We start from the raw sequence: 60,948 nt of genomic DNA on the forward strand, positions 1-60,948 counted from the left end.
CATGTCCGGGAGCCCCCGAACAATACTCACAGCTTACCGAGTGGTCCATATTTTGGGGAAGGGGATTCGGCAATCTGGGCTCAACAGGACTCAACAAACCTAACGGCCTTAATTTGTGGAACAAAGCAGTATAGGTTTATCCCAACTCAGTGAATGTTCTTTGTCTCTGCACCCTTTCATTTCTGAAAGCTTGATTCCCCCGGAAACCTGGCCCTGCAGGATTCTTGTAGGCCCTTGGTGGTGGATATATGTTTTGTGGAGGTGGATATGTATTCTGTGGAGGTGGATAGATATTTTGGGGAGCCGGCGCGCACCACTGTGGGCGAGCCGGAGGCTGTGTATATGTCTGGGCTTGATGGATGGAGAAATGTGGTTCTTGTGGTGGGTAGTAGGGTTGTGGGAGGTAATTTGGAGTGTGTGGGTAATTTGGGTGATGGGGTCTGGCTTGGTAGCGGGGAAAAGGACCTCTCGATCTGGACCAATTACCTGCCTCTATTGTTGCGACCTCTTCTCTTTTCTTCTTCCTGAGCGCACCTCCCGTACCGCTCTGAATGGCCTGAGTTGTTGCTTTGATTGCCGAATAGCTCAGGATTTTGTTGGACTTAAGTCCCTCTTCAATCATACCACCCATTTTCACCACCTCGTTGAAAGATTTGCCAACTGACGTCACCAAGTCTAGAGTCTGCAGAAAGTAGTCCACCATTTCCCCCTCTCTCATCGGAGGATCAACTCTTGTTGCCTGTTCTCTCCACCGGAACCCAAATTCTCTAAAGCTCTCTCCCGGCTTCTTCTCAAGTTTCAGCAATGTGAGACGGTCAGGGACGATCTCAAGGTTGTACTGGAAGTGACCTGCGAATGCTTGTGCTAGATCGTCCCAGGTGTACCACCTGCTCGGATCCTGTCTTGTGTACCATTCCAGTGCAGACCCACTTAGACTTTGACCAAAGTAAGCTATTCGGGCAAAGAGGGGCAGCTGTAAGCACGTGATTTTTGCCCAATATGAGAATTACTCCCCAAAAATTCAAAAATAAAATAATTTTCCTTGGTGTGCAATTTTGTGATATTTTGTGATATTTTGAATAATTATTTGTATTTGTCTGTGCATGTTTATTTGCTAAATTAATAAAAAATACAAAAATATATCGCATTTTGTATGTAGGATTTAATTCTATAATTTGTTAGTAATTAAGTTTGTTTACAAAAAAATAAAAATTTACAAAAATAGGCATCGTTTGCATTTTTAGCATTTAATGTCCAAATATACAATTTTATGCTTAATTATTACTTAATTGTGCGTTAATTGTTATTGGAAGTTAATTTGCACTTTTATAACTTAATTTAGTTCTTAATAATAATTTAAGTATTTTTATAATTTAGTTTTAGAGAAATAAAAAGAAGAAAAGAGAGCGAAAATATAAAGAAAGTCGGAATTGGGCCTCTTCTTCGATTTCAAGCCACAGGCCCAAAAAATGGCCCAATCTTCCCAAACGACCCAGTCCATTTCAAACCGGGTCAACCCGGTCCATAACCCAACACCCCCTATCTTGCATTTCAAAAAAAAAACAAAGCAAAACAAAACAAAACAAAAAAAAGAAAAGGAAGAAAACCCTAAAAAATCCCTCTCTCTCATCCGCCCCCCCCCCCCCTTCTCTTTCTCTCTTTTCTTCTTCTTCTTCAAGCATCCAAACACCCCATCCATGGCTGCCCTTCCCCCACCTCTTCTCCTTCACATACACACACACAACCACGGCAACACAACACACACACACCCGCCGCCCGTGTTTCTTCTTCTTCTTCAAGATCGCGAGTGTTTCTTCTTCTTCAAGTTCACGTTGATCGTTGCTTCTTCTTCTTCCTCACTTCATGATGCTGCGTGACTGCTTCGTCCAGCATCTACTGCTGCTCACGTTTTGCATTGCTGCTGCCCCGTCCGGCATCGCTTTCACGGTTGTCTGCTACCTCTCCTTCAAGCTCTTCGTTTGTCCGTTCGTGATCGTCTTCGGCGTCAAATGATTTTGGTGCGATATTTGTTTCCGGGCAGATTTGTTTCCGTTCAAGTTCGTCATTGTTTCGATCCGGTTAGTGGGTTTTTGAGTTTCATTTTTTGCCCGTAATTTGTTTGATATTTTTCGGATCCAAAATCGATAAATGATTCAATTCTTGTTTTGTTTGTTCATCATTGAAATAATTTTTTTTTAGTTTGTTTATATGTTTGGTTGGTTTAATTTTCAGATTCAAATGAAAATTTAATTAATTGATTTTCAGTTTATTTCATGTTAATTTAATTTTTGCAAAAAAAAGGAATTGTTAGTTTAGGTTTAATATTGTTAGATTTAGTTTAAATCGCTTGAATCCGTTGTTTGTTTAATATAGATTTCATTCATGATCATGTATCTTTGTTATATTTTTTTGTTGGATTTAATTAAGAAAGATTAATTGATTATTTGAAGATTAGTGATTTGAATATGTTTATTTGTTTTGTTTAAGTTCAATTCGAAATTTGAATAAAGTTTGTTATTGTGGTTGAATCTTTTCATTCATGTTCATACTTTATTTGATTGATCTTGAATCCGAAATTTGTATAGTTTGATTTTCTTATTTCTTGTTTATCATTTGTGATTATTTCTTGAATTGGTCTCATAATCTTGTTTAAAGTTTAATATAAGAATTGTTTGTTGTAATGTTGTTAGAGTTGATTTTAAGTTCAATATTATTGAATTTAAGAATCTAAATATACTTGTTTGATTGTTGTTGTTTAAATCCGAAAAATAGGTTTGTTGTTGCTAAAAATATTGTTCAATCAAATTTTAGTTGTTCTTGGTTGTTCAATTTGTGTTCATGTGATTTGTTGTTGAAATGTTGTTAAAATCATGTTCATGTGATATTGTTGTTATGATGTTCATCCGTGTTCATATTGTTGTTTGAACATTGTTAGAAATTGATCATATTGTCTATATTTTGGTTAAGTTTGATTAATTGATGTGTTATAGCTGATGGGTAGTTTGGTAAATTTGTAATACGTTCAGGGGTAGTTTGGTAATTTCAGTAAGGTCGGAAGGGGTAGTTTAGGAATTGTACATTTTGTAATTGTTTATTTGAAGCATGGGGGACAAAATGAAATGGGGTGGGTTGTGATATGATTATTTAATATAAAGGGGGGACAAGATTTAATTTAAAGGGGAATCTTGCATTATTTTAAATGAAGCATGGGGGACAAAATGAAATGGGGTGGTGTGATATGTTTATTTAATGTAATGGGGATGAGTGGAAAGATAATGGGTTGGGTAGAGAAAAGTATGGATTTTAATTAATTGAAAGGTTTATGGGATGGGTTATATATGTGAGGTCTTGAAATCAAAAAATATAGACAGAGAGATAGAGAAAAAATACACAGATACGAGAGAGAGAAACAAATCTGAAAATAAGAGAGAGAAAAGGGCTGAACATTTAAGAGATAGAAAATTCCGAAAAATATTTAAGCTTTCAAAAAATAAAAACTAAAAAAAATATTCTGCTTTCTTTTGTTGTTTGAAATCAGAATTAATTGTTGTTTCATCAAAGCTGGAAGATTTTGTTTTTTTTTTGGATTACTACTCCACTGGTTTGTTACTGTTGCTGGGCTATTGTTGCTGTGTTGTACTGATTTTACTGCTGCTGCTGATACTCATATTCATTTTCTTTTGCTTCCAATATCAGGTACACAACTGAAAAGCTGGTTATTGTAATCCGAAATATGAAGCATGAATACATATGAAGAATGAAAATTTGAAGTTTTAATTTCGTTTTTTTTCTTTGTTTCTTTTGTTGATTGTATTTAAGCTATTTCATGAATTACTAAATAATAGCTGGAATAAGAAAATAATATCATAAGTTAGTCTGTAATAAATCAGTTCGGCAAAACAGGTTAATTCACTAGCTATGAAGGCTTCAAGATTGTAGGTTGATCATGAACAAGTAGCTAAATTTAGTTAAAACATGAATTTAAATTAAACATCGTAAATTAGGCATTAAGGCATGACTTGAGCTTAAGCAAGATTAGAAGAACGTTTAAGTCTAATAAACTTTCTAATAAGCTTTAGTAATTATGGTTAAATCTAGTTTCAAATGATTGTGAATAATTAATCTCAATAATATTTTTTTTTTTAAAAATAATAATAACAATGCTGAGTTTTAATCTAGCTATATTTGTTTATTTTGAATATTAGTTGTTGAATTTTTATTTTATTTTAAATTTCGAAATTAAGAGTAATTTTTTTTTTCATCAATATTTGTATTAACCAAGCAATTAGCATGTCATGTTTTCTTAAAATTATAAAAGCTAGTAATTAATTAGGATTTTTCTTTCTTTATTTTAGAGACTAATTTTTATAGAAAAAATGTAGTCGCTTTAAGATTTGTCCATTTAAAATAAATGAGATGAGCCTCGCTTAATGAAATGTATAGATTTCGGGGCCCTCAATAAATGTACAGTTAATTGCTTAGAATTAGGGAGGAGCCGTTTTAGCAAATTTCACGGCCCTACCCAAAATAATGACACGCTAGTCGCTCTAGACGCGTATTTAATAATGTTATTTCCTTAAATACGGGTGTGCATTTATGTAACCCAAATCTAAATCTCAACGGAGTCGAAATGTGTCGATAACCACGGGTGCAATTGATTGCGACGTGATTTGAAATACGTTTTCACAATGTTGCAATTTTTCGTAAAATACTAACAATAAATAAAAAGAATAATAAAAGCGGCTAAGGGATAAAATTTGCACATAAGTTTATAATACGTATTATATTAGATAATCAAGCCGAATATAACAGTTAAGCGACCGTGCTAGAACCACGGAACTCGGGAATGCCTAACACCTTCTCCCGGGTTAACAGAATTCCTTATCCGGATTTCTGGTGCGCAGACTGTAATACAAAGTCATTCTTTTCCTCGATTCGGGATTAAAATAGGTGACTTGGGACACCCTAAATCTCCCAAGTGGCGACTCTGAAATAAAGAAATAAATCCCGTTTCGACTGTCCTTTAATTGGAAAAAACTCCTGTACCCTCGCGAGGGCGGAAAAAGGAGGTGTGACAGCTCTGGCGACTCTGCTGGGGACAACGACCCAGAACCACTAGTTCAGGGTTCAAGAATTCGAGCTTAGAATAATTGTTATATTTGGCTTTATTATCTGATATATATTGCATGTTCTGACATAACATACTAAATGTTGTCTTTTACCGCTTTGATATTATCTGAACTGTATATAAACTGTGCCGAAACCCTTCTCTTCTTACCTCCGGGGAGAAGCTCGCTGGTCGAGGCTCCCTATTCTGTTAGTGTCAATACCTGAAATAAGAAAGAGGACGGATAAGTTACGAAGCCGGATGGCCTTTTGGTTCCCGGTAAGTTGCCCCCTCCTCGACTCGAGTTGTCCGCTCGGGTACACAGTCTAGAACATATACCCAGGTTATAAACCTAGTATAACGAAACCTCATGCCGGATCCCTAATAGGAACGATTATTTGCATCACGTTACATATGACTTAGGGGACTCAACACAGGGGTTGGGTCCGTCTAGGACTAGCAACCTGAAATGAAAAGACCATTCTGATGCATTCTACTTGCTCTGTACATATATTTGTTCCGAACTTGCATGTTGACCGGTTTCTGAATCTCGGGAATGTTGGAAAATTGAAAAAAAAAGAAAAAAAAGGGAAAAGAATATATCAGTTAGGGAGTTAATTGATTATTTTAGAAAAAATCAATGACCAATTACTGGCGAAACTCTGCCGAAATTTTGAAAAAAAAGGGAAAATATTTTATTTTGTTTTACTAAAAAATATATTAAAAAAAAGTCTTTTATTATTTTTTTTCCGGAAAAATAGATTGTTTTATTGTTTGTTGAAAATGAAAAAAAAATCTTTATTTTGTCTTTTTCAAAAATAGAAAAGGAAAATAGATTGTCTTGCCAGGAAAAAAATAAAAATGAAAAAGAGTCATGTTTTAAAATAGTTCGGTTAATTTGACCGAACTACGCGGGTTTGATTCTCACCGGATGTGAGATACGTAGGCAACCCTCATCGGGTCCAACCCCCTTTTTGCTAAAAAAAAGCCAAAAAACAAATAAATAAATAAATTAAAAAAAAAAACATGTCAAGAATTTTAATTTTGCCATAAATAAGTCGGGTGGTGTCCAACCTCCCCTTTTGCTAATAATAGCAAAATATATATGTCAAATTTCTAAGAAGTCGGGTGACGCTGTTTTATGAAGACATAGCTGAATGTTCCCGAAGGGGACGCCGGAAGGCTGACTTTGCATAAACAGCCACATTTGGGTCATATTTAAGATTTGGTCCAGTTGACCCACACAGCCTTAAAAATCTTCGTCCCCGAGACGTTGAAAGGCTGTGTTTGCAATAGTGAGTTTCCTAATTTGAAAAACGATAAAAAAAAGAGTCATAAATAAGTCAGGTGATGTTGTTATGTCATAAATAGCCAAATATTCCCAAACGGGGCACCGAAGGGCTGACTTTGCATAAACAACCACCTTTGGTCGTATTTTGATTTTTGACCTTCACAGCCTTAAAATTTTTGCCCCTGAGGCGCAGGAAGGCCGTGTCGCAATATCGGGTCTTTTATCTAAAAATATTAGAATTAAGAATTGAGTTCTTCATTTAAAATATAGGGTTAATTTTGAGTCGATAATATAGATAGTAGTTTTTGGAGTTAAATAAAAGTTTTCTTTTGCTTAAACGCTTTAATAAATGTGCAGGATGAGCACAACAATAAATGAGCCTTTTTCAATAATGACCAAAATCCCTTTTGAGCTGCAATTGTGGTGGAATGATTTGGGCAAAGAAGGGCAAGACGAAGTGAGAAAATATTTGAAAGACCTTCCGGATTTATTAGACATTCAGCCTCGGGGGGATATCATCAGGGCATTGGTCGCCCATTGGGATTCGGCACATAATGTGTTTCATTTTTCAGACTTTGAACTCACCCCAACAATAGAAGAAATAGCGGGGTACATTGGAAGTGACCAAGCTCCATTGAGATTCAAATACTTGATTGCTCCTAGAGCCATTACCATACATCGATTCCTGGATTCCTTGAAAGTACCCCGGACAGTTCATCACCCAGATTTTGCAAAGGGTTTCTGCAGTTTCCGCTTCGTGTATGATAGATATGGACATGTGGGCGGGTTCAATAATCCAGACTTTAAGCTTTGCAGCAGAAATAGCCGACAAAAATGGGAGAAACACAGGCGAGTGGCATTTATGGTAGCTTTTTTGGGTCTCGTAATATTCCCAAGGAAAGATGGTAATATTGATTTGAAAATAGCAGGCGTCGTCAGTACTTTGCAAACCATGGGGAAAAGCACTTTAGCACCTATGATTGTGGCTGATATCTTCAGAGCTCTCACTGCGTGCAAAGCTGGGGGCAAATTTTTTGAGGGATGTAACTTATTGTTGCAAATATGGATGATTGAGCATTTGTGCCCGCGCTCTCAGTTATTGAGTTATGGCTCGGCTGAGAAAACTTGTATAGGGGAATTTTGTACGAGAATCAAAGGGGTTGGTCTACCTGAAGGAGTCACAGCTTGGGCATTATTATTTCGGAACCTCGAGGCTAGCCAGATACAGTGGGTGCTTGGATGGTTGTCTGTCGAGGAAGTCATATATATGCCAGCAGCCCGACCGCATTTTTTGTTAATGGGACTCAAAAGCATACAACCTTATGCACCATATCGGGTTCTGAGGCAACTCGGTAGATATCAAGTAATACCGAGAGATGAAGATTTAAGTACCCAAGTGATCGAAATTAGTCCTGACGGTCGATTCCCCGAGGAAGAGGTTCGTCAAATTTGGAGTGAGTGTCAATATCTGATGGCAAACACTTGTGTGTCTGATAGGGTCAGAGGGGAAATTGCTCCAGGGTATCACGAATGGTTCAGAGGTGACGTGGCATATGGAAGACCGGCTAAAAGACCTCATCTCGAAGATTTCGCCAAGTCGTCCCAAGAGCAGTGGGATTGGTTAGCAAAGGAAGAAAGCTATCGGGTTGAGATTGGTAAATTAAAGCAACAAGTCGAGAGTCTGAAATTCGAGAGCAGTGTACAGGTTGCCGAGGATCAAGGTGAAATGAATAGACTAGCCAGAGAAAATGACGCTCTTAAAGCCCAAGTCCGACAGTTGAAGATAACCATCGATAAGCAACCGAGGAGCCGATCCGATGAACAATTGGTAAAAAGATTGGAAAGCGAAGTCAGAGAATGGCGGGATGAGCTAGGAAAAGCTGAAAATGTCATGGCAGAACTCAAAGCACAATGGGCGACAAGAACCGAAGAGCGTCGCCAATACTTGAATCAGTTGAAGAGGGACCATGAGAAAATTGTTGCCAATTTAAAGAGAAAAGTAGTTGCCCTTGAAGGTAGAGCGGTTAGGCAGGCTAGAGACTTCGAAACTGAGAGCGGACATTGTTACAACTTGTTAGCCCAAATGGAGGCAGAAGTGCAACAGCTGCAAGACCAGCACTTGCAAGACTCCCGAGCTTTAAAGACGTGCAGCGATCAGATAAGACGCTTGCTCATAGAAAAGAAGCAAACAAAAGACAGGATTAGAGCCATTGCTCATGCTATTGTCAGGAGATGTCGGGTTTGTGAAGACATGACCCGTACTACTTTTATCTCAGCAGTGATGATCTATGTGAAGCGAACCATGAATGAGTTAGAGCAGCTTGAAAGGGATTTGGATCCTAGACCCGCGGCGAGGCCGAACGACGCCCCGCGGATACCTAAGTTTGAAGCACTAGAATATGCATAGTCCGTGTCTTTGAGTGTCTACCATGTCGAGTCAGTCTTTTGTACGTCCGGATTGAGTATGTTTGCAGCTTAGAGTTTTTGTTTGCTTTCAGATTACGTTTGTTAGTTTCTTTCCAAAACAAAAGATGTCGAGTTTGTAAGAGTCTGTTTATTAATGAAAGTTGAGCATTTTATTTCCACCCATATTTTTACATTTATCTGCACGAACTACGCTTGGTCTGATTCGTGCGGGGTCACGATACGTAGGCAATCTCTATAAGATTCGACCGTAATTTAAAAAAAAAAAAAGAATATATGTTTGTCAGAGCAAAAATAAGCTGGGATGATGCATGAGGTCAGAGCAAAAGCATGTTAGAAATGATTAACGTGCAATTACAATATCTGTTAAGACTCTAACACTGACAAGTTTGTTGTTTTTCCAATATCAGTTAGTTGTTAGAGCGTACTGGCACCGTACCATTATCAAACAAGATCAAAAGGTCCTATACCAGAAAGCATGACTGGGTCAGACAACAGCGTTGAGTCAGAAAAAACGGCCAATCAGATGCTGAAGGAAGCCCTGGAGAAAATGGAAAAAATGAGGCTAGAAATGAATGAAATGCAGATAGCCTTAGCTAGAGCCCAGAAGGGGCAAGAACTACCCGTTACTCCTACCCTCCAACCAGTACACACGCCGGAATACCCCTCTCCCGGTCCTTCAACAAGTTTCCCAAGCCATCACTATTATCAGGGAAGAGAGGCTTATGATTCCCAAGCTCCACCTCCCACTCAAAACCCTCCTCCACCAAATGTTCCCGTCTTTGTGGCACCTCCCCCAGCTCCACTACATAGATCATCCAGTGAGCCGCTATTCCAAGCTCACGACACCCAATATTACCCTCCCGAACCCACTTTCAAAGCGCCTGAGCCATATACCTCCTCTCCCCATTTTGAAATCCCGGGAGAAGTTGAGAAACCGGTTAAGAATGCAGAACAAGAGGAGGTGATTCGTAAAGTCAAAAGCCTGGAGCAATCCTTCAGGAACATGCATGGTTTAGGAAACCAAGTTAGTGTCGCATACAAAGATTTGTGCCCTTTTCCTGATGTACAGTTGCCTGCGGGGTTTAAAATGCCAAAGTTTGACTTATATGAGGGGCACGGTGACCCAGTAGCCCATCTGCGTGGTTTTTGTAGCAAAATGAGAGGGGCTGGGGGAAAAGATGAGTTGTTGATAGCATATTTCGGGCAAAGCCTGAGCGGGTCAGCGCTAGAATGGTACACGAGGCAAGACCCCGGCCGATGGTATACATGGGATGATTTGGCCCAGGCATTCATCGGCCATTTTCAATATAACCTCGAAATAGTCCCTGATCGTCTGTCATTGTTGAAACTAGAAAAGAAGCCTGGGGAAAGTTTTAGAGAGTTTGGTTTCCGCTGGAGGGAACAAGCTGCAAGGGTTGATCCTCCCATGCGGGAAAGTGAGATGGTAGATTACTTCTTGCAAACATTGGAACCTACCTATTTTGGTCATCTAGTGACATCTGTCGGGAAGTCGTTTAATGAAGTGGTAAAGATGGGAGCCATGATTGAAGAAGGATTGAAATCTAACAAGATCTTGAGCTACTCGGCTTTGAAAGCAACCACCCAGGCCATCCAAAGCGGTACTGGTGGTGTGCTGGGAAAGAAGAAGAAAGAAGAAGTTGCTGCAGTTGAAGCTAATGTTTGGTCCAGGCACAATAACCGTCCACTCTACTACAACCAACCCAGACCCCATCACCCAAACTATCAATATACCTCATATGGTCCACCGCAACACTATTATCCACCACCAGAACCACAATTTTCTATTCACCATGCCCAGACCTACACTCAACCCCCAGTGCACTCGCAATGGCGTACACCAAGTCCCCAAAATACACAGCCACACCCACAAAACACCTATCCACCTCCCAGGGCTAACAGACCAGGAACCAGCTTCCGCCCAAACCAAGCTTTTAGAAATGAGAAGGCCCCAAACAAAAAAACATTTACCCCGCTGGGAGAATCTTACACTTCTCTTTTCCACAGATTGAAACAGTTGGGGATGTTGACCCCAGTTGAATCCAAAGCACCAAATCCTCTTCCCAGAAACCTGGACCACTCTGTTAGCTGCGAGTATTGCTCAGGGATGCCGGGGCACGATACTGAAAAATGTTGGAAGTTGAAAAACGCAATCCAAGAGCTCATTGATAATCGTCGTATTGAGGTACAGGCTCCAGAGGCCCCAAACATCAATCAAAATCCGTTACCAGCGCATTATGAGGCCAACATGATCGAACTGATACATAAGGGGGAAGAGCCTAAGAAACCTTCGCAGGTGGTTATGGTGATTCGTTCTACGGAAACCAAAGAAAAGACAGTGAGTGCAAGGCCAGTGGTTCAGTTAAAAGCAGTAGAAGACAAGCCAGTGCTAGTAATGGGAAAGGGATCGTTTGTGGCCGAGAAAAAGCAGGAGCCAGTCAAGATAGTGGTACCAAGGTCAGTATCCATGCCCGTGGTGGTCGTGAAGGGAGTCTATATAGAGCCGGTTGTCATAAAACCGGTAGTCCAGTTACCCATGGTTGATAGCAAAGCCGTACCCTGGAAATATGACAAAGTAGTGGTGACATACAAAGGAAAGGAAATTGAGGAAGAAAGTTGTGAAGCACAGGGACTGACCCGGTCAGGACGTTGTTTCGCCCCTGAAGAGTTGAGAAAAGCTAAGGGCGCAAAAGACAATCCAGTGCCAGTTAAAAAAGCTGTAACGGAAGAGGAAGCAGAAGAGTTTCTGAAAAAGATGAAAGGACAAGATTATTCCATTGTTGATCAACTGAGAAAAACACCGGCCCAAATCTCGTTGTTGTCATTATTAATTCACTCTGATGAGCATTGCCGAGCTTTAATGAAGATATTGAATGAGGCTCATGTGCCTGACAAAATCTCAGTAAACCATTTAGAGACAATTGCCAACAAGATCTTTGAAGTGAACAGGATAGCATTTTCTGATGATGAATTGCCTATGGAAGGCACAGAACACAACAAGGCTCTCTATTTGACGGTCAAATGTGAAGGTTCAATGGTTACTCGGGCACTAATCGATAACGGGTCGAGCGCTAATATTTGCACGTTATCCACATTGAACAAGTTAAAGATTGATGAGGATAGAATCCGCAAAAATAGCATTTGTGTTCGAGGGTTCGATGGAGGGGGAACAAACACAGTAGGGGATATTGTACTCGAATTGACTATTGGCCCAGTCGAGTTCACGATGGAATTTCAGGTGTTGGATGCTGCAGTATCCTATAATCTTTTGTTGGGTCGACCGTGGATTCATGCGGCAAAAGCCGTGCCCTCCACACTGCACCAAATGATCAAATTCGAGTGGGACAGACAAGAAATTGTGTTACATGGGGAAGATCCCACATGCGCCGTGAATGATGCCATTGTACCCTTTATAGAGACCGAAGATGATAAGGGGCCATGGGTGTATCAGATCCTCGACACGGTTCCGGTGAGCAGGTTGCTTGAGGGTAAAAGCATGCCATGTCCTAGGGTGTCAGCTACGACCGTCATGGTAGTGTCAGAAATGTTGAATAACGGGTTCGTGCCCGGGAAGGGTTTGGGGGTTGAACTGCAGGGCATTACTCAACCTGTGTCTTTGCCCAAAAATTTGGACACCTTCGGGTTAGGGTTCAAACCAACAGCGGCAGATATCAGAAAGGCCCGTAAATTGAAGAAGAAAGCTTGGGTGCTCCCTAAACCAATTCCTCGATTGTCCAGGTCCTTCGTCAGGCCGAATATCAAGAAACAGTCATTGGCAAAGATATCGGGTTCGTTAGTTGAGGCGGATGGGAATTTGGATAAGGTGTTTGAGAAAGTATTTGTTGAAGTAAACATGGTTGAGGCCGGGGAAGGGTCAAGCAGAGCAGACATACAGTACATCGGACCACGTGCTAACATCAGCAATTGGGAAGCTACTCCTCTTCCAGTTCGGAGGGAGTCGTGGTAGTGGGTTTTGTTTTCCTTTTTGTCACCTGGATTATTCCAGGGTTTGTAATCCAGTTGTTATGTTCCGTCCGTTTGGATGAGTTAAAACCTTGTTGTCTTTACGTTTAATGAAATGCAATTTTCTTCGTCCCTAATTCTCTTTCCATTTTCGTTTCTTTTCTTTGTACAGTTCTCTTTATGCTGATATCAATGACATGACATGCATGAGGAATCTTCGGCCCAGCTTTAAAAGCCAATCTAATTCAGAAGTAATAATACAAGAGGTCGAGTGTGATGATGGGATGGATTGTAATAATGATGAAGCTTATGAGGAAATTAGTAAAGAATTAAGCCACTTTGAAGAAAAACCCAAACCTAACCTAAATGACACAGAAGCAGTTAATCTAGGGGACCAAGATAACGTACGGGAAACTAAAATAAGTGTTCATTTGGATCCACAACTCAAGGAGGAGATAATTAAAGTATTGCATGAGTACAAAGACGTTTTTGCATGGTCATATGATGATATGCCGGGTCTAAGCACCGATTTGGTGGTTCATAAATTGCCCACTGATCCAGCACTCCTCCCTGTCAAGCAGAAGTTGAGAAAGTTCAAAACAGACATAAGTGTGAAGATCAAAGAAGAGATCTCCAAGCAGTTTGAGGCAAGGGTCATTCAGGTTACACGGTACCCCACTTGGTTAGCCAATGTCGTGCCTGTGCCAAAGAAAGATGGCAAGACCAGGGTGTGCGTCGATTATCGAGACCTTAACAAAGCAAGCCCAAAAGATAATTTCCCACTGCCCAACATCCATATACTGATCGACAATTGTGCCAAACATGATATTGGCTCTTTTGTGGATTGTTATGCGGGTTATCATCAGATTCTAATGGATAAGGAAGATGCAGAAAAGACGGCATTCATCACGCCGTGGGGAACGTATTGTTATCGGGTCATGCCGTTTGGTTTGAAAAATGCTGGGGCAACTTATATGAGGGCCATGACAACTATCTTCCATGATATGATACATAAAGAAATTGAGGTATACGTGGATGATGTGATCGTTAAGTCTAGACAGCAATCTGACCATGCCAGAGATTTGAGAAAATTCTTTCAAAGGCTTCGCAGATACAATCTTAAGCTCAATCCTGCGAAATGTGCTTTCGGGGTGCCATCTGGGAAGTTGTTGGGATTTATAGTTAGCCGGAGGGGTATTGAATTAGACCCGTCAAAGATCAAAGCTATTCAGGAGTTGACACCTCCAAGAAACAAAACCGAGGTGATGAGTTTGTTGGGAAGACTGAACTATATCAGCAGGTTCATTGCTCAGCTCACGGCAACGTGTGAACCAATTTTCAAATTGTTAAAGAAAGATGCCGCGGTCAAATGGACTGATGAATGCCAGGAGGCTTTTGATAAGATAAAGAGGTATTTGTCAAACCCACCCGTGCTGGTCCCACCAGAACCAGGGAGACCTTTGATTCTATATCTGACAGTTGTGGACAGTTCATTCGGCTGTGTACTGGGGCAGCATGATGTTACGGGCAGAAAGGAGCAGGCTATCTACTATCTCAGTAAGAAGTTCACATCTTACGAGGTCAAGTATACTCATCTGGAAAGGACATGTTGTGCCCTAACTTGGGTGGCACAGAAATTGAAACATTACTTGTCATCTTACACCACTTACCTTATATCTCGCTTGGACCCGTTGAAGTATATTTTTCAGAAACCCATGCCCACAGGAAGGCTTGCAAAGTGGCAGATCTTACTTACAGAGTTCGACATTGTCTATGTGACACGGACTGCCATGAAAGCACAGGCATTAGCCGATCACTTGGCTGAGAACCCCGTTGATGAAGATTATGAGCCTTTGAAAACTTATTTCCCTGATGAAGAGATAATGCACATTGAAGAATTAGAACAAGCTGAGAAGTCGGGATGGAAACTTTTCTTTGATGGGGCTGCAAATATGAAGGGTGTGGGAATAGGAGCAGTACTTATTTCGGAAACAGGTCAGCATTACCCTGTTACAGCTCGGCTTCGTTTCTACTGTACAAACAACATGGCAGAATATGAGGCGTGTATATTGGGATTGAGATTAGCTGTGGATATGGGTGTACAGGAAGTCTTGGTCATGGGTGACTCGGACTTACTGGTACACCAGATTCAAGGGGAATGGGAAACACGGGACTTGAAGCTTATACCGTATCGACAATGTCTGCATGAGCTTTGCCAGCGTTTTCAGGCCATAGAATTCAGACACATTCCAAGGATTCATAATGAGGTTGCTGACGCTTTGGCTACTTTGGCATCAATGTTGCACCATCCAGATAAGGCCTATGTTGATCCATTGCAGATTCAAGTCCGTGATCAACATGCTTACTGCAATATGATAGAAGAGGAAATCGATGGAGAGCCATGGTTCCATGATATCAAAGAGTACATCAAAGCGGGAGTGTATCCAACGCAGGCCACCGGTGATCAGAAAAGAACAATTCGACGGTTGGCAAGTGGGTTTTTCCTTAGTGGAGGAGTACTGTACAAAAGAACGCCAGAGCTCGGTTTGTTGAGATGTATAGATGCACGGCAGGCCACAACTATCATGACTGAGGTGCATTCCGGAGTTTGCGGACCGCATATGAGTGGGTATGTTCTAGCAAAGAAAATTCTTCGAGCAGGTTATTATTGGCTCACGATGGAGCGAGATTGTATAAGTTTTGTGCGTAAGTGTCATCAATGCCAAATACATGGAGATTTGATTCATGCTCCACCATCAGAATTACATACGATGTCCGCGCCATGGCCTTTTGTTGCATGGGGCATGGATGTTATTGGGCCAATTGATCCAGCAGCATCAAATGGGCACAGATTTATCTTGGTAGCTATAGATTATTTTACCAAATGGGTGGAAGCGAAGACATTCAAGTCTGTGACCAAGAAGGCTGTAGTTGACTTCGTGCATGCAAATATCATATGTCGGTTTGGGATCCCAAAGGTAATCATCACAGATAATGGGGCTAATCTTAATAGTCATTTGATGAAGGAGACATGTGAGCAGTTTAAGATTGCTCACAGGCACTCTACTCCGTACCGTCCCAAGGCAAATGGTGCGGTTGAAGCGGCCAATAAGAACATAAAGAAAATACTCCGGAAGATGGTTGAAGGATCTAGACAATGGCACGAGAAATTGCCTTTTGCATTGTTAGGATATCGCACCACCATGCGTACCTCGGTAGGGGCGACTCCTTACTCATTGGTATATGGTACCGAGGCGGTAATACCCGCAGAAGTGGAAATCCCATCTCTGCGAATCATTGCAGAGGCTGAAATCAATGATGATGAATGGGTGAAAAGCCGTCTTGAGCAGTTGAGTTTGATCGATGAGAAAAGATTGGCATCAGTGTGTCATGGCCAACTGTACCAACGAAGAATGGCAAGAGCATACAACAAAAAAGTACGTCCAAGGAAATTTGAAGTAGGGCAATTAGTACTGAGGCGGATCTTGCCTCATTGGTCTGAGGCAAAAGGAAAATTTGCCCCAAACTGGCAAGGACCATTTGTAGTAACCAGAGTGTTGTCTAATGGAGCATTGTATTTGACAGATGCGGAAGGAAAATGTGTAGAAATGACCATCAATTCCGATGCGGTCAAGAGATATTATGTATGATTTCTTTATTTTTCTAAATGTATCTGTTCGTATTTGGCATATCTTAAAGATTGAAATGATGAAGGCATTTTGTTCTGCTATCCAAACACTCATATCCCTTGTTATCCCCTTCGAGCCTTACTTATTTTTCATGCACCTCTTTCGGAATCATCGGCATTATCAGAGAACACAAGTGTCGAACATAAAGGAAAAAAAGGAAAGAAAAGAAAAAAAAAGAGAAAAGAAAAAAAAAGAAAAGAAGAAAAGAAAAGAAGGAAAAATGAAAAAAAAAGGGAAAGAAGAGAAAACATAACAACGTAGTCTCTATGAAGTGAACTACGTTTGACTTGATCCCGAAAGGGTACGTAGGCAGCCTTACTCCAAGGTTCAGTCATACCAAATAGAAATCCAAAAATCCCCAAGCAAGAAACTGGGGCAGAAGTGGTGATTGTTATGAAAGTTGGATTCCGAAAGTTGTAATTTGAACCCATTGGAATTGTTTTGAGCCTTTTATACCTTTCTTTCTAAATCAATCCAAAAGCCTACATTACGGACCGAAGAAAGACCTTATGATCAGTTTTGAGAAATGCCAAGATGAACAGGTAGGAATAACCCACGATAGGGGCAACACTCTGGTTCGAGCAAGAAGAACAAAAATAAATGAGAGAGTCTTATGGGTGAAAACCCTCACGGGCACCGTAAGGCGACGGGAGCTGAGAGAAAAATAAATGAGAGAGTCTTGTTGGTGAAAACCTTTACGGGCACCTCAAGGCGAAGGTGAGATAAGAAATGGAAAACTGAGAAAGGTATGTTGATAGAAACCGTTTCGCGGTACCGCAGGGAAACAAGGTTAAGGTCTAGATAAATCAAACAAGTGATGGAAGTTCTGGGCAATGAGGTACGGCAATTGAGAGTTGTTTGTTTGGACAGATTGGGCTGATTAATCCAAAATGCATGTCTTGACCATTGGTACTAGTTGTCTCGTTCAGATAAGTTTCTTTTCTTTCTCTTTTCAAACAGTCATCTGGTTTTGGATTCTTCTTATCCTTAACTCAAAAATCATTTCATTTTTCTTTTGAGGGTTTTTATCTAGCTGAGATGTTTCAGTGCCAGTTTTGTTCGATGCAAGCAGAAAGGACTTCAAAGTTCACTACCAGCTTCTAGAATTGTAAAGCACAACGTGGTCAGAGCATGTCAAAAACAACTTAATGTCAAGTGGAATACAGGGAATTAACGGAAGTTTCATCGGTGAAATGATTGGGAAATGTCGTGGGAAAGGCGAAAGCTCAAATAAAAGGTCAGAAAAGTGAAATAACAGCAGGGGTGTAAAGCATTTAGGTCGCCAGAGGTTGGGAAATTTAAAAGTTGGTCAGAAAGTCAAGCAGTTCAGGGTCAGTGTGTGGAAATTAGTCAACACAAAGCAAGGCAGTGGAAGGATTTTTCAGCAAGAATGCCATCAACTAACCACTGTTTTAAACTGACGAAATTTTCTTTGATTAAGCAGGGGGAGAAAAATTAGTTGTTGAAGAGGAATTCTCCAGGAGGGAAAAACAAGCACTAATTAGGATAAATGCAAGTTGTCAGGAGTCCGCCTGGAGAACAGAGACGTATTTTTCAAGTTTGACGTCAGGAGTCCGCCTGGAGAACAGAGACGTATTTTTCAAGTTTGACGTCAGGAGTCCGCCTGGAGAACAGAGACGTATTTTTCAAGTTTGACGTCAGGAGTCCGCCTGGAGAACAGAGACGTATTTTTCAAGTTTGACGTCAGGAGTCCGCCTGGAGAACAGAGACGTATTTTTCAAGTTTGACGTCAGGAGTCCGCCTGAAGAACGGAGACATACAGTTTAAATTTTAAAAGTCAGGAGTCCGCCTGAAGAACGGAGACATACAGTTTAAATTTTAAAAGTCAGGAGTCCGCCTGGAGAATAGAGACATTCATTTCAAATTTAGCAATCAGGAGTCCGCCTGGAGAACAGAGACGTACTTTTCAAGTTTGACGTCAGGAGTCCGCCTGAAGAACGGAGACATACAGCTTAAATTTTAAAAGTCAGGAGTCCGCCTGGAGAACAGAGACATACTTTTCAAGTTTGGTGTAAGGAGTCCGCCTGAAGAACAGAGACACATAGTTTAAATTTTAAAAGTCAGAAGTCTGCCTGGAGAATAGAGATATTACATTTCAGGAGTTGAAGTTGGGAGCCCGCCCATAGAACAGAGGCATACATTTCAGTCTTTTCATTTCAAGCATTGAAGTTGGGAGCCCGCCCAGATAACAGAGGCATATATTTCAGTCTTTACATTCCAAGCGTTGAAGTTGGGAGCCCGCCCAGATAGCAGAGGCATACATTCAGTCTTTTTATTTCAAGTGTTGAAGTTGGGAGCCCGCCCATAGAACAGAGGAATACATTTCAGTCTTTATATTTCAAGCGTTGAAGTTGGGAGCCCACCCAGATAACAGAGGCATACATTTCAGTCTTTTCATTTCAAGTGTTGAAGTTGGGAGCCCGCCCATATAACAGAGGAACACATTCAGCATTAATTTTCAAGTATTAAAGTTGGGAGCCCGCCCATCGAACAGAGGCATACATTTCAAGATCAAGTCACAGGACAATAAAACAGAGGGTTACAACAGGAATCCCCAGCAGAAAACAATAAAAATCCCCAGCATCAGGAAGCAGAAGGTTGCAATAAGAGGTCCCAGCAAAAACTCAAGTGCATGTGTCGAAAGGAAGAAAAGCATCGGAAGAAAAGCACCGGAAAAAATGCAAGCAGACAAGAAAGCAAGGCAACAAGAAAAATTGCAGTATAGCCTAGCTTCTTGTTTTCTTTTAAGCAAGGTGTAACAAGGAGATCGGTAAGCAGTAGTAATAGCATGCAACAACAGTAACAATGCAGTCCCACGGTAGTCCCAGCTACCAAAAACTTCCCGAACTACATTGACCTGATTCCTGTTTAGCCCAGGATATGTAGGAAACCTTTGAAGCAAAGGTTCGGTCAAATCTTTTTCAAAAATGCTTCACACGGAGTACTCGGATGGGCAAAAATCGCTCGCTTTATCTTTGCACGAAAACCCTACGTGTCTTCGGGCAAAGAGGGGCAGCTGTAAGCACGTGATTTTTGCCCAATATGAGAATTACTCCCCAAAAATTCAAAAATAAAATAATTTTCCTTGGTGTGCAATTTTGTGATATTTTGTGATATTTTGAATAATTATTTGTATTTGTCTGTGCATGTTTATTTGCTAAATTAATAAAAAATACAAAAATATATCGCATTTTGTATGTAGGATTTAATTCTATAATTTGTTAGTAATTAAGTTTGTTTACAAAAAAATAAAAATTTACAAAAATAGGCATCGTTTGCATTTTTAGCATTTAATGTCCAAATATACAATTTTATGCTTAATTATTACTTAATTGTGCGTTAATTGTTATTGGAAGTTAATTTGCACTTTTATAACTTAATTTAGTTCTTAATAATAATTTAAGTATTTTTATAATTTAGTTTTAGAGAAATAAAAAGAAGAAAAGAGAGCGAAAATATAAAGAAAGTCGGAATTGGGCCTCTTCTTCGATTTCAAGCCACAGGCCCAAAAAATGGCCCAATCTTCCCAAACGACCCAGTCCATTTCAAACCGGGTCAACCCGGTCCATAACCCAACACCCCCTATCTTGCATTTCAAAAAAAAAACAAAGCAAAACAAAACAAAACAAAAAAAAGAAAAGGAAGAAAACCCTAAAAAATCCCTCTCTCTCATCCGCCCCCCCCCCTTCTCTTTCTCTCTTTTCTTCTTCTTCTTCAAGCATCCAAACACCCCATCCATGGCTGCCCTTCCCCCACCTCTTCTCCTTCACATACACACACACAACCACGGCAACACAACACACACACACCCGCCGCCCGTGTTTCTTCTTCTTCTTCAAGATCGCGAGTGTTTCTTCTTCTTCAAGTTCACGTTGATCGTTGCTTCTTCTTCTTCCTCACTTCATGATGCTGCGTGACTGCTTCGTCCAGCATCTACTGCTGCTCACGTTTTGCATTGCTGCTGCCCCGTCCGGCATCGCTTTCACGGTTGTCTGCTACCTCTCCTTCAAGCTCTTCGTTTGTCCGTTCGTGATCGTCTTCGGCGTCAAATGATTTTGGTGCGATATTTGTTTCCGGGCAGATTTGTTTCCGTTCAAGTTCGTCATTGTTTCGATCCGGTTAGTGGGTTTTTGAGTTTCATTTTTTGCCCGTAATTTGTTTGATATTTTTCGGATCCAAAATCGATAAATGATTCAATTCTTGTTTTGTTTGTTCATCATTGAAATAATTTTTTTTTTTTAGTTTGTTTATATGTTTGGTTGGTTTAATTTTCAGATTCAAATGAAAATTTAATTAATTGATTTTCAGTTTATTTCATGTTAATTTAATTTTTGCAAAAAAAGGAATTGTTAGTTTAGGTTTAATATTGTTAGATTTAGTTTAAATCGCTTGAATCCGTTGTTTGTTTAATATAGATTTCATTCATGATCATGTATCTTTGTTATATTTTTTTGTTGGATTTAATTAAGAAAGATTAATTGATTATTTGAAGATTAGTGATTTGAATATGTTTATTTGTTTTGTTTAAGTTCAATTCGAAATTTGAATAAAGTTTGTTATTGTGGTTGAATCTTTTCATTCATGTTCATACTTTATTTGATTGATCTTGAATCCGAAATTTGTATAGTTTGATTTTCTTATTTCTTGTTTATCATTTGTGATTATTTCTTGAATTGGTCTCATAATCTTGTTTAAAGTTTAATATAAGAATTGTTTGTTGTAATGTTGTTAGAGTTGATTTTAAGTTCAATATTATTGAATTTAAGAATCTAAATATACTTGTTTGATTGTTGTTGTTTAAATCCGAAAAATAGGTTTGTTGTTGCTAAAAATATTGTTCAATCAAATTTTAGTTGTTCTTGGTTGTTCAATTTGTGTTCATGTGATTTGTTGTTGAAATGTTGTTAAAATCATGTTCATGTGATATTGTTGTTATGATGTTCATCCGTGTTCATATTGTTGTTTGAACATTGTTAGAAATTGATCATATTGTCTATATTTTGGTTAAGTTTGATTAATTGATGTGTTATAGCTGATGGGTAGTTTGGTAAATTTGTAATACGTTCAGGGGTAGTTTGGTAATTTCAGTAAGGTCGGAAGGGGTAGTTTAGGAATTGTACATTTTGTAATTGTTTATTTGAAGCATGGGGGACAAAATGAAATGGGGTGGGTTGTGATATGATTATTTAATATAAAGGGGGGACAAGATTTAATTTAAAGGGGAATCTTGCATTATTTTAAATGAAGCATGGGGGACAAAATGAAATGGGGTGGTGTGATATGTTTATTTAATGTAATGGGGATGAGTGGAAAGATAATGGGTTGGGTAGAGAAAAGTATGGATTTTAATTAATTGAAAGGTTTATGGGATGGGTTATTTATGTGAGGTCTTGAAATCAAAAAATATAGACAGAGAGATAGAGAAAAAATACACAGATACGAGAGAGAGAAACAAATCTGAAAATAAGAGAGAGAAAAGGGCTGAACATTTAAGAGATAGAAAATTCCGAAAAATATTTAAGCTTTCAAAAAATAAAAATAAAAACTAAAAAAAAATATTCTGCTTTCTTTTGTTGTTTGAAATCAGAATTAATTGTTGTTTCATCAAAGCTGGAAGATTTTGTTTTTTTTTGGATTACTACTCCACTGGTTTGTTACTGTTGCTGGGCTATTGTTGCTGTGTTGTACTGATTTTACTGCTGCTGCTGATACTCATATTCATTTTCTTTTGCTTCCAATATCAGGTACACAACTGAAAAGCTGGTTATTGTAATCCGAAATATGAAGCATGAATACATATGAAGAATGAAAATTTGAAGTTTTAATTTCGTTTTTTTTCTTTGTTTCTTTTGTTGATTGTATTTAAGCTATTTCATGAATTACTAAATAATAGCTGGGAATAAGAAAATAATATCATAAGTTAGTCTGTAATAAATCAGTTCGGCAAAACAGGTTAATTCACTAGCTATGAAGGCTTCAAGATTGTAGGTTGATCATGAACAAGTAGCTAAATTTAGTTAAAACATGAATTTAAATTAAACATCGTAAATTAGGCATTAAGGCATGACTTGAGCTTAAGCAAGATTAGAAGAACGTTTAAGTCTAATAAACTTTCTAATAAGCTTTAGTAATTATGGTTAAATCTAGTTTCAAATGATTGTGAATAATTAATCTCAATAATATTTTTTTTAAAAAAATAATAATAACAATGCTGAGTTTTAATCTAGCTATATTTGTTTATTTTGAATATTAGTTGTTGAATTTTTATTTTATTTTAAATTTCGAAATTAAGAGTAATTTTTTTTTTTTATCAATATTTGTATTAACCAAGCAATTAGCATGTCATGTTTTCTTAAAATTATAAAAGCTAGTAATTAATTAGGATTTTTCTTTCTTTATTTTAGAGACTAATTTTTATAGAAAAAATGTAGTCGCTTTAAGATTTGTCCATTTAAAATAAATGAGATGAGCCTCGCTTAATGAAATGTATAGATTTCGGGGCCCTCAATAAATGTACAGTTAATTGCTTAGAATTAGGGAGGAGCCGTTTTAGCAAATTTCACGGCCCTACCCAAAATAATGACACGCTAGTCGCTCTAGACGCGTATTTAATAATGTTATTTCCTTAAATACGGGTGTGCATTTATGTAACCCAAATCTAAATCTCAACGGAGTCGAAATGTGTCGATAACCACGGGTGCAATTGATTGCGACGTGATTTGAAATACGTTTTCACAATGTTGCAATTTTTCGTAAAATACTAACAATAAATAAAAAGAATAATAAAAGCGGCTAAGGGATAAAATTTGCACATAAGTTTATAATACGTATTATATTAGATAATCAAGCCGAATATAACAGTTAAGCGACCGTGCTAGAACCACGGAACTCGGGAATGCCTAACACCTTCTCCCGAGTAAACAGAATTCCTTATCCGGATTTCTGGTGCGCAGACTGTCATACAAAGTCATTCTTTTCCTCAATTCGGGATTAAAATAGGTGACTTGAGACACCCTAAATCTCCCAAGTGGCGACTCTGAAATAAAGAAATAAATCCCATTTCGACTGTCCTTTAATTGGAAAAAACTCTTGTACCCTCGCGAGGGCGGAAAAAGGAGGTGTGACATTTACCACATGCTCCTCTCATCTTGCTGCAAAACCCTCGTAGATGTGCCATTGGATCACTGTGCCCCTCGTATAGTTCAAACTTTGGCATCTTGAACCCTGCCGGTAATTGAACATCAGGGAAAGGACATAGATCTTTGTAAGCTACACTGCCCTGATTGCCTAACCCATGTATATTCCTGAAGGACTGCTCCAGGCTTTTAAATTTTCGAAGCACTTCGTCCTGCTCCGGGCCCTTAGGCGGCTTTTCAGTCTCCACCGGGATTTCAAAGTGAGGATTATAAGTATATGTCTCGGGTGCTTTGATGGTAGGTTCAGGGGGTAATATTGGTTATCGTGAGCCTGAAACAACGGCCCACTAGATGATCTTTGTAACGTGGATGGTGGGGGTGCCACGAAAACATGAACATTTGGTGGGGGAAGGTTCTGATTGAGTGGTGGAGCTTGGGGATCATATGGATTTCTTCCCTGATAGTAGTGGTGACTTGAGAATCATGTCGAAGGGCCGGGTGAAGGGTATTCCGGCGTGTGTCCTGGTGGGAGAGTAGGAGTAACGGGTGGTTCGGGCCCCTTTTGTACCCTAGCCATGGCTAGCTGCATTTCGTTCATCTCCAGTCTCATTTTTTCATTTTTTCCATTGCCTCTTTCAGCATCTGACTTTCCGTCCTTTCCTCTTCAACACTGTTTTCTGAGTTAGTCATGCTTTTCGGTATGGGCCCTTTGGATCTTGTTTGGTAATGGTAATCTGCCAGAACGTTCTAACAAACTAACTGGTTTGAAATCTCTGGAAAACAACAAACTTGTTAGCGTTAGAGTTTAACACATATTGCAATTGCACGTTGGGGAATGCAATGTTCCTAGGCAGTTTAACCATTTCTAACATGTCTTTGCTCTGTATGCATCATCCCGGCTTATTTTACTTGTGCCCTTTAGGTGTTTCTGAAACTGCTTTGCTCTGTATGCATCATCCCGGCTTATTTTACTTGTGCCCTTTAGGTGTTTCTGAAACTTTCCTTTATTTGCTTTCTCTTTCTTTCTTTTTCTTTATTTTTTTTCCTTTATTTTATTCACTTTTTCTTTTAACGGTAGTCGAATCATATGTGGATTACCTACGTATCATGTCCCCGCATGAATCAGACCGTGCGTAGTTCTACCACAAATAAAGACACCAATTTTTGGAAAATTTATTTAATTACTAAAACATCTATTCCAAACTACCCATTTGGAAAAGGAAAACAAAATACAGACTCCGAAGTACTAACATAATTTGATGCTAAAAGGAAACACACAGATAGACAACAGACTTTTAAAAATAGAAAAATACAGATTTGAACTAGGAGCACATTAACGCTTTGAATTTTGGTGCCCACGGGGCATCGTTCGACCTTTCCGCGGGCTTTGGTGCAAGGCCCCTTTGCAAGCTTTTCAATTCTTCCATGATTCGGTGGACGTAACCCATGACTGAAGCAAAAAGGGTATCACGGGGTATTTCCTCACATGCTAGGCACCTCATGGTGACGTAATGCCCAATCTCCTCAATTCTACCCCTGATTCTATCCCTTTCCATGAACAGTTGCTCTATTTCGTTGATTCTTTGCTCCCAGTACTTGAGCGTTGTCAGCGAGTTGATCTTGGAACCTCTTCATTTGTTCTTCCATTCGGGCCATTAAATCATAGCAGCGCTTCCTGTCCGTTCTGGCATCTCGGGTTTGTTTAAAGACCCGATCTTTGAGAGTGGAATTTGTTTCTCTTAATATTTCAATGCTCGCTTCATAATCCCTTCTCACTTGTCGTAAGTGCTTTGCTCGCGTTGTTGTACCTTTTGCCCATCTGGCCCGAATTCTTGCTATGCAGGACTCTGATCTTGCCAAACCCTCTCGACTTTCAATGACTTGGTTTCTCAACCCAGTTATCAGACCTTCATCGGACCGGCTCCTTTGTTGGTTGTCGACATCCATTTTGACTCGTGGAATTTGGGCTTTCAAGGCCTTATTTGCTTGAGTCAATCTGTTCTTTTTTCCTGTGTCAGCATCGACTTGCACGCTATTTTCATATTTCAGATCCTCAATTTGCTGTTTCAGCTTGCCAATTTCAACCCGATTGCCTTCTTTTCTTGCCAGCCAGCACCATTGTTCTTGCGAGTCATTCGTGAATTGCTGGACATGGGCTCTTTTAGCAGGCCTTTGACGAATCCGAAACCTTTTCCCAAACCATGCATCATACTTCGGGTCCACCTTGCCTTTGGTTAAATCTCGCACCATAGTTTTGGGCTCAAGGAATCTGCATTCATGCCACAATTTGCGAATTGTATCTTCCGGGATTGTGGCATTCGGTCTTAGCTCGATGGTATACTTGCTCAAATCTTCATCATTAGGGATAATCTGGAACCTTCCCAATTGACGCAATACCCGATGGGGAGCGTATGGTTGGATACTATGTACACCCATCAGAAGAACATAACATTCTTTGGCCGACATGTATATTGATTCAGTAGCGGGCAACCATCCAAACGCCCATTCAATTTGGTCCGCCGTTAGTGATCTCAGTCGTATAAACCAATCTCCAGTACCCTCGGGGAACGCAACACCCGTTACCCGCTTCTCAAACTTTTCAATGCAGTTTAAACCAGTCAGCCCGAAGTTCATATACCCCACTCGATGGCAGAGATGTTCCTGTATCCACAACTGAAGTAATAGATTGCAACCTTGGAAAAAACTTCCTCCCTCCTTACACACGGTCAATGCTCGGTATATTTCTGATAAGATCAGGGGAACTATAGTGTTGTTAGCCCTTTTCATTGCGACATCAACCATCCCCACGAGACCTATCTCTATTTTCTTGTCATCTCGTGGGCAAACCATGATTCCCAAGAATGCCGTTATGAATGCCAAGGTTCGTCTGGCTTCCCATTTACCTCTGTTTCCGGCGTGAGTCAGTCCCAAATTTGGCTCGTCAAAACCCCGCGGATTACCATAACGCTGATATAAGAACTGAAGAGCGCAGCATCTTTTTGATAAATCATTATTTTGCACAGTCCGGCTAATATTTAACAAGTCCAGAAATCGGTGTGGCGATACCGGCCTTGGTGACAACAGATACTGACTTCTCAGATTCTCATTCATACTCGCATAACCTACTACTTCCTCCAGTATGTGTGTAAGCTCAAAATCCGCAAAGCGAAATACATTTCGGGTCGGGTCCCAAAATGGTATCAAAGCCTCGATGACATCCGTCCTTGCCTTGACATTTAGTAGACTGATAAGACTCCCCAAGACTCTGAACACTATTTCTTTGCTGCTTTTTCCCAAATCGTCCCACCACATATGGAGCTGGAGAGGGACCTCGCTAAAGACGGTGAAGGGTTTGTTTTCACTTGTGCTCATCCTGCACATTTATTAAGGTGATTTAAACAAAAGCAAAAAAATATTTGACTCAAAAAAAATGATTTGACTATATTTTCAGAAAGAAAGATCTGATTATCCGAACACGGCCTTTCAGCACTTCGGGGATGAAGATTTAAAGGCTGTGAGGGTCAACCGATCAAAACTCTAAAGGATGATCAAAAGTGGTCGTTTATGCAAAGTCAGCCTTCTGGCGTCCCTTTCGGGAATATTTGGCTATTTTTGACAAAAACAGCATCACTTGATTTATAAGATTCTTTTCTTATTTTTCCAAAATAGTAACCCGACATTGAGAACACGGCCTTACAGAGCCTCGGGGATGAGGATTCTAAAGCTGTGTGGGCTAATTAGTCAAAATTCAAAAAATAATGGCCAAAAGTGGCTGTTTATGCAAAGTCAGCCCTTCGGCGTCCCTTTCAGGAATATTTGGCTATTTTTGACAACAACGGCACCGCCCGACTTATAATAAATTTTTTGACATTTTCTAGGTATTTTTGCAAAAAGGGGAAGTTGGACCCGATGAGGGTTGCCTACCTATCTCACATCCGGTGAGAATCAAACCGACGTAGTTCGGGCAAATAAAATAGACTATTTTTTTTTTCTAAATAAACTATTTTGAAAACAAGACAAACTAAAAATAAAGACTTTTTTTTTGCTTTTTCAATAAAACAAACTATTTAAAATAAAAACTTTTTTTTTCATTTTCTAAAAAAAATTTGGCAGAATTTCGACATTATTCGGGCGTTGGTATTTTCAAAACTAGTGATTAACTCTCTTAACCCTCTACACTGTTATTTCTCTTCATTTTTTTCATTTTTTCCAATATTTAAAAGCCGGTCAGCATGTGAGTCCGAAGCATATAAATGCACATGTAGCAAGTAAGATGCATCATGATGGTCTTTTTTATTTCAGGTACACCTGTCCTAGACAGACCCAACCCCTGTGTTGAGTCTCCAAAGTCAAATGCACATGATGCAAACAAACGTTCCTACTAGGGATCCATCATGTGGTTTTGTCATACTAGGTTTAAAACCTGAGTGTATTGTTCTAAACCTGGCTTACCCGAGCGGACAACTCGATCCGAGGAGGAGGCAGTGTACCGGGAATACAGAAGTTTCACCGACTTAGCAACTTATTCGAACCTCGTTCTAAAAAAATGGGATTGACTTTAAACAGAAAAGAAGTCACACGAAGTGCACCCTTCTTCATGATTTAGAAGACTCTGAGAGAAGATGGGTTTTGTAACAATTTATACACAATTCACAGAATAACAAAGCGGTAAAAACAACATTTAGCACATTAGATGAAAAAAATGTAATAAAATCAGATAATAAATAAATCCAATATAACAATTATTTCAAGCTCTAATTTCTAACCCTGAACCAGTGGTTCTGGGTTAATGTCCCCAGCAGAGTCGCCACAGCTGTCACACCTCCTTTTTCACCTACACCCCGGGGAGGGTATAATAAAGGGAGTTTTTTCCAATTTAAGTGACAATCGAAACGGGATTATTTTAATTAAAATTCAGAGTCGGCACTTGGGATAATTAATGGTGTCCCAAGTCACCGATTCAAATCCCGAATCGAGGAAAAGATTGACTCTGTATTACAGTCTGCGAACACAGAAATCCGGGTAAGGAATTCTGTTAACCCGGGAGAAGGTGTTAGGCATTCCCGAGTTCCGTGATTCTAGCACGGTCGCTCAACTGTTATAATTGGCCTATTATCTGATTTTAGTACATGTTTAAACCTATGTGCAAATTTTTAACTTAAACCGCTTTTCTTTATTTAATTTTTTAAGAAAAATTCAACGTCATCTAAAACACGTCTTGAACCCCGTCACATAAATGCACCCGCGGTCCGTGACGTATTTTATCCAACATTGTTGAGATTTAGATTTGGGTCACATAAATGCGCACCCGAGTTTAGGAAGATAAATTATTAAAATAACGCGCCTAAAGCAACTACGCACTTTCAAATTTGCGAGGGCCATGGAAAATTCAACTAATGGCACGCCTCGATTTCTAAAGGATTAAAATTAGTTATATGCGGGCTATGGATTATGAACAAAATATATTGTGGAAAACCATCTTCAATAGGAGAACTATTGTGGATACATCTGCGGTACATTACTGCTAAAGTAAACATTTGCTCCAATATGTGCAGAAAACAAGCATATCAAAATTGTTTGACATAGGTTCAGGTGAAACCAAAATAGAAGAGATCAAAAGGTATTAAATTCTTTATTGACAAAATATCGTGAGAATATTCATAGGATTTAATAATATGAAACATGGTCATTTCACAAGTAGATATACGATACAGCACATCATTCAGACATCTTTAAAGTTAACCGCTAATATAATAAATAAAGGCACTAATTTGACAACTACATACAACACATCGTTAAAACACATCTAAAGGACACAATGATATAAATAGCAATACTTTTCAACTTTAGCTAACAATTTCCATAGCTTTTGTTGTTTACTTTCTAAATAATGAGTTTTAAATTCAAAGGGAAATCATGTACTTCTTCAACAACCTTCAAATAAATCAAAAGGCCTTCAACTTAAACTCACGTTTCCAACTAACCAAAGAAAATAAAATATTTTACGTCAAACAAATACAGGGATGCAAAATCGACAATAACCAAACTAGCTGAGAAGATCAACACTGATACAGTAGTACTATCAAAGTGCTAGAAAATAGGAGCTGACCTTATCTTCCAAATTCAAACAAAACAACAGCGGCAAACTCAAATAGGAACCTCAAGCAAAATCGAGACCTCGAACCGAAAACCTCAGAACTACGTTCTTCGACGACCTCGAAACTCGCCGGAACAGTTTTGGAAGTGGACTATTTGGGGCGTTTTATGGGGTGTTTTTCAGGTGGAGAAGATGAGCTCTCATGGCTCTTTCATGGTGGATGTTAAGCTCTAGATGTAGAATTTTTAGGAGGAAGAAGACCCTCTTTTCGTTGGCTGTCCGTGTATATCCAGTGTATATCGAGAGTATCTCTAGTGTATATAGAATATATACTGACTGTATATCTAGTGTATACTCCCTGTCTCCGTTAAGAAGAAGCCATCTTTTTTTCCTCTCTATCTTTTGAACTTCCCCCCTCCCTCTTTCTCCAGCTCTCTAATCTCTAAATAGGCGTCAAATTAGTGCATTTTCCATTACAAATTATACTTTTAACTTCTTTAATTATCCACTAGTTAGTGTTATTATTTAATTTTCATTAGTGTTTGTACTACCCTACCAATATAGAAGTTTCCTAATTAGTTAGGTAAGACTCTTTTTTTATTTTTTTTAAATAAAACCTAAATTAATTTCTATCCCCAAATTATCTTAGACAATTAAATTAATTAACCCTAATAATTATTACAACTAATTTAAAACCAAATTAAAAGAGAATTGCCAAAATTTAAAAATTAAAGAGTAAAATGTAACATGACTATTTTTTATGATCTTTTTCTATTTTTTCAACAACAACTTACTTAATTAATCTAAAAATGTAAAATAAAATCCAAAATGCAGATGCAATATATATATATTTTTTGTATTTTTTCATAATCTGAAATACTACATAATGCATTTTAAAATAAGATAGAAATATTGCACAATACCAAAGCTAATCCTAATTAGTTAAACTAAATATAAACTATTTTTGTGTTTTCGAAATTATATAAAGATAAAAATAAGGTACTATTTTTTAAAAATTTTTTTTTATGAAAAGTACATAAACTAAAATACTTGTTTGTAATTTTTATTTTTCTTGTATGAAAATAAAATAAAAGAGTTAAAATGAGTTGAAATAGCTATATTAGGCCTAAATTAAATATTTACACGCAATATGAAAAAAATTTGGGGAGGGTCAAAAACTACACGTCCACAGAGGGAAATTCAATTTTTTTTTTATTTTCCCTTCAATTTTTCATTTGCTCTATTTTAAACTATTTTAAGCTTAAACCCCAACAGTATGTTCATTAACAAAAGTAATCACCAATTGACAAATGACAAACGTAGATCATATATCGCCATCTTTATCACCTAATTTTCTTAGTCTAGTACAAATGTAATAGAATGAATGTTGGGGGTTCCAGCTTTCCAAGTGTAAGAATTTTGTAGGTTTATACAAAGGCTAGAAAAGTTGCGAAATTTGAAAGCCTCCTAACTTTACAAAATAAAGCATTGATTACGAACCTTGAATAGTTGCCCATCACAAATTTATTAGCCTCCTATTTTAGGAATGCCTTGCTTTAGGGAAATTTTTATAAAACATTATCTTTTCGTGTTAATTAGCTATTTATAGATACTATTTGCTATATTACGGATTGTAGATATATTTTCTGTTATTATAAGATGTATTAGATGTATTTAAGCTACTGTATTCATGAATACAGTAGCAAAAATAGGCATGAATCAGGGAAGTTCAGCTAATCAGTTGTTGTATTCGACTATATTCATGGCGTGAAACATGGGATTACAGCTGGACAGATTATTGCATTCGACTGTATTCACGACATGAAATAGGAGATTACACTGTTTTTAAACGGAAAGTGAATCAATTAACATAATAGACTCCTAATATAATCAACAAACTCAATTATAACACACAAAATTTGTATTTCCAGTTAAAAAAGATTCTCAACCGAAAAATACCCCAAAAATATAGCAATCTCCAGAGAAATTATATAATACATCTGAATACATAAATTATATTAGTTAAAAAATATATATGAATACATTCATGGCATATAGCGAGACGATGAATACAATGAAATACATAGAATATAGTGGGATACATTGAAATACTTTGAAACAAAAGATAGTGAATACAATGAAATACATGAAATATAGCGAGATACATTGAATTACAATGAAAAAAAAGATAATGAATACAATGAAATACATGAAAATACAGCGTGATACATTGAAAATACATTGAAATATATTAACAGAAAACCAAGTTGCTCAACCCTAAACTCTGTCGTCTTTGTTCAAGAACAAACCCTAATTCCCGGCGAATCCTCCGTCGAGCAAAAACCTTGAATATCACTGTCCCCACGCGTTACCATTGTAGCAGAATTTGCATATTTGTTTTTGGTTTAATTACCGGCAGTGTAATTAATAACCTCGAAACTCAAATTGGATGCAAAATTCGGTTCGAAGATCCTTTACCAAATTACCATGAACGGGTTATAAACATCACTGGTGACTCAAGTATAGATAAGAAAATAAGGATAAGCTATAATAACAGTGAAGACGTTGAGGAGGTAGTGGAAGTTTCTAGAGCACAAGAAGGTTTGATTCAAGTTTACGAAAGGGTGTTGCAGGTTGAAGGAAATCGGGTAGGTGGGTGTAGATTGCTCGCAATTAAAAGTCAAATTGAAAATTACCGTTTGTGACTAATGGTAGGTGATGTGGGTGAGAGAAATTTTGAGATTGAGCATCGTATTTTCAGAGAATGGCATGTATCAAAATAGAGAGAGAAAGAAAATAGTGTAACTGAATAGCGTATTTAGTGGCTTAGGGGTAGGAGGTAACCAAAATTAGATATTTTGCTATAAACATTAAAAGGTATTTATAGAATATAATTTTTTTAAATAGTATTTATTTATAATAAATAAGGTGTTAACCTTTGCTATAGAAGGTAAAAATTCCCTTACTTTATACGTATGCTTAGCATTCATCTTCATTTCTGGTCCACTTAAAAAGTGGAATTTACAAATTGTTGACATTGGGCCTGCTTTATAAGCCCTCAAGTCCATTAATCCAAGTTTCTCTGCATGTCCAATGCATCATAATCATACTATTGGGCCAATCTTTACCCTAAGTTGGGCCATTATTACAAGATATTATTATACAAATAACCAGTCAAATCCACTGTTTACTTTTTCTAGCTGGTATATATAAATTATATATATATTATACATTTGTCGGTTATTTTTAGCTTAAGAAATTAGATGGGCGGCTACTTTGGTTAATTCTTCTTATTTCAAATACATGAGACTGGATTGGACCACTCACTACATATCGTTGTTTATTTCGTGGGCGAAATGACATCAGGTAGCCGCTTTGAGTGCCTCTAGTTAAAACATATTCAGTTTTTAAAAACAATTTAAAGATTAGCTAGTTTTGGCAAACTTCACATCTTCGGGTCAATCTCAGACCTACGTTATAACTTCAAATCCAACGAACTAAAGTTGATTTTGAAGCAACTAAACTTTAAAAAATATTGAATTTGGCTATTCGTTAAATAGGGGCCCTAAAAATGGTTATTGTTGCACGCTCCCCCTCCCACCCCACCCCCCCTATTTCGAGTCTAATTTTATTTCGAACGTTAGGAGATGAATAAGTTCGATCGTGTTTGGCAAATTTCTAAAATCTTCTTATTTCTAAAAGTACTTTTATTTTTTTGGCAAAAGCTTTTTCCCGGAAAGAACTTTAGAGTAGTAACACTTAGTGTTTGTTCAATCCTTTGAGAAGCTCTTTTGTTAGTATTAGAAAACAGTTCGCGATTGGCCAATCTATTAAGAAAAAGTATTTTTAAGTATCACTTTATGAATGAAGACATGTATAAATTTACTTTATAATTAATATTATTTAAAAGGAGAAATAATTTTAATTATTTAGTATTAGATATTTTAATGAAGTTATTTAGTTCTATTTTACTTAAAATATTTCATGTTTTGTTTGAGAATTGGTGAGATTCGCGGAAAGAAAGTGTTGGAAAGATAATAATGGAAGAAAAGGCACGGTAAAGAAGGAGAAAGGGACAACATTCTAATGGTTGACTTTCCAATCTCAGTCGTAGTTAAAGCACTGAAAAACTTTTAAAGGAAAAAACTTACTCACTTGGTATTAGTACCAAATCAAAAGAAATTTGCCGTGGTTAAGTATAACTTAGGTGAGAATACATTTAAATTTACCGCGATTACGTGATATATTGTAATTAACGTTCATTAATTTAATGTAAACACTTACATATAAGTTCTTTCTGCTTTTACAAGTAATCACGTGGTGAGCGTTCCTCTCCCCTTCCCATGTTTTCACATTCTCCATATTGAACATGTTCGAATTGAATTACTAGTAAGGACTTTACCAGTTCCCACATCGTGTGAGAAATTAGTTACTTGACTCAAGACGCGTAGGCATACTTGTCAACAACCAGGGAACAAAGCAGGTCATCGTTTGACTTGTCAAGAGTTCCTTTTCGACACCAGTATTATCATTTCCAAGAAGTTGCTTATGACTTTAGACTAACGTTTAGAACAAACAGCATTGATTAAAATTGATAAGCTTAACATTCAGAGCTTCTGTACAGATTCCCCCCTTTTCTTGCCGACAATGGAACTCATTTATTAGCCCTTAAATACTATCCCAAATGACCAGGTAATAAATATTGAAAATCTAGTCTTGGTTTCTGATCGGTTGGGCTTCTTCACAACAATTCGCTTTAATCTTTCCAAGTAAATGGTTCCTTCTAGTCCCATCCACCCGGATTCTGATGGGATAAAGATTCTCTGCCCAAATAGTTCAGCATTGAGACTCGAGCTTTTTTTGTCCGCACGACCTGCTAAGAGAACGAAATATTATTAGTTTATAACGCAGAGAAACCCTCTGAGCTGCGACTATAGTTGTAATGCTTCATAGTTCCATCGCAAGCAGAAGATCAACATATGATGACAGATTGTGTTAACTTTATGAATGGGATCCAGGGAAATTATACATAACCCTTCCATGATTAACAGGAAGAAATATTCAGCTTATGGACATCGATGGGTAAAACAGAATGACAAAAATGAACAAGTTCTTTTTACCAATTAGGTAACTACTAACGGCTGTCAAATTACAGTGAAGAGTTGCAAAAAACTATATATTGAAAAGTTAGACACCACCAAAACCAACTGATTCCACGTTGCGCTCAAGGGGAACAAAGCACCATGCCCTGTAGATGTATAGTGGCAGGTGCTAAGGAACAGGTTTCATTATATCAGGAAACTATGCCGAAAACTAGGGCTGTCAAATTTGGCCCAAGCCCAAATGACCCGCCCAAGGTTGGGTTGGTTATTGACCCGCCCATTTATTGAACTTAGCCCATCTTGACCCAACCCATTTAAAATTGGGCTAATTTTTAGCCCAAATTGATCCATGAGTAAGTTTGTCAAAATATCTTAGAAATAATTTTTTATTTTTTGTTTAATATTTTAAATATGACCATAACAAAAGCAAAAAAGCCTTATTTAGTAATTATACAATTTATAAGAAAATAAAACATATTAATTAAAGTTTAATAAGAGTTGAGCTGGTTGGGTTATGACCCGAATTTTAACCCATCTTGACTCAACCCATCTTAGCCCAAGTAACTTTTGGGCAGGTCGATGACTCAACCCATTTTGACCCGCCCAAAATTGACCCAACACGCCCATTTGACACCCCTACCGAAAACTAAGAAATACAGAAAGGAGCATGGAAGAAGAAACTGAAAGTGTGAGAGAGAAACATTTTTCAAACTTCTAGTATCATTAGAGAGCATTGGGATGATTTGAGACAATAGACAAGTATGCCTTCAATAACCAAACAGTTGATACATCCTGATAGAGAAAATCTAGTAGATATATGAAGGCAATAGTAGAAAAGAAGCTCGACAAAGATATGGATGGCAATAATTTAGTGTCAAGCTAAAGAAAAACAATCACCTAGTGCTCAAGTTTGCTGCTGTATGCAATTTGCAAATGAAGCCCCGGTAAGCCTACCAACATGACAAAAACCTGCACTTTCACCATCTCGAGCTATTCTCTCTTTTCTTCTATTGGAGTTGGAATGTAATGATAAGTTGCGTTCGTTCTGAGTGACACCCATATGGTTCAGAGAAGATAAATTCTTATTCTGCTTTTGGCCCATCAAATTTTCCTGGTTCAACATCTTGGTGGTAGCATCTGTTTCTGGCTGACTATACATGGTGGTATTCTGGCTTCCAGTGGAGAAAGATATTCTTGAAATTGAGTTTTGCCCTTCTGAACTTCTCCAAAATTTAGGACTCAAAAATTCTGCACGAGGGAGCATGAAACATGTACTTCCTGTAAAATCGGTATTTGAAATCCTCCCTGTTGTTATTCCCAAATCGTGCTGCATTTCATCAAGTAATCTCTCCAAACCATTTACACGTTTCTCTAATGAACTCATTCCATTTCGTGAGCTGCCGATAAATCCCTGCAATGAAGAAGAGATAGACTGAGCTCAGCATGCGTCTCTTGGCATAAAATATTACTCATTACTCTTAAATAATGCAGACTACAGAATGTGACAAAAACTAAATGGAGACCAAACGTTAAATACGATGTTTGAAGGATGCTGAGCAGAGGGCAGAAGAAATGTACCTGGAGGAGGTTCAACAAACTGGACTGTTGGTTTTCAATCTGAACAAGCTGTTTGCTGATAGAACAGAAATTTTCATACTCTTTATGACTCAGGAGTGCATCTTCATTGATATTTCCATCAGGTACATCCATATTATAATTGTAATCCTCACACAGTGGAACAACCCGAGAACTTGACCGTGAATTACCATACCTATGGAACTTTCCATCAGGAGGTTTGTTAAATAGAGTTGACTTTACTTCTGAGTTTGAACTGCTACAACTAACTGTATCTGCTGACTCTTGAACTCTAGGATTTTGACTCTTCTGTTCATCTTCATCATCCACCTCCAATGAAGAAGCCAGGGAAACAGTCCGTTTCAATTTTGCATCAGGGGATTTTCTTAAATCCAGCTTACAGGAGCTTATGACATTTGATTTTGTGCGGCGGAACCTAATAGAATTGTTCTTCTGGGAGGTGATAGAGGAAGAACTACTGGATGCAGGTGACTTGCTTGGGCGGGTTGCTTTCTTCCGATGAGGGGTCTCTCTGGCTGTATCACTTGAACTTTTGGAAGGGGTTGGAGAACAGGCACCACTACCACAATCTGGAGACAGATTCATACTACATTCTGTAAATTTGTCATCTCATATGATGATTTTAGGTAGCAGAATGTAGGTGATAAACGTATTGCATTTACAATAAGAGGCTAAAGATGCAAATATATAGGGGACGAATCAACATCAATCTCTTGTACTAACATGTCATACAATCAAATAACAGTAGACATAAAAATAAGTAGCAATTAGGATAAGGAGATTCAACATTCGACAAAGGAAAATAGCCTGAAAGTTCAATTTAACCAAAGGTTGGAACAAAAGGGTTGAAATTTTCAGACAAGGAAACTGGAAACAAAGGGTTAAGCTTCCTTTTAAGCCAATATTTCCGTAGAGTTGAGGAATTCAGCTTCCACTTCAGTCAGTCACCATTCAAAAAAACTGGTGTTTGCACCGACATGGGTCTCTCGTCCATAAAATTTTAGCATTTAACTATGGATAATTACTATGTATCTTGCACTATGCTTCCACCTACTTATAGTGACATCACATATAATTTGTAAAAATGGAAAAAAGTTTCATATTTTGAATATTGAAATGACATTTTAAGTCACGATCAAGGAAAAAAAGTTAAAAGAACGATTACATCTGGGGTGTACATGGACCGGGTTGGTTCGGTTTTTATCAAAACCAAACCAAACTAACTATATCGGTTTGGATTGGTTTCGGTTTTGTCGGGTTTTGTTTGTTACATGAATATTATTTCAATCTTAATTTGTTAAAATTATAGATAAGCTTTGATAAATGAGTAAATATGAAAAAAATTGATAAACATATGATCTATTAAAATATTCTAATAGGAGAATTTTTTTAGTAATACGTGATAGTTATTTTCTTAGTCGTCTAACAATAATTTTTCGTTAATTTATGGTTTCAAGGTTAATACATGAGAGGATCCCAAATATTTCTTCATTTTCTAAAGAAAATTCACTATAAAGTCTTAAAAATATAAATAAAATTTATATATTTATATGTCGGTTTGGTTCGGTTTTTTTTTACTCAATACTAAACCAAGTCAAACCAAACCTAGCCGGGTTTTTTAATCGGTTTGATTTGGTTTTTCGGTTTGGTGCGGTTTTCCGGTTCGGTTTGAACACCTCTAATTATATCACTTCAATTTGTGACTAATACTCTTTTTCTTTTTTCATTTTTTGTTTGAAATTCCGATAACTTGTTTTAGGTCAAACAACGGTAATAGAAAGTTCACAATACAATTATCTATAAACGTAGCTCTCCAATAAACTCGAAACTAGATCCTATTTGAGTATTATTCATTGCTCTCTGACTCACTCTTAACATCACTAACCACTATCGAATCCTCTCATCTCTCTGACTGCTTAAGAAATATTGCTAAAACATCCACATGAAAACTAGGGGAAATCAAATATCCAGGCTCTTCAGATGATTTTATTCTTTTAATTTACAGAATAAGTTTTATATCTTGACAGCGTCAAATTTTTTACCACAATAAGATTACTTATTAATGGCAGGTAAATCATTGATAAGCACTAATTCATAATATGATTTTGCCAAGAAAAAGGAAAAAAAAAATTAATTTTCCACAGAAAACTTTCGCATTTATTAAATGTTACCTTTTGGTGCAAACTTGGATTGTGATCCATCATCTGAAGTACTTGCAACCTCCTTCCACCATTCTAACGCCCGATTCATCATCTCTCTCACAACCTTCACCTGTAGATTTAAAGCAGCATTTAATAAGCCAATTTTTCTTTTAATTTTTTAAAATTTAAAAAACGATCAGCACGCTATTATTTTCTTTGGATTTTTCTGCAGTCTACTGTATTTTGTACCTTATCGAATCTTCTGTTGTCCAATGACGTGATGCAGAAAGCCTTCAACTCTGATAACAACTCTCTCTCGGCCACAGCCAATCTTCCTAATGTCTCCGCCGCGGCTTTCCGCACAGTCCAATCATCACTACTCAGAAACTCAACGGTAATCGGAACCAAGCTATTCAACACATTTTTACTCGAAGCACCACCAACACTCACAATACTACCAATGAGCGACAGCAACGCTGATTTCGCTTTAAAGCTATCGTTCTTCACCAATTTCAAGAGCTTCAGCAGCAGTTTCTTCAGCTCTGCCGGCTCCGGATCAGGTGATGCTTCAATTGCTGCCGCGAGGCACAGCGAAGCTCCGATCTGCGAGTTATTATCCTGTTCGTGCATAATAGCGTCTATTAACGGCTTCAAAATAGACGAAAACGGAGGTTGAGTAATTTCCGACGCAATTGACGAAACAGCTTCTACACAGGCCGAGCGAACTGCAGAGTCAGGGTCACGAAGTCGCCGGAGGACAGAGGAAAGCATTTTCCCGAGATGCGGCGAAAGCGCGTCGCCGTGAGAAGCCGAGAGTACGCCGATAAGCCGAACACATTGCCGGCGCACCGGAGATTTATCGGAAGAGTCCGTGTTCGAAATACAAGTTAAAAATGCACCAAAACCTTCGCTGTTAAGATTTCGAGCTATTGACTCAAGCTCATTCGTCGCAACAGTGAGAGTATCACGGTCGGATAATCTATTGAGGCAAGTATTGACTCTGTTTTTGAGATCACTAGGCTGTCTCTGCAGCGCCATTGGCGGCAAACTGGAGAATATGTCGTTGCCGGAGAGGTACAGTAACGCCGTAACGGAAGTTGAGCCGCCGGCAACGGTTATAGTGGTGACGGTGGAAAGAGAGGGAAAAAGGTAAGGGAAGTGTGAATGGGGAGTCAATGGAGCTGGTTTTATATGTTACAGACAGAACGTGGGAAGGAGTTGTGCGATAAGTTAGGGAGTGATTTATCATCTGCGGGAAGGCTCAGCTGGTTACAGAGGAATTTATTTTAATTTAAATAAAATCGATTACATTGTTTTATTTACATTTTCTTCTGTCGAGATGGCTTTTACGGTTTTTTCCAGCATTCTGAAATCAGGATGGTACAAATGCATATTTCGCTGTCACTATTAATTTTTCAACCTTGTAAGAAAAGTTTTAGAAAAATAGCTTATGCCAAAGTTTTGGCAAGTGCTCCTACTAACCGTCCGAATTTTCATCAAGATTTACTATAAAAATATAGCAATCACCATAATTTTTTATGTTGTGATAACTAGGATTTATCACAAATGACAATCGCTTGAAAGTTTTATATGGTGATTACCAAATTTTACAAAAATAACAATCGCATAAATTTTCATATGATGATCACCATAATTTGTCACAAGACATGACAATCGCTAGAATTTACATATGGGAAAAATTCTCGTTGTAGTATGCTACAAAATTCTAACAGCGAATTTAAAATTTTGACAATGAAGCTATTATACCAAATTTATTTAAACAAAATCAAAATATAAATCACGGTTCTAAAATATTCATCTGATGCAATTTCTTGATCAAAATAAACAATAATAACAAAAACAATAATATACCCAGTATAATCTTACAAGTGGGGTTTGGGAAGGGTAGTGTGTACGCAGACCTTACCGCTACCTCGTGGAGGTATAAAGAGGCTATTTCCGAAGACCCTCGGCTTAGGGACAAAATGAAAAGGAGCAGTAGTAATAAGTAGTAACAACATCGATATATAAACAGCGATGGTATAGTAAAATAACTGAAGCAAAAGAAGTACAGGTAAGAATATAGCTATACGTACAGGAAGAAGGAAACAAAGACTACGAGACTAATACTACTGCTACTAGAATGACAAAGGGATAGACCGAGCTATCCCCTAAACTTCTACCCTAATACTCGACCTCCACACCCTCCTATCTAGAGTCATTAGCTTCAGTAAGCTGAAGTTTCGTCATGTCTTGCCTAATCCCCTTACTCTCAATACTTCTTAAGTCTTCCTCTACCTCTCTTCGTCCTCACCACAGCCGACTCTCACAACTCCTCGCGGGGGCATCAATGGCTCTTCTTCTCACATGCCTGTACTATCTTAACCTTACTTCACGCATTTTGTCCTCCACTGGTGTCACTCCTACCTTATCCCAAATAACTTAATTCCTAATCTTATTTCTTCTGAAATGCCCTGCACATCCACCTCAACATCCTCATCTCGGCTACTTTCATCTGTTGGACGTGTGAGTTTTTAAATAACCAACACTTTACCCTGCATAACATAGTTGGTAATTTCTTGATCAGAATGACTATGGGAAACAGCTTCCCTCCAAAAACCAAGCCCATTTATAAAATCCCCCCACCAATAAATCTTGTTTTTTTCGTGAAAATTAGCCTATAAAGTACTCTTATCTTCTGTTGAGTGCTAATTAATTTTTAAACTAATTTGTGTTGCTACTTAGAAATATCTTTAATTGTAAAAAATATGATTCACTTTAGATATGTATATTTTATTTCAATTGTTAAACAATCAATAATTGAATTCATATTAAGTTGGAACTGTGCACTTGGAGTTCTATAACAAATAACTGTGACTGTGAGCATCACCGAGTATTTTTTTTAATTGAGTTTTACCCAGAATTACCAATTGAACAATTTTGATCAGAAATTTATTAAAATTTGGACTTGTCCCAATCCAATTATTGTTATGATGTACCTACTGAATCTTCTTTTCAATGTCACAAAGATTGTGCTATCAAATCAGTAGATACTAATTCATCACAGTTACTGTATATTCTTCGCCACTGCAGGAAACTTTGGTCTATTTTTTAACCTAATAAAATAGAATCAACTTTCCCATATCAAATCAAATACTCCAATAAAATTAATCACTGTTCACTTGTACGATAATGATACTTATAAAAGACAGACATGCAATTGCCTACAAACAAGATTAATCATTTTACCATAATAGTACATATAGAATCGAGTATTTAGAGGGGCCGAAGCAAATCCCACAAACGACGGACTGCCAAAAACAATCGAATTTATGAGAAAAAAAGATTTAATAGCATTGTTGCTTCCCAATAATGCAACTTTGATCATTGTACGTGTAACATAATGATCACAAACCAAGCTTAAAAATACACATTATGTATGGTCAAGATGAATTAGTATGACAAAATTCTTAGTAAATTTTTTAAAACACACTCTAAACTTGATGGAATTCAGGTTTAGACTTTTTGGTATAAATTCAAGATTATAAACTTTTTGGTATAAATTCGGCCAGTGAATTTTTGTATCCTGCACATCAAATAAGTTACAATACTAAAATCTTGGTCAAGACTCATATATAGACGCCCCTAAACTTATTTGATTTCAGTTTGACACCTTATCTCAGGTGTATTGTATAGAACACTTGATGTTGGTACATCTTTTACTAACATCAAGTGTTTGATAGGAAAGACCCTAAGATAAAGTGTCAAAATAAAATAATCGAACAAGTTTAAGGGGCCGTCAATGAGTTTGGCTTAAATCTTTCAGTGAGGAAATAAGCTTTTATACTTCTTACTTTTAACCACCAACACACTATAAGATTAGTTATATAACTAAGGATATTAGAATTCTATACATTGATTGTATTAAGAATATTTATAAGATCAAGTTAATTACATATAAAATTATTACAAATAAATTTTAATGATAGATAATAAATTGAGAACCTAACAAAAATGATAACTAATTAGTAGTTATTATAAATTAAATTATACTAAAAATAATTTATACTATTAATATACTATATAACTTAAAATTTAGACCACACTATGCAAATATGCATTAGGTTTTTCCACGTAATACGGCCAGTACAATGTATGTCTCATGATTGGAGTGCATTATTTTAATTCTCACAAAATGATAGGTGAAGAAAATGAATCTAGCATATTAGGTCGTCTTGCTCATAATACTAGCTACTAGTATAAACAAGGCCAACTCACTTTAATAAGTCTACAGCACATGAAATAAACTAGACGACGACAGTTCAATTATTTCTCATAAATATATGCACATTGCTCCCACAGATAATAACTTGTCCTGCCACGGATATTTTAATCATTAATTTACGGCATTAACATTTATTCTTATTTAAAAGATAAAAATGACTTTGAATAAAGAAAATCTATAGTTCACGACAGTGTACGTTATTTGCTAAACCATGTGGTAGCAAATGAAAATCTCTTAATCATTTCCATGCAAAATACTAATATATTTCGTATTTGACAAATTAGTAGCTAAGGTACAATAATTAAGACAGGAAAAAACCTGAAATTATGAGAAATAATACACTTTTTACTTATTGCAGTCTATTCAATCATGATTAACCAAAAATATAGGGTTGGTTCCCTACAAATATTCTGTTCGTAACATGGTCTATGGGAAAATGCGTAATCATTTTTATCTAATCTATTTTTGTTTTTGTTATTTCCTTTAATGTCTTGTTTTCCAAGATTCCAATTTATATGTTTACGTGAGTGTCAATTTTAGCCATGTTGGAGCACGTTGGTGCGACTTGACATATGTTTCTTTTATTTTTTCCCATGGCAAGTGTCATGTTTTGAAAAGAGAACTCAATAGTAAAATGAGGAAGAGAAAGACAGACCTTCAATAGTATTGCACGAACCTTGATTCAAAATGTAAAAACCGATCGATTCACTTACTAATTTTAACTCTATAAAATAATATAGTATAAAACCTTCTATGATTATCATATATATTCAGATATTTCTTAAAAATAGTCTCTTTAGTTTGGGATAATATGTTTTCATTTATATAACTCCCTCCATCCCAAAAAGATGAGTTTGAATTTCGAGAGTCAAACTAGTTATTCTTTGTTTGAATTTTTTTAAATTTTTAATTATTATGATTTATAGGTTTTTTTTATGTAATTTTAAACATGTAAAATTATTTAAAAACTTCAAGATTCTATATCTGAATTCGCAATCAAAATTAAAAAGTTTGGTTCTTAAAAATCCAAAAAAATATCATCCTTTTTAAATGACGGAAATATTACCCTATATATATATATATATATATATATATACACACACTCCGTTTAAGAGTAAGCATTTTTAATGTAATAAAGACTAATGGAAATCCCAACGACATGAGGCTTAACGAAAGAGTATTTGCGAAATAATTTAAGAGCCCGTTTGGCCTTGAAAACATTTTCACTTTTTTTAGAAAAAATTTCACTTTTTTCAAAATCAGTATTTGACCATAAAATTTTTAATTTGTGAAAATAATTTTAAAATTTTTCGAAAATTTGTAAAACCGTATAAAGCTTTTTTTTTTCAAAATTTTCATTCAGATCGCTCACAAAAAAACTAAAAACAATTCAAAATTATATTTATGTCCAAACACAACTCTAACTTTCAAATATTATTTTTTTTTTTCCCAAAATTTTACTAAAACGCTCACTAAATATGCATGGGAACAACTATATGAGGATCCCTCACTGGGTTTACTATTCCATATTCATCCACCTGTGGTAGTGGTACTGCGGCATGTAAGTTAAGCCTGCACACAGAGAGATAGCTAATGGAGTAATAAAAACGTAAATATAGAGGAAAAAGATTGGCATGTGAGGAGGATATGGGATTGCCAGATTTCTTTAAGTCCAGCCAATCACGTGATCTGACACATGGGTTAATGCAAATTCATTCAACTCTAACTGGATCACTTCTCTCAGTCTTCCCCCTTTTTCTTTTTCCTTTTTTGCCGACTCCAAAACCAAAATGGACTCCAAATACATTTCTAAATTACTTTTCTATCTAAAATGCATTATTATATTTGTGTTTTACTAAAATGCAGTATTATACTGTGTTTTACCTATTAAAATATAAACGGTCCCCTTCTTCCCCACGACAGAAACCAGAAACCCTCCCCCATTTTTAAAATCTGAAACAGTGGTTCGGCCCCCCTCGATTATTAAAAAAAATCGACTGGACCTCACCCGTCACACAAAAAACAGCAGCATACAACCCAAGCCTTCGATTGTTGTGATTTCCTCGTTTCGGACTCAAAATTTCAATTTTCTGACTTTTCTAAAAACATAAATCGAGGTATTCATGTGAGCCTAAATGTATAATATTTGTATGGATATAAAACTTTATCTTGAGAATAAAATAAGAAATTTAAATTTACTCAATTTAAAATAATTTTTTTTAAAAAATAAAAATAAAGAGAGAATAGTTTCATTTACATAAATTTAAACAAGATGTAGCAATAGATTATAGGTCAACAGTTTAAATGAGAGGAAAAAAAAAACCTAGAAGATAGGGAGTGAAGTGGCTAGATACTATCTTCCTTGGCATTTTCTGCTCCAACCAAAAAGAAAAGTGCCACAAATTTTGTCCCTCCTTTGGGTACTAATGGGCGCTTGATACGAGCTTATTTCGGTACTGTATTCAACACAAACAGTAAATTTTATTAATTTCTAGCGTAATTTTAAATTCACACCGAAAACTCACTTCCGTTGTAAATTTTTACATTCTTATACACTATAATTACATTTTATATATCTAATTATCATTTATTTACATTTTAAGAAAATTAATGATAATAATTAGTGTCCTAAAATAACTCTAACGTATCTTCTACTCCCCCCACGTTTCTCTCTCCATATGTCATCCCCCTTCCCCGCATATCTTGCACCCACCCACGATTCCACCATTGACAAACATTAAAAAGTTTGAATTTGAATTTGGGTTTTCAAAAAACATTATTTGTTTGAATTGAATGGTATTGCAAAGAATTGGGAATTCTCTCTATGTCTCTCTCTATCTCTCAATCCTTAATTTCAGTAATGTAAAACAAAGAAAAAGAGAGTAGCAATTCCACCATTGATAGCCATTAAAAGCTTTGAAGCTTTGAATTCGAATTTGGGTTTTCAAAAATCATTATTTGTTTGGATTGGGTGTTGTCGCAAACAATTGGGTTTATGGTTTGGAGTTTATATCTCAATTTTGAGGGGTTATGGTGAAAATTAGACTTGATTTTGACTGAATTACAGATTGAAACTCGAAGAAGAAGAAGAAGAAGATATGATATATATTATATTTACGAAATTATAGAAAAATTGTTTATGTTGTTTATATATTTTTCTTTTATTTATTTAACTATTGTATGAAAGTTGAACGATATTGTATTAAATTATATTTAAGTTGTATGATATTGTAGTTGTATATAACTGAGTAGAAATAATGTATAAAAATTATAGATAAATTGTAGATAAGTTGTATAATAAAATTAGTTGTATGAAATTTATTTTTACTATGTATAAATCAGATACAAAATATACAAAAGACATATTGTATAATTTTTTTTATAAAATTTGTATTTAAGTTTTATGTTATTATAGTTGTATTTAACTGGGTAGAAATAATATGTGAAAGTTGTAGATGAGTTGTAGATAAATTGTATAATATATAATTAGTTGTATGAAATTTGTTTTTACTATGTATAAATCAAATACAAAATCTATAAAAGATATATCGTATGAAAGTTGTATATTTAAGAAATCAGATATAAAATATACAAAAAAAATTAAATACATAGAAAATTCCTGTGTTTGACCTCTTCATTTTTGCATTTGAAATTTGTACCACTGAGATGACTATCATAAGCTTAGAAATTTTGTTCAGTTTCTAAAGCAATAGTAACGATCTTAATGTTTAATGGTATGTTATTGTTAAAATTTTCTCTAATTTTTCTTCTTCATATATATGTAGGGACAAGTTAAAGTTTTAGCTATAGTCATATGTAGTTTACTAAAAAGAATATGTATAAATCAAATGCAGGAAAGGGACAAAGAGTGTGGTGTTAGAGAAATCAGAAACGTTAAGAGCGGCAGGAGCAGCTATAGGGGAAAAAGAGAGAATCCCGAGAGAAAAGGGGAGAGAGGAGTGTAAAAAAGAAAAGGGTGTAACTAAATCCCTTAATTGAATGTACAAATAATGGATTAAGAGTATTTTAAGGTGGATTGTACATATTTCGTAAACAAAACTTGTTTATGCTCGGTAATTAGCTAAACATGAACATTAAGGGTAATAAAGTTTCAAATATTGTATAAGAATGAAAAAATCTCTTTCTGTAACACATTTAGAGCCCGTTTGGCTTAGCTGATAAGTATTAGGTGCTGAAAAACACTTTTAAGTGCTAAAGCTGATTTAAAAAATAAGCAGTTATGTGTTTTTATAACAGTGCTGAAATTAATAATAAGCAGCTGAAGAACTGGGTATACGAAGAGTTTTGTTTTAAAAAGAAGTATTTTAGGGATAGAATAGTAAATATTTTGGTCAAATCTAAAGTGCGTATAAGCTGAAATTTGATAAGTTGGGGGAGACCAACTTATAACTTTTGGCTTATTTTTGGCTTATAAGCACTTTTAATTTTACCAAACGCGTAGATAAGCCAAAAAGTGCTTATAAGCCAGTTGACCAGCTTATAAGCTTAGTCAAACACACTCTTAAGCTTATCGTCCCACATGGACATGGGCGGAGCAATAATTTTATTTATCAGTCCAACTAAATTTAATAGCTTTTGCTTAGAACTTATATTTATATTCAAAAATTTATTATATATGTATAAATATTTAAGTATAACTCAATAACCTAGAAGATCCATGAATTTGCTAACAAGTTCAAAACACATCAACTTCAAATATTGACACACGTCAAATAAAGTAAATATTTCCATGCAAAACTTTTTCATAATTGGTTGACACTTGAAAGCGCGATTAAAAAATTGGAGAATAAGTTTATCCTGCGATCACATGATTCTGCAAATGATCTAAAACTTGTATTCCTGCCATCATGTGATCAAACGTGCAATCTAAAGCCCCAAAGTAAAAATATTACTATAAGATTCAACTCCATGGATCATCATCTAATTAAAATTTTCTTTTTTGATAGCATATATAGGACCTTGTTCAGTGTCCTATATTAGATAGAACGTAAAGGCCTAAATTCTCTCCTCTTTTATTTCTCTCAGACATTTATTCAAAATAAATATTCTCTTTCCTGCTTCTTTCGTGAATTGTATTAGTTTTTTAGTTGACGTGAGAATGAAAATTGGAGGAAAAAGAAATGTAAGAAATGAAATATAGAAAAAAATTCCCATTTGTTAAAGAATTTTGTTCCTCGTTGGAAAGGAAGAGGAAGATTATATATTGTGCTTACATATAAAAGTAGTTTTTCTAATTTTTAAAGAATTTGAGAAAAAAGTAAGTCTTATGCAGTCATTGTCACTTGGCTTGGATTTGAATTTGATCGAATAATCTTATTGATTAATATATTTTTTGGACCAAAATTATTTATCCTTTTTCGTTATTTAATTTTCCTTTTTCGTTATTGTTTGCACGATAATTTTATTTTGAATTTTACGCACATAATGGTACTCCCCCAGACAGGCACACAACCTTGTTTCCAAAAAGGTTTTCACACTCTTTTAATTCCGACGTGTATGCTATAAATTTAGAGGCCTCGCCTCATTTTGCATTACCGAAATTTGCAAACTCTCTCCTCTCCTCTTTGCATTTATGCGGTCTTTTCAAAATCAAAACGTAAGTATTCAATGAGTGATTTCTTAAACAATCTATATTGTTGTAAAACCAATAAAACAATAAACTTTCTAAAAAATAGAAACAGAAAGTTAGAAGAACTAGAACACCAAAATAAATTATGAAAACAGTATAGGAATAAATCGAGCCCATTGAATACACAGTGTGTCCTTAAGAAATTATTCTCCTCAAGTACCCGAGGTTATGGATTATATCCTCCCATGATTGAACGATTTAACTCACCAGCGTATTGGTACCAAAAACTCTGGTGATCGACAAATCACTCAATGGTCGTAAAACACACTGAAAAATATTATGCAGAAGAAGAAAAAGATAATCAGAAAATTTTACTAAGTAAATATTCTAGGATTGAAGGAATATTTATAGCCCAATTGGCATTGTTTCTGAAAAGGTTTGCAATCTTTCAGAACAGCCACAACTGTTGGAACAGGTGGGGAAATATTACGGGAAAAACAAACGGATTTAAAATAATCCGGGAAAGAAAACGGACTGGACCGGGTCGCGGGTCATGGGTTATTCCGCGGGACCGGGTCGCGGGTCATGGGTTATTTTGCTGTGGGATACGCTGTAGAGTATTCGGTTAGCTGTAAGGATAGATTCTCCCCACAAACTTTGCGGTAATCCGAAACTTATTAATAAAGAATTCATCATTTCCTTTAATGTCTGATTTTTCCTTTCCGCAATTGCATTGGATTGAGGTGTGTAAGGTGCAGTAGTTTGATTAGGGGTGGGCATCGGTCGGTTCGGTTTGATTTTGTAGAATTTCGTTTCGGTTAATTCTGTTTTCGATTTGTAATTTTAATAACCAAAAATGAACCATAATAACTTCGGTTTGGTTTAATCGGTTCGGTTTTTCGGTTTCAAACCATAGCAAAAATAGAACGAAACAATAAAAATAGATTACTTGTTGACAGAAAAAGACAAAAGAAATAAGAAAGTTCATCAAATACACTAAAAAGATAAGAATCTTTGTGCAAGAGTTATGGATACACTAAAAAGGAATACCAAAAACACATTTGACAGTTCTAAAATTCTTTTACGAATTCAATGAACAATTAAACATATTTGAATCATTGTATATTTAGCTTTCCCTCTGCATGGAATTCATCTTGATTTAACTTTAATTTTTTCTCACCCTCTCTCGATCGCTACTTCTTCTGATGAGTCATTAAGTTCAAACAAGTACTTATGCTATTCTTTGCTTTTGTACTGCTCATGTTATTGTATAATGACATATGAAATGATTCTAATGCTTGGTTACATTATTATAAATATTCTATACTCTATGTTTTCTTTTATAAACACATCTCATTTAATAATAGTTAACGTACATTAACGGTAAGGAACTAAGAGTACAAAACAGCTAAAAATCGATTTTTCAGTTTAACCGAAAACCAAACTGTTAAAACCGATCACCGAACCGAACACCGAACCTTTTAAAACTATAAACCGAAACAGACCGAATAAACCAAAATTTTCGGTTCTGCCGGTTTTTTCGATTTAGTCGGTATTATGCTCACCCCTAAGTTTGATGGATAATTCCATATTCCGAATATATTTCTGCAAATGGAGATTCATATTCTCCACCTCTATCACTTCTAATCATTTTGATCTTTTTATTCAATTGATTCTCCACTTCATTCTTGTATTGCTTAAATGTTTCAATTGCTCCATCCTTACTATTAAGCAAATAAACTTAACAATATCGAGTGCAATCATCAATAAAAGTAATAAAATATTTTTTCCCACCTCGAGATGGTGTCGACTTCATATCGCAAATATCAGTATGAATTAAGTCTAAATGATTTGAATTTTTTTCAACAGACTTATAAGGATGTTTTACAAACTTAGATTCAACACATATTTGATATTTTGATTTATTACACTCGAATTTAGGCAATACTTCTAAATTAATTAACTTCCGCAAGGTTTTATAATTAACATGTCCTAAACGATTATGCCATAAATCATTTGACTCCAATAAATAAGAAGAAGCTGAAATTTTATTCATACTGTCAACAACCATTACATTGAGTTTGAAAATGTGATGACCCAAAAGGTCATCACCTATTTTTAAAATGAATTCTGTGTTCCGAGGCCTTAAAAATCTCTTTCTATATGAACTCGATTTGCGTGCGCACGGGCGCGTAGCCGAAAAGTTAATATGTGAAAATCTATGAAAAAATGGTAAATTTTGATTATAAAATGAATTAAGTTGGCTTTGGTCAATATTTTGGGTAAACGAACCCGGACTCGTGATTTGACGGTCTCGGAGGGTCCATTGGAAAATATGGGACATCGGCATATGCCTGGAATCGAATTCCGAGGTCCTAAGCCCGAGAAATAAATTTTTAAAGAAATTATTTTCTGAAATTATTTATGAGATTTGGAAATGAATTGTGATTAGAACTTGATGGTATCGGGCCAATATTTTGGTTTCGGCACCCGATACAAGTCTTATATATGATTTAAGATAGGTCTGTGAAGTCAGGTAAGAAACGGACTTGAAATGACGTGAATCGGATTATTCTTTAGAAAATTGGAAATTTAAAGTTCTTAAGGAAATTTCATGATTTTGATGCTAAATTCCTAGTTGTTGATATTATTTTGGTTATTTGAATGCACGAGCGAGTCCGTATGATGTTTTTAGGTTGGTGTGCATGTTTGGTTTGGAGCCCCGAGGGCTCGGGTGAGTTTTGGATAGGCCACGGGGTGAATTTTTGGACTTGAGGATTGCAAGTTTCAGCTATTTCTGTACAGGCATGCAGACTTCGCATTGGCTCGCAAATGCGAGGGCTTTGTCGCAACTGCGAAAGCAACTCAGGCCAGCTCCTCCTCGCAAATGCGAGATTCCCTTCGCAAATGCGATACACCTCTTACTGGGCCTGTCATCGCAAATGCGACCCCTTGTTCGCATTTCCCATATCGCAAATGCGAGAACCCTCTTCGCAAATGCGAACCTAGCAGGGGTCGGGGTTCGCAATTGCGGACCCTGTTCGCAATTCCCACACCTGCAACCTGCAATTTTTATACTTAGCCGAAAATCAACCATTTTTCACATCTTTTCAAAACACAAACCCCCTAGGGCGATTTTTCAAGAACAACTCTTCTTTCAAATCAATTGTAAGTCAAATTTAATTCGTTTCCTTCAATCATTAACATCTTTTAACATGATTTCAACTCAAAACCAACGATTTTCATGGGGGAAATTCGGTGTTTTGGGTAGAACATAAGTTTTTCAAAAAAATTGGGGATTTGGACCTCAATTTGAGGTCCGATTTCAAAATAAATTATATATTTGGGTTCGCGGGGGCATGAGTAATCGAGTTTTTGTTCGAACCTCGGGTTTTGACCATGTGGACCCGGGGGCAATTTTTGACTTTTTGGGTAAAACTTTGAAAAACACATTTTCATGCATTGAGAATGATTTATTTAGCGTTTATTGATGCAATTAAGTAACTTGTGGCTAGATACGAGCGAATTGGTGGTGGAATCAAGGGGTAAAGCGATGATTGAGACGTGAATTGTGTTCGTGGCATCGAGGTAAATGTTTGGTCTAACCTTAGCTTGAGGGATTAGGAGTTGTGTCCTATTTGCTACTTGTTTCTTGTTGAGTACGACGTATAGGCATGGTGACGAGTATATATACGTTGGTGTCGAGCATGAGCGTGAGTCTTGAATTGAAATTTATTGTGTTCTTAGATAATACTACGGATGCTTAAGTTGGCAATCCTCTGTATTGAGCAAGGATTATGGTTATTCTCGTAGAAATTACTTATGACTGAGTATATGGTGTTAGCTCAGGTAGTTAGGTGTTGGAACATGTTTGGTTATAGTTATTTCTCCCTTGCCGGGACGTAGTTGCTTATACTGTCGATTCCCTTTCCGGGATAGTGTAGTTCTTTATTGATCCCTTGTCGGGACTCTTGCTATGATTGTTGTTGATTGTATATGTGGATCGGGTTGCACGCCGCAAAAATGATATATGTGGATCGGGTTGCATGCCGCAACAGTGTTGTTATATATTGGGATCGAGTTGCGCGCCGCAATAATTATTGATACAAAGTGTTTATAGATTGGATACAAGTTTCTTATTGTTTTGCCGTGCATTCTAAGTTGTCCTTATGCCGTTACTCTTGATTACTGTTGATATTGATACACCCCCGCAACATGTACTCTTCCCATCTTTACTTGTTTATTCATGTTTTATTTTCCGTTGTATATTATATAACTGCACTGGTTCATTTGATAGTCTGGTCCTAGCCTTGTCACTACTTCGCCGAGGTTAGACTAGGCACTTACCAGCACATGGAGTCGGTTGTGCTGATACTACACACTGCATTATGTGCAGATCCCGGAGCATCTCTTGGACCATAGCATTCGGGTAGCTACATTCAGTCCACAAGGAGATCCAATGTAGACCTACATGCGTCCGCAGGCCCTGGTGTCTCCTCTATCCTTTATTTCCCGTTTCATTTCTTTGATTCGGAAACAATGTATCTTTATTTTCAGACTTTGTATTTAGCACTCTTAGATCATCTGTGGTGCTGTGACACCAGTTCTAGGTGATTAAAGCTTAAACAGTTGTATTAGATTCATATTTCAGATATGTTACTACATTTCTTCCGCTTAATGAAATTTTCCCCGTTTTTCACATTATTGCTTTATAAATGCTAAAAGGGTTTAAAAATGAATAAAGATAATTTATTTAATAATTGTCTTGCCTAGCTCACATTAGTAGGCGCCATCACGACTCCCGAGGGCGGGAAATCTGGATCGTGACAGAAAATGCCTTCCGTGAGGTATCCTTTTCCAACATACATTTCATTCTTACTTATAACAACTTTATCAGAAACAAATACACATTTCAATCCATTCTTTACAAGTAAAGAAGTAGAAACTAAATTCTTCCTAATAGTAGGAACATGAAGAACGTTGTTGAGCGTTAACAACTTGCCGGAAGTCATCTTCAGGAATATCTTTCCATAACCTTCAATCTTGGTTGTTGTATTATTTCTCATGGAAATCTCTTCTTCGGGACCAGCAGTAGAGTAAGTCGCAAATGCTTCTTTGACAGCACAAATATGTCGAGTGGCTCCAGAGACAATCTACCATTCTTTCGGATTTCCAACTAGGTTGCATTCCGAAAGCATTTCACAAAAATCATCAATGTCATCATTCTTCTCCACTATGTTGGCTTGTCCCTTCTTCTTATCCTTTTTCGGGAGACGACAATCAGGGGCTTTGTGACCTACTCTTCTACAATTGTAGCAGTTGCCCTTGAATTTCTTTTTGTTATGCTCCTTAGTCTGTCCAGAAGACCTCTTCTTCTTCTTACTTTTTGGAGCAGTCTCCTCAACGATATTAATCCAAATACCTTAAACAATAACGAGGGAATTAATTTCTTAAGGACACGCAAAAAAATTGTGGGCTCGAAATAGTTCATTTCTGTTTTTTTTTTCCTTTCTAAACTAACATTTTAGTTTTCTGATTTTTCTGTTCAACAGTATACTAACAAATTGTTATCGTTGAATAATTTGTCCGTTAACAGTTGTTCTATAAGTGAAAACTGAGAAGGGAGAACGATCTTGTCCAAATTCTTCGTAACAGTTATTACGTATCTTGTCCAAATTTTTCATCTAATAAACTCTTGTGAGACACAAGTGCACATGTCAGCGGCGGAGCAACATACACCCAAGGGGTGTCGACCGATATCCTTTTGTCGAAAAATTACACTATTTAGCTTGGTAATTTTAAAAATAATAAGTATATATACTATATAATGACACTACTTGACTTCTTGGTGAGTTTATTTCTTTATATTTTGATTCTCGTTAATGAAAATCTTGGCTCCGCCACTACACATGTGAGACAATGTGTCACATAGACCTCATACTTTTGACAAATGCATCTAACACTTGTTAATTAATGTAATGTACATTTTGATTCACAAGAAGGAGAATTTTTTTTTTGATAATACAATGCATTCTCCAATTGATTAAATATTTCATATCACAAACTCAAGTCCAGCCTTTTCTGAATTAGGAAAATGAACTCTGAAGAAAATAAAGGAAAGATTGTTGTGCATGTGAACATAGTAAATGAGGATAAAATAAGGTGTACGAGCTAGTTAAAATACGTGGGTACTAGACTACTCTATACCCTATAACAGATTCTGAGCATTTTAACCAAAAAGAAATAAAGCCCAAATTGGTGAAAAACAACAGAAAAGTCCCGTGATATATCCAAGCTAAAAGAATATGCAATCATAGTAGAAGGAATCAAAAGAGGAGAAAAGGAAAGGATAAAATGTGAAATATTGATGAAAGTGTAGTAATGGTTTTATGTACATATTCTCTTTTTTTAGAAAGAAGATAGGGACAATCCCCTTGGGTTTGAAACCATGTGACACTTTTTGGATTTGATTGGAAATTGGAACATTATTTGGCACATTCTAATGTACTGTTGTTATCACATAGATTAGATTGGTTCTTTTATCTTCAAAATTTATAGTGTCTATCTTACAAGAATTAAAATACTCTTCATAGAAAATTGTTAATTTTAAAAATTAAAGTGTGACATTTTCAAGCCTATCTGGACATCTTTTGGAGAAGTTTTCCTTTTTTTTCAAGAAAAGTTTATGGAGAAATAGATATTAGTTTCTAGAAATCTAATTGTTTCAACAATATCTTTTTAAGAAAACCCAAGTAATACTACAGAAAGAAAAAAAAAAGTTAACTTAGACGAATTTATTATGGATATCGACAATAACATTGGCAAATTGTGTCACGTGTGGTGATTTGAACATCTATAATTTGATGCAATTTAATTTGCGGTGGTTAAGAATTCTCAAAAGTATTTGTCTTACAAATGGATTTTAGGAAGTTTTCCAAGCTAATCCGTACTTTAATTTTTCATACTCACTCCGATTCACTTTAATTGTTTTTTTGTATTTTTTTTTGTGATCCACAATATTTGATTTTTTCAGATATTAAGAAGGAATTAACTTCTTCTTTTTTTAAATTGTCTTTGAAGTAAAGAACCTAGGAGTATTTATTATATTTCCAAAGAACAAATTAAGATAAATATGATCAATCTTATTGTTAATTAATACTAAAAGATGGAGTTTTTAATACATGTGAAAACTACCAAAAAAATCGGTTAAAGTGGAGAATAATTCATAAACAATGTGCTCTAAGCTTTAGTATTTACGTCATATGTAATAACTATATTACCGCTTCTGCTTTAAGTTTCGAAAAATATGAGACAGTAGACAATTCTTCAACAAATTGATTTGAGAAAAAATAGTTAATACTTAATATATAGGGTGTGTTTGCTATGGGAAAAAAAATAATTTATTTCATGTTCAGTTAAGAAACAAGTGCCTTAAAAATAAGGAATTAAACTTTGGTGAGAGTAGAGAAAAAACACCATAAGCGACGTTCCATGCCGATTGTGTCCTCCCCATCCGCAGCCATTAGCTTAGATCTAAATCATTAGCTAGTTCAGCTCCCCAACACCTCCACCAAATACCCTCAACCAGTGGCGGAGGCAGGATCTCTACGAAGGGGTTCAAAATTTTTTTTTATATCTAGTAGTAATTAAACTCATGACCTTATGTAGATTTTGAATCTCCTTGACCACTAAACTACACTTTTGGATTGTGTTAAGGAGGTTCAAAACTTAATATATAAAAATAAAAAACAGATTTTGCCTTATATATACAATGTATTTTTTCGGCGAAAAGGGTTCGGGTGAACCCCTTGCGCCCCCTAAATCCGCCCCTGCCCCCAACACGCCCCCACCTCCACCCCCTAATCCTTCCCCTACGCGTGCCCCCTTCTCACACGGGTCATACGTCTCCACCCCACCCTTCCTCAGCCCCCATCTGACCCTCCATTCTTATAGTATTTGTCAAAATTATATTTAAATACCCTTAAATTACTTACCTAACACCAAAAATAAATTAAAAATCACTTGTTTCCAGGAAATATATTTTCTTTCGTGCCCAACACATTCATAATCCCAAAAATTAACATCATGTGACAAAATATTTCTTCTTCTTTTTTTCAAGAATTTTAAATTCAAGCATTAATTCCAGCAGCATTTTGTTTTTATTATTTTTAAAGAACTTGGTTATTTGTCTAAACCTATCAACAAGTCATTGTAGTAAGTTCCTCTTTGACACAGCCCGCAGGAAAAGTACTAACACGAAGAAAATTAAAAACTGATGAGGATTTTATCCCATTGGAATTTGCTTTAATCAAAATTCTGATAGCGATGTATTCTTAGGCCAAATACACATGCAACCCATTTAACTTGGCACTATTTTTTATTTTGGCACTCTATCTCTACGTAGTTCCATTTTGGACCTCCAACTCTATTTTATATGTTCTATTTTGGCCCTCCAACTCTATTTCTTATGTTCCACTTTAACACAAAAGCTGACAGGGGCGAAGCTACAGTGCCGAGAGCGGGCTCGGACGAACCTAGTAGTTTTGGTTCGAATCCTATATTTGTATTAAAAAATTCATTGAATATGCATAAATTATTAATTTAGAACCCAGTAACTGAAGGCGATTAAAATCTCGAACCCATAAACTTGAAATCCTGGCTCCGTCTCTGAAAGCTGAAACTAATGCAAAAAATATAGCGCGTGTGTATACACAAATCTGAGTTGTATATGTATTTGGCCTAGTTATTAACTCTCAACGCCTCAAAGTTCATTTCAATAATTCAAATCAATTACAGCTTTGATATGCTCACCAAACATATTATATTTTATGTGATGTACTAACCAATTAAATTCCAAGTGTCAGTGTTAAAGCAGTAGAAGCAAACAAAAATTAAAACTAATAAGGAAACCAAGCACCAAGTATTCATTGCCTTGTTCCAGACTATTGTGTGCTGGCTTTTATTTTGTCCTCTTATTAGAAAACTTAATGCTTGAACAAGAGCTCTATTTTTTTATTTATATTTTTTGATAATTATGATGTCCGACCACATATATTGCGTAACATATGTTAAACAGATATGAAGATATCACTTAGTATTTTTACTTTCGCTTAGACTTGATCCTAAGACTCATGATCTATGAATCCTTTTGATTGACCATTGGGTCATATCCTTGGCTGCCGAATTTTATTTCTGCCCACAATTCTTCAATACTCCTCCATCCGATTCACTTTTCAATTATCTAGAATTAGCTAATTAATTTCTCAACTTAAACAAATCTGATTAATTTATCTTTTAAGATTAAAATTTAACTATTCGATAACTTCAAACAAAAAATTGTACCATTTTTCCTCATAAAATTTATAATTTCAACAAATGAAAATTTTCAAGTATTTTGTAACAAGGTGAGTATTGAAAAAAAGAAGCAGGAAAAGAAAATGCTGAAAAATCAAAGGATTTGATTGTTCAAATCCCACCAACAACCAGAATTAAGTCGTTTTGAATTGAAAGGACGAAAACTGGATATGTACCGGCCCTTAAACAATTTCGGCGAGGAATAGGTGTACTGGTCAAAGATATGGAATCATATTTTAAGTGGCCTACTCTATATTTAAACTGATTTCCTTCAAAACACTAGGATTTTCTCGACAATTTCTTTACACATTAATTGGCAAAACAATGTTGACAACAATAAAAAGAAAATTAGTTTACAACATCCTATTTTAGGCAGAAGAGAAACTTTGGTACAAGGATAAAAAAATTATTATCATTGATTATGAAGTTTAGTTTTAAGTCTTAGAAATAATGTATTGACAAATGCAAGATAACCAGCACGTGCTTACAACTGATCCTAACAATCGTAGAATTAAATCCTACATGCAAAATGCAACATATTTTTGTATTTTTAATAATTTAACAAATAAACATGCACAGACAAACATACAAATAGTTACACAAAATATCACAAAATTGCACACCAAGGAAAATTATTTTATTTTTTGAATTTTTTGGGAGTAATTCTCATATAGGGCAAAAATCACGTGCTTACAACAGACACATTGGGGTTCAGAGACGCATGTACCATAACATAAGTTGGTTGTTGGTTCGATAGTAGGCGAAGAGTCATCAGAATCCGAAAATTACAAATCCTCGAACCGAATAACTTTTGTTTAGATATTATATTTGTAATTAGAAATACATCGCATATGATAATTTATAAGCTATAAATTTGACTTGATTCTAATGTGAATAAATTGATATTGCTTGTTCCAAAGTGCTATAGTATTTGGACGAATTGTTTTTACTCATCCGCCAGTTATACATCAAAAAAAATTCCCCAAGGAATACATCAAATTTAGATTAAAGGATTATTTTCAATGTTTATATTTCTTTGATTAACTCTTGCTATGAATTTTAAGGTATTTTATTCTAGCTGTTGAATTTTATTCTATTCCCGCCTTTCAGAAACGATATGTGATACTACCATATCAACATGAGGTACAAAAGTTTGTCTTGTAATTTGGATCATAAAAATAAGTTTTTTTGAGGGGACCAGTTTATTACTTTTTTTTTTTTAATTTTAATTTTTCTTTTTTTGGTCTTTTGGGTGAGGGAGAGGAGACTTTGGAGATACGGAGTGGAATATAGCATTAGCAATGAAAGGACACCAAATATAAATTCTTTCAATAAATGGTTACTATGTGGACCTATATTTCAATAAGATATGCTGTTTGACTCATCAGTGTCTTCAATAAATAGGAAACATTTTGCCATACCCATCACATTGAAAAGAAAAACTAAATTTATTGCAAAACATGGTAAGTATGTATTAGAATAAGTTAACTTACCGTAATAGTATAGTCTGTGGCGTATCAAGACTTTTTTTAAGCGGTGTCTCCTAAAAACATAAATAAATTATTGTAAGAAGATCATATAATTAAAAAAAACAGTTAAATGCATTAATGTAATTGTCATAAACAAAAATAAAAAGGGATAAAATTTCAAAAAAGAAAGTAATAATTAGCAAGTAAAGATGACAGTACTTAGCAAGATTGATATATTGAATATTTTTTTAAAAGGAAAAAAGAAGCCAAGCTACAAAATGCACCTATCTAATAATATGTAGCATCTTTCTCGCTGGACCAAAGGAACGTGTTAATCAAGTGGTGTCCTCCATTTATTTTTATATCATTTTTACTGTTCAGATATTATTTTCATACATATAATTTGTTAAATTTTTCGACGAATTGATGTGAGGTGACACCACTTCACCCAATATAGATCCGCCCCGGGTGTAGCAACTATTTATATTGTCAGTGTATATAATTCAAATTCGTAAACCAGCAACCAACCCCAAAGTATATGTTGAAATCTACCATAAAGTATGATATTTGATGCATTTGTTCTTCTATCTTGGGGACAACAATAGCACATGCAATCTAAACCCGGGTAAGGAGAAAGTATGGGACACAAAATGAAAATCAATGTCAATAGAACAAGCAAAAATGTTATAATGACATTCCCTTTAGTAAAATATGTTTGGTCATCACAAGTTACAAAAAAAAGTCACATGCCTCTCAAGAATTTCCTCCATTCAATTCCCTTATGACAGGTCCCTATTTTTCCAGCTTATCTTGTGTACATTAATTCATGGACTTTGTAGGCTTCATCATTTTTCTATACAAGTCTCTCTTTTTATGCTCAATGAACTTTTGGCTCTTTTTCATGTTTATCCTATGAGGACCATCACAAGAATTGAACCCCATTTTGTGATTCATTATCATGATTGTGACTTCTCAAATTTGTGAGTTTTAAGTGAAGAATTTCTAGTAGATCAAACCATCAAACGTCCATTTTTTCCTAATTTTAGGATTAGACAATTTAGATATTCTTTTTTTGATAATAATAATAATAATAATAATAATAATAATAATAATAATAATAATGTATATTGTTCATTTTAACCGTAAATTCTTTTGAGCTGGGTGTTTATCAAAATTAAAATAATAATGTCGTCTTTATTTATGCTTTAATTTTTGCATATGCAAGGTCTTGCCGGACCTCTTCAGGGTAAAAGGGTAAAGTCTGCGTACACACTATTCTCTTCAGACCGCACTTATGGAACTCCAGCGTGTTTATTACTATTATTGTTGTTGTTGCTCTTGTTGTTATGTTAAACACATGCCCATGTTGTCCAGTCAAAAGCCCAATGGCCCAATCCTATTCTCTTTTGGTTTCCATTCCTATTTGGAATTGGATTCGGTTTATTCCTATTTTGAGTGGGTTTTGGCTTTAAGAGAAAGCACCACTCATGATCTATAAATAGGATAACCTTAGAGAATTATTCTATGCTCATTGATACAAGTCTTTGAAAGACTTAAGCACATAAGAGTAGTTTTTGAGAGAGCTTTCGTCGAGAGAGAAGAGAGAGGAAAAATATTTGTTTTGCTGCAGATTTTTATTCCGACCAACCAACATTCAAATCA

General features: G+C 36.2%; 1 protein-coding gene across 2 annotated transcripts; it reads right to left on the minus strand.

The window, feature by feature from the left end:
* Positions 1–34,274: 34,274 nt before the first annotated feature.
* Positions 34,275–39,790, minus strand: LOC104217173 (TORTIFOLIA1-like protein 4). 2 transcript variants are annotated; one of them, XM_009767338.2, is made up of 5 exons: positions 38,838–39,790; positions 38,619–38,718; positions 36,430–37,016; positions 35,749–36,262; positions 34,275–34,625 (listed from the first exon to the last, which is right to left on the minus strand). In XM_009767338.2, the coding sequence occupies exons 1-4, from the start codon at positions 39,624–39,626 to the stop codon at positions 35,756–35,758; spliced, it is 1,983 nt and encodes a 660-aa protein (XP_009765640.1). In that variant the 5' UTR covers positions 39,627–39,790; the 3' UTR covers positions 34,275–34,625; positions 35,749–35,755. The 2 variants fall into 2 exon arrangements, with proteins under 2 accessions (XP_009765640.1, XP_009765639.1); XM_009767337.2 differs by having other exon boundaries at positions 34,275–34,622; positions 38,838–39,789.
* Positions 39,791–60,948: the final 21,158 nt, after the last annotated feature.

Source organism: Nicotiana sylvestris, chromosome 10, assembly GCF_000393655.2.
Source record: "Nicotiana sylvestris chromosome 10, ASM39365v2, whole genome shotgun sequence".
Lineage (NCBI taxonomy): Eukaryota > Viridiplantae > Streptophyta > Magnoliopsida > Solanales > Solanaceae > Nicotiana > Nicotiana sylvestris.

Coding starts and splice junctions, on each gene's coding strand:
- LOC104217173 (XM_009767338.2), bottom strand. CDS start 39,626: ATGGCGCTGCAGAGACAGCCTAGTGATCTCAAAAACAGAGTCAATACT. Junction 37,017..38,618: donor ATCCAAGTTTGCACCAAAAG/GTAACATTTAAT, acceptor ATCTGTCTCCAG/ATTGTGGTAGTGGTGCCTGT. Junction 36,263..36,429: donor GTTTGTTGAACCTCCTCCAG/GTACATTTCTTC, acceptor TCTTCATTGCAG/GGATTTATCGGCAGCTCACG.